Source organism: Myodes glareolus, chromosome 21 (assembly GCF_982192425.1).
Source record: "Myodes glareolus chromosome 21, mMyoGla1.1, whole genome shotgun sequence".
NCBI classification, from domain to species: Eukaryota; Metazoa; Chordata; class Mammalia; order Rodentia; family Cricetidae; genus Myodes; species Myodes glareolus.
In genome coordinates this window covers 155,627-227,540 of record NC_142046.1, presented here as the reverse complement: position 1 = coordinate 227,540, position 71,914 = coordinate 155,627, and positions in this window count along the sequence as shown.

The window sequence follows — 71,914 nt, the reverse complement described above, 5'->3', positions numbered from 1 at the left end:
GTTTCTCTGAAAGAGAACCAGTCTGTTCCAACACTTCAATTTACTGTACAAAGTGAATTTAGTGTTGCTTCACTTTCTAAATGCTGTCCTTTCAGAGAAAATCACTTTCCTTTGAAAGTGCCATAAGCTACTTGCAAGCATTAGGAAGAAACTCACATGCGTTTCTCTGAAATAGAAGCAGTCTGTTCCAACACTTCAATTCACTGTGCAAAGTGAATGGAGTGTTGCTTCACTTTCTAAATGCTGTCCTTTCAGAGAAAATCATGTTCCTTTGTTAATGCCTTAAGCTACTGGCAAGCATTAGGAAGAAACTCACATGCGTTTCTCTGAAAGAGAAACAGTCTGTTCCAACATTTCAATTCACTCTGTGAAGTGAATGGAGTATTGCCTCACTTTCTAAATGCTGTCCTTTCAGAGAAAATCACTTTCCTTTGAAAGTGCCTTAAGCTACTTACAAGCATTTAACATAAACTCACATGCGTTTCTCTGAAAGAGAAGCAGTCTGTTCCAACACTTCAATTCACTGTGCGAAGTGAATGGAGTGTTGCTTCACTTTCTAAATGCTGTCCGTTCAGGGAAAATGACTTTCCTTTGAAAGTGCCTTAAGCTACTTGCAAGCATTCACAAGAAATACTAATGCGTTTCTATGAAAGAGAAGCAGTCTGTTCCAACACTTCAATTCACTGCACGAAGGGAATGGAGTGTTGCTTCCCTTTCTAAATGCTGTCCTTTCAGAGAAAATCACTTTCCTTTGAAAGTGCCTTAAGCTACTTACTAGCATTCAACAGAAACTCACATGCATTTCTCTGAAAGAGAAGCAGTCTGTTCCAACACTTCAATTCACTGTGCAAAGTGAAGGAGTGTTCCTTCACATTCTAAATTCTGTCCTTTCAGAGAAAATCACTTTCTATTGAAATTGCCTTAAACTACTTTCAAACATTCTCAAAAAACTCACATGCGTTTCTCTGAAAGAGAAGCAGTCTGTTCCAACACTTCAATTCACTGTGCGAAGTGAATGGAGTGTTGCTTCACTTTCTAAATGCTGTCCTTTCAGAGAAAATCACTTTCCTTTGAAAGTGCCTTAAGCTACTTGAAAGCATTAGGAAGAAACTCACATGCGTTTCTTTGAAAGAGAAACAGTCTGTTCCAACACTTCAATTCACTGTGTGAAGTGAAGGGAGTGTTGCCTCACATTCTAAATGCTGTCCTTTCAGAGAAAATCACTTTCCTTTGAAAGTGCCTTAAGCTACTTACAAGCATTTAACAGAAACTCACATGTGTTTCTCTGAAAGAGAAGCAGTCTGTTCCAACACTTCAATTCACTGTGCGAAGTGAATGGAGTGTTGCTTCACTTTCTAAATGCTGTTCTTTCAGAGAAAATCACTTTCCTTTGAAAGTGCCTTAAGCTACTTGCAAGCATTAGGACGAAACTCACATGCGTTTCTCTGAAAGAGAAGCAGTCTGTTCCAACACTTCAATTCACTGTGCGAAGTGAATGGAGTGTTGCTTCACTTTCTAAATGCTGTCCTTTCAGAGAAAATCACTTTCCTTTGAAAGTGCCTTAAGCTACTTGCAAGCATTAGGAAGAAACTCACATGCGTTTCTTTGAAAGAGAAGAAGTCTGTTCCAACACTTCAATTCACTGTGCGAAGTGACTGGAGTGTTGCCTCAGTTTCGAAATGCTGTCCTTTCAGAGAAAATCACTTTCCTTTGAAAGTGCCATAAGCTAATTACAAGCATTCAACAGAAACTCACATGCATTTCTCTGAAAGAGAAGCAGTCTGTTCCAACACTTCAATTCACTGTGCGAAGTGAATGGAGTGTTGCTTCACTTTCTAAATGCTGTCCTTTCAGAGAAAATCACTTTCCTTTGAAAGTCCCTTAAGCTACTTACAAGCATTCAACAGAAACTCACATGCATTTCTCTGAAAGAGAAGCAGTCTGTTCCATCACTTCAGTTCACTGTGCGAAGTGAATGGAGTGTTGCTTCACTTTCTAAATGCTGTCCTTTCAGAGAAAATCACTTTCCTTTGAAAGTGCCTTAAGCTAATTACAAGCATTCACCAGAAAGTCACATGCGTTTCTCTGAAAGAGAAGCAGTCTGTTCCAACACTTCAATTCACTGTGCGAAGTGAATGGAGTGTTGCTTCACTTTCTAAATGCTGTCCTTTCAGAGAAAATCACTTTCCTTCGAAAGTGCCTTAAGCTACTTGCAAGCATTAGGAAGAAACTCACATGCGTTTCTCTGATAGAGAAGCAGTCTGTTCCAACACTTCAATTCACTGTGCGAAGTGAATGGAGTGTTGCTTCACTTTCTAAATGCTGTCCTTTCAGAGAAAATCCCTTTCCTTTGAATGTGCCTTAAGCTACTTACAAGCATTCAACAGAAACTCACGTGCATTTCTCTGAGAGAAGCAGTCTGTTCCAACACTTCAATTCACTGTGCGAAGTGAATGGAGTGTTGCTTCACTTTCTAAATTCTGTCCTTTCAGAGAAAATCACTTTCCATTGAAAGTGCCTTAAACTACTTTCAAGCATTCACCAGAAACTCACATGCGTTTCTTTGAAAGAGAAGTAGTCTGTTCCAATACTTCAATTCACTGTGCGAAGTGAATGGAGTGTTGCTTCACTTTCTACATTCTGTCCTTTCTGAGAAAATCACTTTCCTTTGAAAGTGCCTTAAACTACTTTCAAGCATTCACAAAAAACTCACATGTGTTTCTCTTAAAGAGAAGCAGTCTGTTCCAACAGTTCAATTCACTGTGTGAAGTGAATGGAGTGTTGCTTCAGTTTCTAAATGCTTTCCTTACAGAGAAAATCCCTTTCCTTTGAAAGTGCCTTAAGCAACTTGCAAGCATTCACAAGAAACTCACATGCGTTTCTCTGAAAGAGAAGCAGTCTTTTCCAACACTTCAATTCACTGTGTGAAGTGAATGGAGTGTTGCTTCACTTTCTAAATGCTGTCCTTTCAGAGAAAATCACTTTCCTTTGAAAGTGCCTTAAGCTACTTGCAAGCATTAGGAAGAAACTCACATGCGTTTCTCTGAAAGAGAAGCAGTCTGTTCCAACACTTCAATTCACTGTGCGAAGTGAATGGAGTATTGCCTCACTTTCTAAATGCTGTCCTTTCAGAGAAAATCACTTTCCTTTGAAAGTGCCTTAGCTACTTGCAAGCATTAGGAAGAAACTCACATGCGTTTCTCTGAAAGAGAAGCAGTCTGTTCCAACACTTCAATTCACTGTGTGAAGTGAATGGAGTGTTGCCTCACTTTCTAAATGCTGTCCTTTCAGAGAAAATCACTTTCCTTTGAAAGTGCCTTAAGCTACTTACAAGCATTCAACAGAAACTCACATGCGTTTCTCTGAAAGAGATGCAGTCTGTTCCAACACTTCAATTCAATGTGCGAAGTGAATGGAGTGTTGCTTCACTTTCTAAATGCTGTCCTTTCGGAAAAAATCACTTTCCTTTGAAAGTGCCTTAAGCTACTTACAAGCATTCAACAGAAACTCACATGCATTTCTCTGAAAGGGAAGCAGTCTGTTCCAACACTTCAATTCACTGTGCGAAGTGAATGGAGTGTTGCTTCACTTTCTAAATTATGTCCTTTCAGAGAAAATCACATTCCTTTGAAAGTGCTTTAAGCAACTTGCAAGCATTCACAAGAAACACTAATGCGTTTATATGAAAGAGATGCACTCTGTTCCAACACCTCAATTCACTGTGCGAAGTGAATGGAGTGTTGCTTCACTTTCTAAATTCTGTCCTTTCAGAGAAAATCACTTTCCTTTGAAAGTGCCTTAAACTACTTTCAAGCATTAATAAAAAACTCCCATGCGTTTCTCTGAAAGAGAAGCAGTCTGTTCCAACACTTCAATTCACTGTGCGAAGTGAATGGAGTGTTGCTTCACTTTCTAAATGCTGTCCTTTCAGAGAAAATCACTTTCCTTTGATAGTGCCTTAAGCTACTTGCAAGCATTAGGAAGAAACTCACATGCGTTTCTCTGAAAGAGAAGCAGTCTGTTCCAACACTTCAATTCACTGTGTGAAGTGAATAGAGTGTTGCCTCACTTTCTAAATGCTGTCCTTTCAGAGAAAATCACTTTCCTTCGAAAGTGCCTTAAGCTACTTGCAAGCATTCACAAGAAAAAATAATGCGTTTCTCTGAAAGAGAAGCAGTCTGTTCCAACACTTCAATTCATTGCGCAAAGGGAATGGAGTGTTGCTTTACTTTCTAAATGCTGTCCTTTCAGAGAAAATCACTTTCCTTTGAAAGAGCCTTAAGCTACTTACAAGCATTGAACAGAAACTCACATGCATTTCTCTGAAAGAGAAGCAGTCTGTTCCAACACTTCAATTCACTGTACAAAGTGAATGGAGTGTTGCTTCACTTTCTAAATTCTGTCCTTTCAGAGAAAATCACTTTCCTTTGAAAGTGCCTTAAGCTAATTTCTAGCATTCACAGGAAACACACATGCGTTTCTCTGAAAGAGAAGCAGTCTGTTCCAGCATTTCAATTCACTGTGCGAAGTGAATGGAATGTTACTTCACTTTCTAAATGCTGTCCTTTCAGAGAAAATCACGTTCCTTTGAAATTACCTTAAGCTACTTACAAGCACTCACCAGAAACTCACATGAGTTTCTCTGAAAGAGAAGCAATCTGTTCCAACACTTCAATTCACTGTGCAAAGTGAATGGAGTGTTGCCTCACTTTCGAAATGCTGTCCTTTCAGAGAAAATCACTTTCCTTTGAAAGTGCCTTAAGCTACTTACAAGCATTCAACAGAAACTCACATGCATTTCTCTGAAAGAGAAGCAGCCTGTTCCAACACTTCATTCACTGAGCGAAGTGAATGGAGTGTTGCTTCACTTTCTAAATTCTGTCCTTTCAGAGAAAATCACTTTCCATTGAAAGTGCCTTAAACTACTTTCAAGCATTCAAAAAAACTCACATGCGTTTCTCTGAAAGAGAAGCAGTCTGCTCCAACACTTCAATTCACTGTGCGAAGTGAATTTAGTGTTGCTTCACTTTCTAAAAACTGTCCTTTCTGAGAAAATCACTTTCCTTTGAAAATGCCATAAGCTACTTGCAAGCATTAGGAAGAAACTCACATGCGTTTCTCTGAAAGAGAAGCAGTCTGTTCCAACACTTCAATTCACTGTGTAAACTGAATGGAGTGTTGCTTCACTTTCTAAATGCTGTCCTTTCAGAGAAAATTACTTTCCTTTGAAAGTGCCTTAAGCTAATAACAAGCATTCAACAGAAACTCACATGCATTTCTCTGAAAGAGAAGCAGTCTGTTCCAATACTTCAATTCACTGTGCAAAGTGAATGGAGTGTTGCTTCACTTTCTAAATTCTGTCCTTTCAGAGAAAATCACTTTCCTTTGAAAGTGCCTTAAACTACTTTCAAGCATTCATAAAAAACTCACATGCGTTTCTCTGAAAGAGAAGCAGTCTGTTCCAACACTTCAATTCACTGTGCGAAGTGAATGGAGTGTTGCTTCACTTTCTAAAGGCTGTTCTTTCACAGAAAATCACTTTCCTTTGAAAATGCCTTAAGCTCCATGCAAGCATTAGGAAGAAACTCACATGCGTTTCTCTGAAAGAGAAGCAGTCTGTTCCAACACTTCAATTCACTGTGCGAAGTGAATGGAGTGTTGCTTCACTTTCTAAATGCTGTCCTTTCAGAGAAAATCACTTTCCTTTGAAAGTGCCTTAAGCTACTTGCAAGCATTAGGAAGAAACTCACATGCGTTTCTCTGAAAGAGAAGCAGTCTGATCCAACACTTCAATTCACTGTGCGAAGTGAATGGAGTGTTGCCTCACTTTCGAAATGCTGTCCTTTCAGAGAAAATCACTTTCCTTTGAAAGTGCCATAAGCTAATTACAAGCATTCAGCAGAAACTCACATGCATTTCTCTGAAAGAGAAGCAGTCTGTTCCAACACTTCAATTCACTGTGCGAAGTGAATGGAGTGTTGCTTCACTTTCTAAATGCTGTCCTTTCAGAGAAAATCACTTTCCTTTGAAAGTCCCTTAAGCTACTTACAAGCATTTAACAGAAACTCACATGCATTTCTCTGAAAGAGAAGCAGTCTGTTCCATCACTTCAGTTCACTGTGCGAAGTGAATGGAGTGTTGCTTCACTTTCTAAATGCTGTCCTTTCAGAGAAAATCACTTTCCTTTGATAGTGCCTTAAGCTAATTACAAGCATTCACCAGAAAGTCACATGCATTTCTCTGAAGGAGAAGCAGTCTGTTCCAACACTTCAATTCACTCTGCGAAGTGAATGGAGTGTTGCTTCACTTTCTAAATGCTGTCCTTTTAGAGAAAATCACTTTCCTTTGAAAGTGCCTTAGGCTACTTGCAAGCATTAGGAAGAAACTCACATGCGTTTCTCTGATAGAGAAGCAGTCTGTTCCAACACTTCAATTCACTGTGCGAAGTGAATGGAGTGTTGCTTCACTTTCTAAATGCTGTCCTTTCAGAGAAAATCACTTTCTTTTGATAGTGCCTTAAGCTACTTGCAAGCATTAGGAAGAAACTCACATGCATTTCTCTGAAAGAGAAGCAGTCTGTTCCAACACTTCAATTCACTGTGCAAAGTGAATGGAGTGTTGCTTCACTTTCTAAATGCTGTCCTTTCAGAGAAAATCACTTTCCTTTGAAAGTGCCTTAAGCTACTTGCAAGCATTCACAAGAAACAGTAATGCGATTCTATGAAAGAGAAGCAGTCTGTTCCAACACTTCAATTCATTGCGCGAAGGGAATGGAGTGTTGCTTTACTTTCTAAATGCTGTCCTTTCAGAGAAAATCACTTTACTTTGAAAGAGCCTTGAGCTACTTACAAGCATTCAACAGAAACTCACATGCATTTCTCTGAAAGAGAAGCAGTCTGTTCCAACACTTCAATTCACTTTGCGAAGTGAATGGAATGTTACTTCACCTTCTAAATGCTGTCCTTTCTGAGAAAATCATGTTCCTTTGAAATTGCCTTAAGCTACTTACAAGCATTCACCAGAAACTCACATTTGTTTCTCTGAAAGAGAAGCAATCTGTTCCAACACTTCAATTCACTGTGCAAAGTGAATGGAGTGTTGCCTCACTTTCGAAATGCTGTCCTTTCAGAGAAAATCACTTTCCTTTGAAAGTGCTTTAAGCTTCTTACAAGCATTCAATCGAAACTCACATGCATTTCTCTGAAAGAGAAGCAGTCTGTTCCAACACTTCAATTCACTGTGCGAAGTGAATGGAGTGTTGCTTCACTTTCTAAATTCTGTCCTTTCAGAGAAAATCACTTTCCATTGAAAGTGCCTTAAACTACTTTCAAGCATTCACCAGAAACTCACATGCGTTTCTGTGAAAGAGAAGCAGTCTGTTCCAACACTTCAATTCACTGTGCGAAGTGAATGGAGTGTTGCTTCACTTTCTAAATTCTGTCCTTTCAGAGAAAATCACTTTCCTTTGAAAGTGCCTTAAACTACTTTCAAGTATTCACAAAAAATTCACATGCGTTTCTCTTAAAGAGAAGCAGTCTGTTCCAACACTTCATTTCACTGTGTGAAGTGAATGGAGTGTTGCTTCAGTTTCTAAATGCTGTCCTTTCAGAGAAAATCCCTTTCCTTTGAAAGTGCCTTAAGCAACTTGCAAGCATTCACAAGAAACTCACATGCGTTTCTCTGAAAGAGAAGCAGTCTTTTCCAACACTTCAATTCACTGTGTGAAGTGAATGGAGTGTTGCTTCACTTTCTAAATGCTGTCCTTTCAGAGAAAATCACTTTCCTTTGAAAGTGCCTTAAGCTACTTGCAAGCATTAGGAAGAAACTCACATGCGTTTCTCTGAAAGAGAAGCAGTCTGTTACAACACTTCAATTCACTGTCCGTAGTGAAGGGAGTGTTGCTTCACTTTCTAAATTCTGTCCTTTCAGAGAATATCACTTTCCTTTGAGAGTGCCTTTAACTACTTTCAAGTATTCACAATAAACTCACATGCGTTTCTCTTAAAGAGAAGCAGTCTGTTCCAACTCTTCAATTCACTGGGCGAAGTGAATGGAGTGTTGCGTCAGTTTCTAAATGCTGTCCTTTCAGAGAAAATCACTTTCCTTTGAGAGTGCCTTAAGCAACTTGCAAGCATTAGGAAGAAACTCACATGCGTTTCTCTGAAAGAGAAGCAGTCTGTTCCAATAATTCAATTCACTGTGCGAAGTGAATGGAGTGTTGCTTCACTTTCTAAATGCTGCCCTTTCAGAGAAAATCACTTTCCTTTGAAAGTGCCTTAAACTACTTTCAAGCATTCACAAAAAACTCACATGCGTTTCTCTTAAAGAGAAGCAGTCTGTTCCAACACTTCAATTCACTGTGTGAAGTGAATGGAGTGTTGCTTCACTTTCTAAATGCTGTCCTTTCAGAGAAAATCACTTTCCTTTGAAAGTGCCTTAAGCTACTTGCAAGCATTAGGAAGGAACTCACATGCGTTTCTCTGAAAGAGAAGCAGTCTGTTCCAACACTTCAATTCACTGTGCGAAGTGAATGGAGTATTGCTTCACTTTCTAAATGCTTTCCTTTCAGAGAAAATCACTTTCCTTTGAAAGTGCCTTAAGCTACTTGCAAGCATTAGGAAGAAACACACATGCGTTTCTCTGAAAGAGAAGCAGTCTGTTCCAACACTTCAATTCACTGTGTGAAGTGAATGGAGTGTTGCCTCACTTTCTAAATGCTGTCCTTTCAGAGAAAATCACTTTCCTTTGAAAGTGCTTTAAGCTACTTACAAGCATTCAACAGAAACTCACATGCGTTTCTCTGAAAGAGATGCAGTCTGTTCCAACACTTCAATTCAATGTGCGAAGTGAATGGAGTGTTGCTTCACTTTCTAAATGCTGTCCATTCGGAAAAAATCACTTTCCTTTGAAAGTGCCTTAAGCTCCTTACAAGCATTCAACAGAAACTCACATGCATTTCTCTGAAAGGGAAGCAGTCTGTTCCAACACTTCAATTCACTGTGCGAAGTGAATGGAGTGTTGCTTCACTTTCTAAATTATGTCCTTTCAGAGAAAATCACATTCCTTTGAAAGTGCCTTAAGCAACTTGCAAGCATTCACAAGAAACACTAATGCGTTTATATGAAAGAGAAGCACTCTGTTCCAACACCTCAATTCACTGTGCGAAGTGAATGGAGTGTTGCTTCACTTTCTAAATTCTGTCCTTTCAGAGAAAATCACTTTCCTTTGAAAGTGCCTTAAATTACTTTCAAGCATTCATAAAAAACTCACATGCGTTTCTCTGAAAGAGAAGCAGTCTGTTCCAACACTTCAGTTCACTGTGCGAAGTGAATGGAGTGTTGCTTCACTTTCTAAATGCTGTCCTTTCAGAGAAAATCACTTTCCTTTGATAGTGCCTTAAGCTACTTGCAAGCATTAGGAAGAAACTCACATGCGTTTCTCTGAAAGAGAAGCAGTCTGTTCCAACACTTCAATTCACTGTGTGAAGTGAATAGAGTGTTGCCTAACTTTCTAAATGCTGTCCTTTCAGAGAAAATCACTTTCCTTCGAAAGTGCCTTAAGCTACTTGCAAGCATTCACAAGAAAAAATAATGCGTTTCTATGAAAGAGAAGCAGACTGTTCCAACACTTCAATTCATTGCGCAAAGGGAATGGAGTGTTGCTTTACTTTCTAAATGCTGTCCTTTCAGAGAAAATCACTTTCCTTTGAAAGAGCCTTAAGCTACTTACAAGTATTGAACAGAAACTCACATGCGTTTCTCTTAAAGAGAAGCAGTCTGTTCCAACTCTTCAATTCACTGTGTGAAGTGAATGGAGTGTTGCGTCAGTTTCTAAATGCTGTCCTTTCAGAGAAAATCACTTTCCTTTGAGAGTGCCTTAAGCAAATTGCAAGCATTCACAAGAAACTCACATGCGTTTCTCTGAAAGAGAAGCAGTCTGTTCCAACACTTCAATTCACTTGCGAAGTGAATGGAGTGTTGCTTCACTTTCTAAATGCTGTCCTTTCAGAGAAAATCACTTTCCTTTGAAAGTGCCTTAAGCTACTTGCAAGCATTCACAAGAAACACTAATGTGTTTCTATGAAAGAGAAGCAGTCTGTTCCAACACTTCAATTCACTGTGCGAAGTGAATGGAGTGTTGCTTCACTTTCTAAATGCAGTCCTTTCAGAGAAAATCACTTTCCTTTGAAAGTGCCTTAAGCTACTTGCAAGCATTAGGAAGAAACTCACATGCGTTTCTCTGAAAGAGAAGCAGTCTGTTCCAACACTTCAATTCACTGTGCGAAGTGAATGGAGTGTTGCTTCACTTTTTAAATGCTGTCCTTTCAGAGAAAATCCCTTTCCTTTGAATGTGCCTTAAGCTATTTACAAGCATTCAACAGAAACTCACATGCATTTCTCTGAAAGGGATGAAATCTGTTCCAACACTTCAATTCTCTGTGCGAAGTGAATGGAGTGTTGCTTCACTTTCTAAATGCTGTCCTTTCCGAGAAAATCACGTTCCTTTGAAATTGCCTTAAGCTACTTACAAGCATTCACCAGAAACTCACATGTGTTTCTCTGAAAGAGAAGCAATCTGTTCCAACACTTCAATTCACTGTGCGAAGTGAATGGAGTGTTGCCTCACTTTCGAAATGCTGTCCTTTCAGAGAAAATCACTTTCCTTTGAAAGTGCCTTAAGCTACTTACAAGCATTCAACAGTAACTCACATGCATTTCTCTGAAAGAGAAGCAGTCTGTTCCAACACTTGAATTCACTGTGCGAAGTGAATGGAGTGTTGCTTCACTTTCTAAATGCTGTCCTTTCAGAGAAAATCACTTTCCTTTGAAAGTGCCTTAAGCTACTTGCAAGCATTAGGAAGAAACTCACATGCGTTTCTCTGAAAGAGAAGCAGTCTGTTCCAACACTTCAATTCACTGTGCGAAGTGAATGGAGTGTTGCTTCACTTTCTAAATGATGTCCTTTCAGAGAAAATCCCTTTCCTTTGAATGTGCCTTAAGCTACTTACAAGCATTCAACAGAAACTCACATGCATTTCTCTGAAAGGGATGAAATCTGTTCCAACACTTCAATTCTCTGTGCGAAGTGAATGGAGTGTTGCTTCACTTTCTAAATGCTGTCCTTTCAGAGAAAATCACTTTCCTTTGAAAGTGCCTTAAGCTACTTGCAAGCATTCACAAGAAACACTAATGCGTTTCTATGAAAGAGAAGCAGTCTGTTCCAACACTTCAATTCATTGCGCGAAGGGAATGGAGTGTTGCTTTACTTTCTAAATGCTGTCCTTTCAGAGAAAATCACATTCCTTTGAAAGAGCCTTAAGCTATTTACAAGCATTCAACAGAAACTCACATGCATTTCTCTGAAAGAGAAGCAGTCTGTTCTAACACTTCAATTCACTGTACAAAGTGAATGGAGTGTTGCTTCACTTTCTAAATGCTGTCCTTTCAGAGAAAATCACTTTCCTTTGAAAGTGCCTTAAGCAACTTACAAGCATTCACAAGAAACACTAATGCGTTTATATGAAAGAGAAGCACTCTGTTCCAACACTTCAATTCACTGCACGAAGGGAATGGAGTGTTGCTTCACTTTCTAAATGCTGTCCTTTCAGAGAAAATCACTTTCCTTTGAAAGTGCCTTAAGCTACTTACAAGCATTCACCAGAAACTCACATGCGTTTCTCTGAAAGAGAAGCAGTCTGTTCCAACACTTCAATTCACTTGCGAAGTGAATGGAGTGTTGCTTCACTTTCTAAATGCTGTCCTTTCCGAGAAAATCACTTTCCATTGAAAGTGCCTTAAGCTACTTACAAGCATTAGGAAGAAACTCACATGCGTTTCTCTGAAAGAGAAGCAGTCGGTTCCAACACTTCAATTCACTCTGCGAAGTGAATGGACTGATGCTTCACTTTCTAAATGATGTCCTTTCAGAGAAAATCACTTTCCTTTGAAAGTGCCTTAAGCTACTTACAAGCATTCAACAGAAACTCACATGCATTTCTCTGAAAGAGAAGCAGTCTGTTCCAACACTTCAATTCTCTGTGCGAAGTGAATGGAGTGTTGCTTCACTTTCTAAATGCTGTCCTTTCAGAGAAAATCACTTACCTTTGAAAGTGCCTTAAGCTATTTGCAAGCATTAGGAAGAAACTCACATGCGTTTCTATGAAACAGAAGCTGTCTGTTCCAACACTTCAATTCATTGCACGAAGGGAATGGAGTGTTGCTTTACTTTCTAAATGCTGTCCTTTCAGAGAAAATCACTTTCCTTTGAAAGAGCCTTGAGCTACTTACAAGCATTGAACAGAAACTCACATGCATTTCTCTGAAAGAGAAGCAGTCTGTTCCAACACTTCAATTCACTGTGCGAAGTGAATGGAATGTTACTTCACTTTCCAAATGCTGTCCTTTCAGAGAAAATCACTTTCCTTTGAAAGTGCCTTAAGCTACTTTCAAGCATTCACAGGAAACACACATGCGTTTCTCTGAAATAGAAGCAGTCTGTTCCAACACTTCAATTTACTGTGTGAAGTGAATGGAGTGTTGCTTCACTTTCTAAATGCTGTTCTTTCAGAGAAAATCACTTTCCTTGAAAGTGCCTTAAGCTACTTGCAAGCATTAGGAAGAAACTCACATGCGTTTCTCTGAAAGAGAAGCAGTCTGTTCCAACACTTCAATTCACTGTGCGAAGTGAATGGAGTGTTGCCTCACTTTCTAAATGCTGTCCTTTCAGAGAAAATCACTTTCCATTGAACGTGCCTTAAACTAATTTCAAGCATTCACAAAAAACTCACATGCGTTTCTCTGAAAGAGAAGCAGTCTGTTCCAACACTTCAATTCACTGTGCGAAGTGAATGGAGTGTTGCTTCACTTTCTAAATGCTGTCCTTTCAGAGAAAATCCCTTTTCTTTGAATGTGCCTTAAGCTACTTACAAGCATTCAACAGAAACTCACATGCATTTCTCTGAAAGAGAAGCAATCTGTTCCAACATTCAATTCTCTGTGCGAAGTGAATGGAGTGTTGCTTCACTTTCTAAATGCTGTCCATTCAGAGAAAATCACTTTCCTTTGAAAGTGCCATAAGCTACTTGCAAGCATTCACAAGAAACACTAATGAGTTTCTATGAAAGAGAAGCAGTCTGTTCCAACACTTCAATTCTTTGCACGAAGGGAATGGAGTGTTGCTTTACTTTCTAAATGCTGTCCTTTCAGAGCAAATCACTTTCCTTTGAAAGAGCCTTGAGCTACTTACAAGCATTCAACAGAAACTCACATGCATTTCTCTGAAAAAGAAGCAGTCTGTTCCAACACATCAATTCACTGTGCGAAGTGAATGGAGTGTTGCTTCACTTTCTAAATGCTGTCCTTTCAGAGAAAATCACTTTCCTTTGAAAGTGCCTTAAGCTACTTGCTAGGAAGAAGCTCACATGCATTTCTCTGAAAGAGAAGCAGTCTGTTCCAACACTTCAATTCACTGTGTGAAGTGAATGGAGTGTTGCTTCACTTTCTAAATGCTGTCCTATCACAGAAAATCACATTCCTTTGAAAGTGCCTTAAGCTACTTACAAGCATTCAATAGAAACTCACATGCGTTTCTCTGAAACAGAAGCAGTCTGTTCAAACACTTCAATTCACTGTGCGAAGTGAATGGAGTGTTGCTTCACTTTCGAAATGCTGTCCTTTCAGAGAAAATCACTTTCCTTTGAAAGTGCCTTAAGCAAATTGCAAGCATTCACAAGAAACACTAATGCGTTTATATGAAAGAGAAGAACTCTGTTCCAACCCTTCAATTCACTGCACGAAGGGAATGGAGTGTTGCTTCACTTTCTAAATGCTGTCCTTTCAGAGAAAATCACTTTCTTTTGAAAGTACCTTAAGCTACTTTCAAGCATTAGGATGAAACTCACATGCGTTTCTCTGAAAGAGAAGCAGTCTGTTCCAACACTTCAATTCACTATATAAAGTGAATGGAGTGTTGCTTCACTTTCTAAATGCTGTCCTTTCAGAGAAAATCACTTTCCTTTGAAAGTGCCTTAAGCAACTTCGAAGCATTCACAAGAAACACTAATGCGTATCTATGAAAGAGAAGCACTCTGTTCCAACACTTCAATTTACTGCACGAAGGGAATGGAGTGTTGCTTCACTTTCTAAATGCTGTCCTTTCAGAGAAAATCACTTTCCTTTGAAAGTGCCTTAAGCTACTTACAAGCATTCAACAGAAACTCACATGCGTTTCTCTGAAAGAGAAGCAGTCTGTTCCAACACTTCAATTCACTGTGAGAAGTGAATGGAGTGTTGCTTCACTTTCTAAATGATGTCCTTTCAGAGAAAATCACTTTACTTTGAAAGTGCCATAAGCAACTTGCAAGCATTCACAAGAAACACTAATGCGTTTATATGAAAGAGAAGCACTCTGTTCCAACACTTCAATTCACTGCACGAAGGGAATGGAGTGTTGCTTCCCTTTCTAAATGCTGTCCTTTCAGAGAAAACCACTTTCCTTTGAAAGTGCCTTAAGCTATTTACAAGCATTCACCAGAAACTCACATGCGTTTCTCTGAAAGAGAAGCAGTCTGTTCCAACACTTCAATTCACTGTGCGAAGTGAATGGAGTGTTGCTTTACTTTCTAAATGCTGTCCTTTCAGAGAAAATCACTTTCCTTTGAAAGTGCCTTAAGCTACTTGCAAGCATTAGGAAGAAACTCACATGCGTTTCTCTGAAAGAGAAGCAGTCTGTTCCAACACTTCAATTCTCTGTGCGAAGTGAATGGAGTGTTGCTTCACTTTCTAAATGCTGTCCTTTCAGAGAAAATCACTTACCTTTGAAAGTGCCTTAAGCTATTTGCAAGCATTCACAAGAAATACTAATGCGTTTCTATGAAAGAGAAGCAGTCTGTTCCAACACTTCAATTCACTGTGCGAAGTGAATGGAGTGTTGCCTCACTTTCTAAATGCTGTCCTTTCAGAGAAAATCACTTTCCATTGAAAGTGCCTTAAACTACTTTCAAGCATTCACAAAAAACTCACATGCATTTCTCTGAAAGAGAAGCAGTCTGTTCCAACACTTCAATTCACTGTGCGAAGTGAATGGAGTGTTGCTTCACTTTCTAAATGCTGTCCTTTCAGAGAAAATCCCTTTCCTTTGAATGTGCCTTAAGCTACTTACAAGCATTCAACAGAAACTCACATGCATTTCTCTGAAAGAGAAGCAATCTGTTCCAACACTTCAATTCTCTGTGCGAAGTGAATGGAGTGTTGCTTCACTTTCTAAATGCTGTCCTTTCAGAGAAAATCACTTTGCTTTGAAAGTGCCTTAAGCTACTTGCAAGCATTAGGAAGAAACTCACATGCGTTTCTCTGAAAGAGAAGCAGTCTGTTCCAACACTTCAATTCACTGTGCGAAGTGAATGGAGTGTTGCTTCACTTTCTAAATGCTGTCCTTTCAGAGAAAATCACTTTCCTTTGAAAGTGCCTTAAGCTACTTGCAAACATTAGGAAGAAACTCACATGTGTTTTTCTGAAAGAGAAGCAGTCTGTTCCAACACTTCAATTCACTGTGCGAAGTGAATGGAGTGTTACCTCACTTTCTGAACGCTGTCCTTTCAGAGAAAAAAACTTTCCTTTGAAAGTGCCTTAAGCAACTTGTAAGCATTCACAAGAAACACTAATGCGTTTCTATGAAAGAGAAGCAGTCTGTTCCAACACTTCAATTCACTGCACGAAGGGAATGGAGTGTTTCTTCACTTTCTAAATACTGTCCTTTCAGAGAAAATCACTTTCCTTTGAAAGTGCCTCAAGCTACTTTCAAGCATTCACCAGAAACTCACATGCGTTTCTCTGAAAGAGAAGCAGTCTGTTCCAACACTTCAATTCACTGTGCGAAGTGAATGGAGTGTTGCTTCACTTTCTAAATTATGTCCTTTCAGAGAAAATCACTTTATTTGAAAGTGCCTTAAGCAACTTGCAAGCATTCACAAGAAACACTAATGCGTTTATATGAAAGAGAAGCACTCTGTTCCAACACTTCAATTCACTGCACGAAGGGAATGGAGTGTTGCTTCCCTTTCTAAATGCTGTTCATTCAGAGAAAACCACTTTCCTTTGAAAGTGCCTTAAGCTACTTACAAGCATTCACCAGAAACTCACATGCGTTTCTCTGAAAGAGAAGCAGTCTGTTCCAACACTTCAATTCACTGTGCGAAGTGATTGGAGTGTTGCTTTACTTTCTAAATGCTGTCCTTTCAGAGAAAATCACTTTCCTTTGAAAGTGCCTTAAGCTACTTGCAAGCATTAGGAAGAAACTCACATGCGTTTCTCTGAAAGAGAAGCAGTCTGTTCCAACACTTCAGTTCACTGTGCTAAGTGAATGGAGTGTTGCTTCACTTTCTAAATGCTGTCCTTTCAGAGAAAATCACTTTCCTTTGAAAGTGCCTTAAGCTACTTGCAAGCATTAGGAAGAAACTCACATGCGTTTCTCTGAAAGAGAAGCAGTCTGTTCCAACACTTCAATTCACTGTGCGAAGTGAATGGAGTGTTGCCTCACTTTCTAAATGCTGTCCTTTCAGAGAAAATCACTTTCCCTTGAAAGTGCCTTAAGCTACTTGAAAGCATTCACAAGAAACACTAATGCGTTTCTATGAAAGAGAAGCAGTCTGTTCCAACACTTCAATTCATTGCACGAAGGGAATGGAGTGTTGCTTCACTTTCTAAATGCTGTCCTTTCAGAGAAAATCACTTTCCTTTGAAAGAGCCTTGAGCTACTTACAAGCATTCAACAGAAGCTCACATGCATTTCTCTGAAAGAGAAGCAGTCTGTTCCAACACTTCAATTCACTGTGTGAAGTGAATGGAGTGTTGCTTCACTTTCTAAATGCTGTCCTTTCAGAGAAAATCCCTTTCCTTTGAATGTGCCTTAAGCTACTTACAAGCATTCAACAGAAACTCACATGCATTTCTCTGAAAGAGAAGCAATCTGCTCCAACACTTCAATTCTCTTGCGAAGTGAATGGAGTGTTGCTTCACTTTCTAAATGCTGTCCTTTCAGAGAAAATCACTTTCCTTTGAAAGTGCCTTAAGCTACTTGCAAGCATTCACAAGAAACACTAATGCGTTTCTATGAAAGAGAAGCAGTCTGTTCCAACACTTCAATTCATTGCACGAAGGGATTGGAGTGTTGCTTTACTTTCTAAATGCTGTCCTTTCAGAGAAAATCACTTTCCTTTGAAAGTGCCTTAAGCTACTTGCAAGCATAAGGAAGAAACTCACATGCGTTTCTCTGAAAGAGAAGCAGTCTGTTCCAACACTTCAATTCACTGTGCGAAGTGAATGGAGTGTTGCTTCACTTTCTAAATGCTGTCCTTTCAGAGAAAATCACTTTCCTTTGAAAGTGCCTTAAGCTACTTGCAAGCATTAGGAAGAAACTCACGTGCGTTTTTCTGAAAGAGAAGCAGTCTGTTCCAACACTTCAATTCACTGTGCGAAGTGAATGGAGTGTTACCTCACTTTCTAAATTCTGTCCTTTCATAGAAAAAAACTTTCCTTTGAAAGTGCCTTAAGCAACTTGTAAGCATTCACAAGAAACACTAATGCGTTTATATGAAAGAGAAGCACTCTGTTCCAACACTTCAATTCACTGCACGAAGGGAATGGAGTGTTGCTTCACTTTCTAAATGCTGTCCTTTCAGAGAAAATCACTTTCCTTTGAAAGTGCCTTAAGCTACTTACAAGCATTCACCAGAAACTCACATGCGTTTCTCTGAAAGAGAAGCAGTCTGTTCCAACACTTCAATTCACTGTGCGAAGTGAATGGAGTGTTGCTTCACTTTCTAAATGCTGTCCTTTCAGAGAAAATCACTTTCCTTTGAAAGTGCCTTAAGATACTTACAAGCATTCACCAGAAACTCACATGAGTTTCTCTGAAAGAGAAGCAGTCTGTTCCAATACTTCAATTCAATCTGCGAAGTGAATGGAGTGTTGCTTCACTTTCTAAATGCTGTCCTTTCAGAAAAAATCACTTTCCTTTGAAAGTGCCTTAAGCTACTTTCAAGCATTAGGATGAAACTCACATGCGTTTCTCTGAAAGAGAAGCAGTCTGTTCCAACACTTCAATTCATTGTGCGAAGTGAATGGAGTGTTGCTTCACTTTCTAAATGCTGTCCTTTCAGAGAAAATCACTTTCCTTTGAAAGAGCCTTAAGCTACTAACAAGCATTCAACAGAAACTCACATGCATTTCTCTGAAAGAGAAGCAGTCTGTTCCAACACTTCAATTCACTATATAAAGTGAATGGAGTGTTGCTTCACTTTCTAAATGCTGTCCTTTCAGAGAAAATCACTTTCCTTTGAAAGTGCCTTAAGCTACTTGCAAACATTAGGAAGAAACTCACATGTGTTTTTCTGAAAGAGAAGCAGTCTGTTCCAACACTTCAATTCACTGTGCGAAGTGAATGGAGTGTTACCTCACTTTCTGAACGCTGTCCTTTCAGAGAAAAAAACTTTCCTTTGAAAGTGCCTTAAGCAACTTGTAAGCATTCACAAGAAACACTAATGCGTTTATGTGAAAGAGAAGAACTCTGTTCCAACACTTCAATTCGCTGTGCGAAGTGAATGGAGTGTTGCTTCACTTTCTAAATGCTGTCCTTTCAGAGAAAATCACTTTACTTTGAAAGTGCCTTAAGCTACTTTCAAGCATTAGGATGAAACTCACATGCATTTCTCTGAAAGAGAAGCAGTCTGTTCCAACACTTCAATTCACTGTGCGAAGTGAATGGAGTGTTGCTTCACTTTCTAAATGCTGTCCTTTCAGAGAAAATCACTTTCCTTTGAAAGAGCCTTAAGGTACTTACAAGCATTCAACAGAAACTCACATGCATTTCTCTGAAAGAGAAGCAGTCTGTTCCAACACTTCAATTCACTGTATAAACTGAATGGAGTGTTGCTTCACTTTCTAAATGCTGTCCTTTCAGAGAAAATCACTTTCCTTTGAAAGTGCCTTAAGCAACTTGCAAGCATTCACAAGAAACACTAATGCGTTTCTATGAAAGAGAAGCACTCTGTTCCAACACTTCAATTTACTGCACGAAGGGAATGGAGTGTTGCTTCACTTTCTAAATGCTGTCCTTTCAGAGAAAATCCCTTTCCTTTGAATGTGCCTTAAGCTACTTACAAGCATTCAACAGAAACTCACATGCATTTCTCTGAAAGAGAAGCAATCTGTTCCAACACTTCAATTCTCTGTGCGAAGTGAATGGAGTGTTGCTTCACTTTCTAAATGCTGTCCTTTCAGAGAAAATCACTTTGCTTTGAAAGTGCCTTAAGCTACTTGCAAGCATTAGGAAGAAACTCACATGCGTTTCTCTGAAAGAGAAGCAGTCTGTTCCAACACTTCAATTCACTGTGCGAAGTGAATGGAGTGTTGCTTCACTTTCTAAATGCTGTCCTTTCAGAGAAAATCACTTTCCTTTGAAAGTGCCTTAAGCTACTTGCAAACATTAGGAAGAAACTCACATGTGTTTTTCTGAAAGAGAAGCAGTCTGTTCCAACACTTCAATTCACTGTGCGAAGTGAATGGAGTGTTACCTCACTTTCTGAACGCTGTCCTTTCAGAGAAAAAAACTTTCCTTTGAAAGTGCCTTAAGCAACTTGTAAGCATTCACAAGAAACACTAATGCGTTTCTATGAAAGAGAAGCAGTCTGTTCCAACACTTCAATTCACTGCACGAAGGGAATGGAGTGTTTCTTCACTTTCTAAATACTGTCCTTTCAGAGAAAATCACTTTCCTTTGAAAGTGCCTCAAGCTACTTTCAAGCATTCACCAGAAACTCACATGCGTTTCTCTGAAAGAGAAGCAGTCTGTTCCAACACTTCAATTCACTGTGCGAAGTGAATGGAGTGTTGCTTCACTTTCTAAATTATGTCCTTTCAGAGAAAATCACTTTATTTGAAAGTGCCTTAAGCAACTTGCAAGCATTCACAAGAAACACTAATGCGTTTATATGAAAGAGAAGCACTCTGTTCCAACACTTCAATTCACTGCACGAAGGGAATGGAGTGTTGCTTCCCTTTCTAAATGCTGTCCTTTCAGAGAAAATCACTTTCCTTTGAAAGTGCCTTAAGCTACTTACAAGCATTCACCAGAAACTCACATGCGTTTCTCTGAAAGAGAAGCAGTCTGTTCCAACACTTCAATTCACTGTGCGAAGTGAATGGAGTGTTGCTTTACTTTCTAAATGCTGTCCTTTCAGAGAAAATCACTTTCCTTTGAAAGTGCCTTAAGCTACTTGCAAGCATTAGGAAGAAACTCACATGCGTTTCTCTGAAAGAGAAGCAGTCTGTTCCAACACATCAGTTCACTGTGCTAAGTGAATGGAGTGTTGCTTCACTTTCTAAATGCTGTCCTTTCAGAGAAAATCACTTTCCTTTGAAAGTGCCTTAAGCTACTTTCAAGCATTCACAGGAAACACACATGCGTTTCTCTGAAATAGAAGCAGTCTGTTCCAACACTTCAATTCACTGTGCGAAGTGAATGGAGTGTTGCTTCACTTTCTAAATGCTGTCCTTTCAGAGAAAATCACTTTCCTTTGAAAGTGCCTTAAGCTACTTGCAAGCATTAGGAAGAAACTCACATGCGTTTCTCTGAAAGAGAAGCAGTCTGTTCCAACACTTCAATTCACTGTGCGAAGTGAATGGAGTGTTGCCTCACTTTCTAAATGCTGTCCTTTCAGAGAAAATCACTTTCCCTTGAAAGTGCCTTAAGCTACTTGAAAGCATTCACAAGAAACACTAATGCGTTTCTATGAAAGAGAAGCAGTCTGTTCCAACACTTCAATTCATTGCACGAAGGGAATGGAGTGTTGCTTCACTTTCTAAATGCTGTCCTTTCAGAGAAAATCACTTTCCTTTGAAAGAGCCTTGAGCTACTTACAAGCATTCAACAGAAGCTCACATGCATTTCTCTGAAAGAGAAGCAGTCTGTTCCAACACTTCAATTCACTGTGTGAAGTGAATGGAGTGTTGCTTCACTTTCTAAATGCTGTCCTTTCAGAGAAAATCCCTTTCCTTTGAATGTGCCTTAAGCTACTTACAAGCATTCAACAGAAACTCACATGCATTTCTCTGAAAGAGAAGCAATCTGTTCCAACACTTCAATTCTCTTGCGAAGTGAAAGGAGTGTTGCTTCACTTTCTAAATGCTGTCCTTTCAGAGAAAATCACTTTCCTTTGAAAGTGCCTTAAGCTACTTGCAAGCATTCACAAGAAACACTAATGCGTTTCTATGAAAGAGAAGCAGTCTGTTCCAACACTTCAATTCATTGCACGAAGGGATTGGAGTGTTGCTTTACTTTCTAAATGCTGTCCTTTCAGAGAAAATCACTTTCCTTTGAAAGTGCCTTAAGCTACTTGCAAGCATAAGGAAGAAACTCACATGCGTTTCTCTGAAAGAGAAGCAGTCTGTTCCAACACTTCAATTCACTGTGCGAAGTGAATGGAGTGTTGCTTCACTTTCTAAATGCTGTCCTTTCAGAGAAAATCACTTTCCTTTGAAAGTGCCTTAAGCTACTTGCAAGCATTAGGAAGAAACTCACGTGCGTTTTTCTGAAAGAGAAGCAGTCTGTTCCAACACTTCAATTCACTGTGCGAAGTGAATGGAGTGTTACCTCACTTTCTAAATTCTGTCCTTTCATAGAAAAAAACTTTCCTTTGAAAGTGCCTTAAGCAACTTGTAAGCATTCACAAGAAACACTAATGCGTTTATATGAAAGAGAAGCACTCTGTTCCAACACTTCAATTCACTGCACGAAGGGAATGGAGTGTTGCTTCACTTTCTAAATGCTGTCCTTTCAGAGAAAATCACTTTCCTTTGAAAGTGCCTTAAGCTACTTACAAGCATTCACCAGAAACTCACATGCGTTTCTCTGAAAGAGAAGCAGTCTGTTCCAACACTTCAATTCACTGTGCGAAGTGAATGGAGTGTTGCTTCACTTTCTAAATGCTGTCCTTTCAGAGAAAATCACTTTCCTTTGAAAGTGCCTTAAGCTACTTTCAAGCATTAGGATGAAACTCACATGCGTTTCTCTGAAAGAGAAGCAGTCTGTTCCAACACTTCAATTCATTGTGCGAAGTGAATGGAGTGTTGCTTCACTTTCTAAATGCTGTCCTTTCAGAGAAAATCACTTTCCTTTGAAAGAGCCTTAAGCTACTAACAAGCATTCAACAGAAACTCACATGCATTTCTCTGAAAGAGAAGCAGTCTGTTCCAACACTTCAATTCACTATATAAAGTGAATGGAGTGTTGCTTCACTTTCTAAATGCTGTCCTTTCAGAGAAAATCACTTTCCTTTGAAAGTGCCTTAAGCTACTTGCAAACATTAGGAAGAAACTCACATGTGTTTTTCTGAAAGAGAAGCAGTCTGTTCCAACACTTCAATTCACTGTGCGAAGTGAATGGAGTGTTACCTCACTTTCTGAACGCTGTCCTTTCAGAGAAAAAAACTTTCCTTTGAAAGTGCCTTAAGCAACTTGTAAGCATTCACAAGAAACACTAATGCGTTTATGTGAAAGAGAAGAACTCTGTTCCAACACTTCAATTCGCTGTGCGAAGTGAATGGAGTGTTGCTTCACTTTCTAAATGCTGTCCTTTCAGAGAAAATCACTTTACTTTGAAAGTGCCTTAAGCTACTTTCAAGCATTAGGATGAAACTCACATGCATTTCTCTGAAAGAGAAGCAGTCTGTTCCAACACTTCAATTCACTGTGCGAAGTGAATGGAGTGTTGCTTCACTTTCTAAATGCTGTCCTTTCAGAGAAAATCACTTTCCTTTGAAAGAGCCTTAAGGTACTTACAAGCATTCAACAGAAACTCACATGCATTTCTCTGAAAGAGAAGCAGTCTGTTCCAACACTTCAATTCACTGTATAAACTGAATGGAGTGTTGCTTCACTTTCTAAATGCTGTCCTTTCAGAGAAAATCACTTTCCTTTGAAAGTGCCTTAAGCAACTTGCAAGCATTCACAAGAAACACTAATGCGTTTCTATGAAAGAGAAGCACTCTGTTCCAACACTTCAATTTACTGCACGAAGGGAATGGAGTGTTGCTTCACTTTCTAAATGCTGTCCTTTCAGAGAAAATCACTTTCCTTTGAAAGTGCCTTAAGCTACTTACAAGCATTCACCAGAAACTCACATGCGTTTCTCTGAAAGAGAAGCAGTCTGTTCCAACACTTCAATTCACTGTGCTTAGTGAATGGAGTGTTGCTTCACTTTCTAAATGCTGTCCTTTCAGAGAAAATCACTTTCCTTTGAAAGTGCCTTAAGCAACTTGCAAGCATTCACAAGAAACACTAATGCGTTTATATGAAAGAGAAGCACTATGTTCCAACACTTCAATTCACTGCACGAAGGGAATGGAGTGTTGCTTCACTTTCTAAATGCTGTCCTTTCAGAGAAAACCACTTTCCTTTGAAAGTGCCTTAAGCTACTTACAAGCATTCACCAGAAACTCACATGCGTTTCTCTGAAAGAGAAGCAGTCTGTTCCAACACTTCAATTCACTGTGCTTAGTGAAAGGAGTGTTGCTTCACTTTCTAAATGCTATCCTTTCAGAGAAAATCACTTTCCTTTGAAAGTGCCTTAAGCTACTTTCAAGCATTCACAGGAAACACACATGCGTTTCTCTGAAATAGAAGCAGTCTGTTCCAACACTTCAATTCACTGTGCGAAGTGAATGGAGTGTTGCTTCACTTTCTAAATGCTGTCCTTTCAGAGAAAATCACTTTCCTTTGAAAGTGCCTTAAGCTACTTGCAAGCATTAGGATGAAACTCACATGCGTTTCTCTGAAAGAGAAGCAGTCTGTTCCAACACTTCAATTCACTGTGCGAAGTGAATGGAGTGTTGCCTCACTTTCTAAATGCTGTCCTTTCAGAGAAAATCACTTTCCATTGAAAGTGCCTTAAACTACTTTCAAGCATTCACAAAAAACTCACATGCGTTTCTCTGAAAGAGAAGCAGTCTGTTCCAACACTTCAATTCCCTGTGAGAAGTGAATGGAGTGTTGCTTCACTTTCTAAATGCTGTCCTTTCAAAGAAAATCCCTTTCCTTTGAATGTGCCTTAAGCTACTTACAAGCATTCAACAGAAACTCACATGCATTTCTCTGAAAGTGAAGAAATCTGTTCCAACACTTCAATTCTCTGTGCGAAGTGAATGGAGTGTTGCTTCACTTTCTAAATGCTGTCCTTTCAGAGAAAATCACTTTCCTTTGAAAGTGCCTTAAGCTACTTGCAAGCATTAGGAAGAAACTCACATGCGTTTCTCTGAAAGAGAAGCAGTCTGTTCCAACACTTCAATTAACTGTGCGAAGTGAATGGAGTGTTGCTTCACTTTCTAAATGCTGTCCTTTCAGAGAAAATCACTTTCCTTTGAAAGTGCCTTAAGCTACTTGCAAGCATTCACAAGAAACACTAATGCGTTTCTATGAAAGAGAAGCAGTCTGTTCCAACACTTCAATTCATTGCGCGAAGGGAATGGAGTGTTGCTTTACTTTCTAAATGCTGTCCTTTCAGAGAAAATCACTTTCCTTTGAAAGAGCCTTGAGCTACTTGCAAGCATTCAACAGAAACTCACATGCATTTCTCTGAAAGAGAAGCAGTCTGTTCCAACACTTCAATTCACTGTGTGAAGAGAATGGAGTGTTGCTTCACTTTCTAAATGCTGTCCTTTCAGAGAAAATCCCTTTCCTTTGAATGTGCCTTAAGCTACTTACAAGCATTCAACAGAAACTCACATGCATTTCTCTGAAAGAGAAGCAATCTGTTCCAACACTTCAATTCTCTTGAGAAGTGAATGGAGTGTTGCTTCACTTTCTAAATACTGTTCTTTCAGAGAAAATCACTTTCCTTTGAATGTGCCTTAAGCTACTTGCAAGCATTAGGAAGAAACTCACATGCGTTTCTCTGAAATAGAAGCAGTCTGTTCCAACACTTCAATTCACGGTGCGAAGTGAATGGAGTGTTGCTTCACTTTCTAAATGCTGTCCTGTCAGAGAAAATCACTTTCCTTTGAAAGTGCCTTAAGCTACTTGCAAGCATTAGGAAGAAACTCACATGCGTTTTTCTGAAAGAGATGCAGTCTGTTCCAACACTTCATTTTACTGTGCGAAGTGAATGGAATGCTACCTCACTTTCTAAATGATGTCCTTTCAGAGAAAAAAACTTTCCTTTGAAAGTGCCTTAAGCAACTTGTAAGCATTCACAAGAAACACTAATGCGTTTATATGAAAGAGAAGCACTCTGTTCCAACACTTCAATTCACTGCACGAAGGGAATGAGTGTTGCTTCACTTTCTAAATGCTGTCCTTTCAGAGAAAATCACTTTCCTTTGAATGTGCCTTAAGCTACTTACAAGCATTCACCAGAAACTCACATGCGTTTCTCTGAAGGAGAAGCAGTCTGTTCCAACACTTCAATTCACTGTGCGAAGTGAATGGAGTGTTGCTTCACTTTCTAAATGCTGTCCTTTCAGAGAAAATCACTTTCCTTTGAAAGTGCCTTAAGATACTTACAAGCATTCACCAGAAACTCACATGAGTTTCTCTGAAAGAGAAGCAGTCTGTTCCAATACTTCAATTCACTCTGCGAAGTGAATGGAGTGTTGCTTCACTTTCTAAATGCTGTCCTTTCAGAGAAAATCACTTTCCTTTGAAAGTGCCTTAAGCTACTTACAAGCATTCAACAGAAACTCACATGCATTTCTCTGAAAGAGAAGCAGTCTGTTCCAACACTTCAATTCACTGTGCGAAGTGAATGGAGTGTTGCGTCACTTTCTAAATGCTGTCCTTTCAGAGAAAATCACTTTCCTTTGAAAGTGCCTTAAGCTACTTACAAGCATTCACCAGAAACTCACATGCGTTTTTCTGAAAGAGAAGCAGTCTGTTCCAACACTTCAATTCACTGTGCGAAATGAATGGAGTGTTGCTTCACTTTCTAAATGCTGTCCTTTCAGAGAAAATCACTTTCCTTTGAAAGTGCCTTAAGCTACTTGCAAGCATTAGGAAGAAACTCACATACGTTTCTCTGAAAGAGAAGCAGTCTGTTCCAACACTTCAATTCACTGTGCGAAGTGAATGGAGTGTTGCTTCACTTTCTAAATGCTGTCCTTTCAGAGAAAATCACTTTCCTTTGAAAGTGCCTTAAACTACTTGCAAGCACTCAACAGAAACTCACATGCGTTTCTCTGAAAGAGAAGCAATCTGTTCGAACACTTCAATTCACTGTGAAAAGTGAATGGAGTGTTGCCTCACTTTCTAAATGCTGTCCTATCAGAGAAAATCACTTTCCTTTGAAAGTGCCTTAAGCAACTTACAAGCATTCAACAGAAACTCACATGCGTTTCTCTGAAAGAGAAGCAGTCTCTTCCAACACTTCAATTCATTGCACGAAGGGAATGGAGTGTTGCTTTACTTTCTAAATGCTGTCCTTTCAGAGAAAATCACTTTCCTTTGAAAGAGCCTTGAGCTACTTACAAGCATTCAACAGAAACTCACATGCATTTCTCTGAAAAAGAAGCAGTCTGTTCCAACACTTCAATTCACTGTGCGAAGTGAATGGAGTGTTGCTTCACTTTCTAAATGCTGTCCTTTCAGAGAAAATCACTTTTCTTTGATAGTGCCTTAAGCTACTTGCAAGCATTAGGAAGAAACTCACATGCGTTTCTCTGAAAGAGAAGCAGTCTGTTCCAACACTTCAATTCACTGTGCGAAGTGAATGGAGTGTTGCGTCACTTTCTAAATGCTGTCCTTTCAGAGAAAATCACTTTCCTTTGAAAGTGCCTTAAGCTACTTACAAGCATTCAATAGAAACTCACATGCGTTTCTCTGAAAGAGAAGCAGTCTGTTCCAACACTTCAATTCACTGTGCGAAGTGAATGGAGTGTTGCTTCACTTTCTAAATGCTGTCCTTTCAGAGAAAATCACTTTCCTTTGAAAGTGCCTTAAGCTACTTGCAAGCATTCACAAGAAACACTAATGCGTTTATATGAAAGAGAAGAACTCTGTTCCAACACTTCAATTCACTGCACGAAGGGAATGGAGTGTTGCTTCACTTTCTAAATGCTGTCCTTTCAGAGAAAATCACTTTCCTTTGAAAGTGCCTTAAGATACTTTCAAGCATTAGGATGAAACTCACATGCGTTTCTCTGAAAGAGAAGCAGTCTGTTCCAACACTTCAATTCACTGTGCGAAGTGAATGGAGTGTTGCTTCACTTTCTAAATGCTGTCCTTTCAGAGAAAATCACTTTCCTTTGAAAGTGCCTTAAGCTACTTACAAGCATTCAACAGAAACTCATATGCGTTTCTCTGAAAGAGAAGCAGTCTGTTCCAACACTTCAATTCAATGTGCGAAGTGAATGGAGTGTTGCTTCACTTTCTAAATGCTGTCCTTTCAGAGAAAAAAACTTTCCTTTGAAAGTGCCTTAAGCAACTTGTAAGCATTCACAAGAAACACTAATGGGTTTATATGAAAGAGAAGCACTCTGTTCCAACACTTCAATTCACTGCACGAAGGGAATGGAGTGTTGCTTCACTTTCTAAATGCTGTCCTTTCAGAGAAAATCACTTTCCTTTGAAAGTGCCTTAAGCTACTTACAAGCATTCACCAGAAACTCACATGAGTTTCTCTGAAAGAGAAGCAGTCTGTTCCAATACTTCAATTCACTCTGCGAAGTGAATGGAGTGTTGCTTCACTTTCTAAATGCTGTCCTTTCAGAGAAAATCACTTTCCTTTGAAAGTGCCTTAAGCTACTTACAAGCATTCAACAGAAACTCACATGCATTTCTCTGAAAGAGAAGCAGTCTGTTCCAACACTTCAATTCACTGTGCGAAGTGAATGGAGTGTTGCTTCACTTTCTAAATGCTGTCCTTTCAGAGAAAATCACTTTCCTTTGAAAGTGCCTTAAGCTACTTACAAGCATTCACCAGAAACTCACATGCGTTTCTCTGAAAGAGAAGCAGTCTGTTCCAACACTTCAATTCACTGTTCGAAATGAATGGAGTGTTGCTTCACTTTCTAAATGCTGTCCTTTCAGAGAAAATCACTTTCCTTTGAAAGTGCCTTAAGCTACTTGCAAGCTTTAGGAAGAAACTCACATGCGTTTCTCTGAAAGAGAAGCAGTCTTTTCCAACACTTCAATTCGCTGTGCGAAGTGAATGGAGTGTTGCTTCACTTTCTAAATGCTGTCCTTTCAGAGAAAATCACTTTCCTTTGAAAGTGCCTTAAGCTACTTGCAAGCATTCAACAGAAACTCACATGCGTTTCTCTGAAAGAGAAGCAATCTGTTTGAACACTTCATTTCACTGTGTGAAATGAATGGAGTGTTGCCTCACTTTATAATGCTGTCCTTTGAGAAAAAATCACTTTCCTTTGAAAGTGCCTTAAGCTACTTACAAGCATTCAACAGAAACTCACATGCGTTTCTCTGAAAGAGAAGCAGTCTGTTCCACCAATTCAATTCAATGTGCGAAGTGAATGGAGTGTTGCTTCACTTTCTAAATGCTGTCCTTTCAGAGAAAATCACTTTCCTTTGAAAGTGCCTTTAGCTACTTACAAGCATTCAACAGAAACTCATATGCATTTCTCTGAAAGAGAAGCAGTCTGTTCCAACACTTCAATTCACTGTGCGAAGTGAATGGAGTGTTGCTTCACTTTCTAAATTATGTCCTTTCAGAGAAAATCACTTTACTTTGAAAGTGCCTTAAGCAACTTGCAAGCATTCACAAGAAACACTAATGCGTTTATATGAAAGAGAAGCACTCTGTTCCAACACTTCAATTCACTGCACGAACTGAATGGAGTGTTGCTTCACTTTCTAAATGCTGTCCTTTCAGAGAAAATCACTTTCCTTTGAAAGTGCCTTAAGCTACTTACAAGCATTCACCAGAAATTCACATGCGTTTCTCTGAAAGAGAAGCAGTCTGTTCCAACACTTCAATTCACTATGCGAAGTGAATGGAGTGTTGCTTCACTTTCTAAATGCTGTCCTTTCAGAGAAAATCACTTTCCTTTGAAAGTGCCTTAAGCTACTTGCAAGCATTAGGAAGAAAGGCACATGCGTTTCTCTGAAAGAGAAGCAGTCTGTTCCAACACTTCAATTCACTGTGCAAAGTGAATTGAGTGTTGCTTCACTTTCTAAATGCTGTCCTTTCAGAGAAAATCACTTTCCTTTGAAAGTGCCTTAAGCTACTTACAAACATTCAACAGAAACTCACATGCATTTCTCTGAAAGAGAAGCAGTCTGTTACAACACTTCAATTCTCTGTGCGAAGTGAATGGAGTGTTTGTTTCACTTTCTAAATGCTGTCCTTTCAGAGAAAATCACTTTCCTTTGAAAGTGCCTTAAGCTACTTGCAAGCATTCACAAGAAACACTAATGCGTTTCTATGAAAGAGAAGCAGTCTGTTCCAACACTTCAATTCATTGCACGAAGAGAATGGAGTGTTGCTTTACTTTCTAAATGCTGTCCTTTCAGAGAAAATCACTTTCCTTTGAAAGAGCCTTGAGCTACTTACAAGCATTCACCAGAAACTCACATGCATTTCTCTGAAAGAGAAGCAGTCTGTTCCAACACTTCAATTCACTGTCCGAAGTGAATGGAATGTTACTTCACTTTCTAAATGCTGTCCTTTCAGAGAAAATCACTTTCCTTTGAAAGTGCCTTAAGCTACTTTCAAGCATTCACAGGAAAAATACATGCGTTTCTCTGAAATAGAAGCAGTCTGTTTCAACACTTCAATTCACTGTGCGAAGTGAATGGAGTGTTGTTTCACTTTCTAAATGCTGTCCTTTCAGAGAAAATCACTTTCCTTTGAAAGTGCCTTAAGCTACTTGCAAGCATTAGGAAGAAACTCACATGCGTTTCTTTGAAAGAGAAGCAATCTGTTCCAACACTTCAGTTCACTGTGTGAAGTGAATGGAGTGTTGCCTCACTTTCTAAATGCTGTCTTTTCAGAGAAAATCACTTTCCTTTGAAAGTGCCTTAAGCTACTTACAAGCATTCAACAGAAACTCACATGCGTTTCTCTGAAAGAGAAGCAGTCTGTTCCACCACTTCAATTCAATGTGCGAAGTGAATGGAGTGTTGCTTCACTTTCTAAATGCTGTCCTTTCAGAGAAAATCACTTTCCTTTGAAAGTGCCTTAAGCTACTTACAAGCATTCATCAGAAACTCACATGCGTTTCTCTGAAAGAGAAGCAGTCTGTTCCAACACTTCAATTCACCATGCGATGTGAATGGAGTGTTGCTTCACTTTCTAAATGCTGTCCTTTCAGAGAAAATCACTTTCCTTTGAAAGTGCCTTAAGCTACTTGCAAGCATTCACAAGAAACACTAATGCGTTTCTATGAAAGAGAAGCAGTCTGTTCCAACACTTCAATTCATTGCGCGAAGGGAATGGAGTGTTGCTTACTTTCTAAATGCTGTCCTTTCAGAGAAAATCACTTTCCTTTGAAAGAGCCTTGAGCTACTTACAAGCATTCAACAGAAACTCACATGCATTTCTCTGAAAGAGAAGCAGTCTGTTCCAACACTTCAATTCACTGTGTGAAGTGAATGGAGTGTTGCTTCACTTTCTAAATGCTGTCCTTTCAGAGAAAATCCCTTTCCTTTGAATGTGCCTTAAGCTACTTACAAGCATTCAACAGAAACTCACATGCATTTCTCTGAAAGAGAAGCAATCTGTTCCAACACTTCAATTCCATTGCGAAGTGAATGGAGCGTTGCTTCACTTTCTAAATGCTGTTCTTTCAGAGAAAATCACTTTCCTTTGAAAGTGCCTTAAGCTACTTGCAAGCATTAGGAAGAAACTCACATGCGTTTCTCTGAAAGAGAATCAGTCTGTTCCAACACTTCAATTCACTGTGCGAAGTGAATGGAGTGTTTCTTCACTTTCTAAATGCTGTCCTTTCAGAGAAAATCACTTTCCTTTGAAAGTGCCTTAAGCTACTTGCAAGCATTAGGAAGAAACTCACATGCGTTTCTCTGAAAGAGAAGCAGTCTGTTCCAACACTTCAATTCACTGTGCGAAGTGAATTGAGTGTTGCTTCACTTTCTAAATGCTGTCCTTTAGAGAAAATCACTTTCCTTTGAAAGTGCCTTAAGCTACTTACAAACATTCAACAGAAACTCACATGCATTTCTCTGAAAGAGAAGCAGTCTGTTCCAACACTTCAATTCTCTGTGCGAAGTGAATGGATTGTTGTTTCACTTTCTAAATGCTGTCCTTTCAGAGAAAATCACTTTCCTTTGAAAGTGCCTTAAGCTACTTGCAAGCATTCACAAGAAACACTAATGCGTTTCTATGAAAGAGAAGCAGTGTGTTCCAACACTTCAATTCATTGCACGAAGGGAATGGAGTGTTGCTTTACTTTCTAAATGCTGTCCTTTCAGAGAAAATCACTTTCCTTTGAAAGAGCCTTGAGCTACTTACAAGCATTCAACAGAAACTCACATGCATTTCTCTGAAAGAGAAGCAGTCTGTTCCAACACTTCAATACTCTTGCGAAGTGAATGGAGTGTTGCTTCACTTTCTAAATGCTGTTCTTTCAGAGAAAATCACTTTCCTTTGAAAGTGCCTTAAGCTACTTGCAAGCATTAGGAAGAAACTCACATGCGTTTTTCTGAACGAGAAGCAGTCTGTTCCAACACTTCAATTCACTGTGCGAAGTGAATGGAGTGTTGATTCACTTTCTAAATGCTGTCCTTTCAGAGAAAATCACTTTCCTTTGAAAGTGCCTTAAGCTACTTACAAGCATTAGGAAGAAACTCACATGCGTTTCTCTGAAAGAGAAGCAGTCTGTTCCAACACTTCAATTCACTGTGCGAAGTGAATGGAGTGTTACCTCACTTTCTAAATGCTGTCCTTTCAGAGAAAAAACTTTCCTTTGAAAGTGCCTTAAGCAACTTGTAAGCATTCACAAGAAACACTAATGCGTTTATATGAAAGAGACGCACTCTGTTCCAACACTTCAATTCACTGCACGAAGGGAATGGAGTGTTGCTTCACTTTCTAAATACTGTTCTTTCAGAGAAAATCACTTTCCTTTGAATGTGCCTTAAGCTACTTGCAAGCATTAGGAAGAAACTCACATGCGTTTCTCTGAAATAGAAGCAGTCTGTTCCAACACTTCAATTCACGGTGCGAAGTGAATGGAGTGTTGCTTCACTTTCTAAATGCTGTCCTGTCAGAGAAAATCACTTTCCTTTGAAAGTGCCTTAAGCTACTTGCAAGCATTAGGAAGAAACTCACATGCGTTTTTCTGAAAGAGATGCAGTCTGTTCCAACACTTCATTTTACTGTGCGAAGTGAATGGAGTGTTACCTCACTTTCTAAATGATGTCCTTTCAGAGAAAAAAACTTTCCTTTGAAAGTGCCTTAAGCAACTTGTAAGCATTCACAAGAAACACTAATGCGTTTATATGAAAGAGAAGCACTCTGTTCCAACACTTCAATTCACTGCACGAAGGGAATGAGTGTTGCTTCACTTTCTAAATGCTGTCCTTTCAGAGAAAATCACTTTCCTTTGAATGTGCCTTAAGCTACTTACAAGCATTCACCAGAAACTCACATGCGTTTCTCTGAAGGAGAAGCAGTCTGTTCCAACACTTCAATTCACTGTGCGAAGTGAATGGAGTGTTGCTTCACTTTCTAAATGCTGTCCTTTCAGAGAAAATCACTTTCCTTTGAAAGTGCCTTAAGATACTTACAAGCATTCACCAGAAACTCACATGAGTTTCTCTGAAAGAGAAGCAGTCTGTTCCAATACTTCAATTCACTCTGCGAAGTGAATGGAGTGTTGCTTCACTTTCTAAATGCTGTCCTTTCAGAGAAAATCACTTTCCTTTGAAAGTGCCTTAAGCTACTTACAAGCATTCAACAGAAACTCACTTGCATTTCTCTGAAAGAGAAGCAGTCTGTTCCAACACTTCAATTCACTGTGCGAAGTGAATGGAGTGTTGCGTCACTTTCTAAATGCTGTCCTTTCAGAGAAAATCACTTTCCTTTGAAAGTGCCTTAAGCTACTTACAAGCATTCACCAGAAACTCACATGCGTTTTTCTGAAAGAAAAGCAGTCTGTTCCAACACTTCAATTCACTGTGCGAAATGAATGGAGTGTTGCTTCACTTTCTAAATGCTGTCCTTTCAGAGAAAATCACTTTCCTTTGAAAGTGCCTTAAGCTACTTGCAAGCATTAGGAAGAAACTCACATACGTTTCTCTGAAAGAGAAGCAGTCTGTTCCAACACTTCAATTCACTGTGCGAAGTGAATGGAGTGTTGCTTCACTTTCTAAATGCTGTCCTTTCAGAGAAAATCACTTTCCTTTGAAAGTGCCTTAAACTACTTGCAAGCACTCAACAGAAACTCACATGCGTTTCTCTGAAAGAGAAGCAATCTGTTCGAACACTTCAATTCACTGTGAAAAGTGAATGGAGTGTTGCCTCACTTTCTAAATGCTGTCCTATCAGAGAAAATCACTTTCCTTTGAAAGTGCCTTAAGCAACTTACAAGCATTCAACAGAAACTCACATGCGTTTCTCTGAAAGAGAAGCAGTCTCTTCCAACACTTCAATTCATTGCACGAAGGGAATGGAGTGTTGCTTTACTTTCTAAATGCTGTCCTTTCAGAGAAAATCACTTTCCTTTGAAAGAGCCTTGAGCTACTTACAAGCATTCAACAGAAACTCACATGCATTTCTCTGAAAAAGAAGCAGTCTGTTCCAACACTTCAATTCACTGTGCGAAGTGAATGGAGTGTTGCTTCACTTTCTAAATGCTGTCCTTTCAGAGAAAATCACTTTTCTTTGATAGTGCCTTAAGCTACTTACAAGCATTCAATAGAAACTCACATGCGTTTCTCTGAAAGAGAAGCAGTCTGTTCCAACACTTCAATTCACTGTGCGAAGTGAATGGAGTGTTGCTTCACTTTCTAAATGCTGTCCTTTCAGAGAAAATCACTTTCCTTTGAAAGTGCCTTAAGCTACTTACAAGCATTCAATAGAAACTCACATGCGTTTCTCTGAAAGAGAAGCAGTCTGTTCCAACACTTCAATTCACTGTGCGAAGTGAATGGAGTGTTGCTTCACTTTCTAAATGCTGTCCTTTCAGAGAAAATCACTTTCCTTTGAAAGTGCCTTAAGCTACTTGCAAGCATTCACAAGAAACACTAATGCGTTTATATGAAAGAGAAGAACTCTGTTCCAACACTTCAATTCACTGCACGAAGGGAATGGAGTGTTGCTTCACTTTCTAAATGCTGTCCTTTCAGAGAAAATCACTTTCCTTTGAAAGTGCCTTAAGATACTTTCAAGCATTAGCATGAAACTCACATGCGTTTCTCTGAAAGAGAAGCAGTCTGTTCCAACACTTCAATTCACTGTGCGAAGTGAATGGAGTGTTGCTTCACTTTCTAAATGCTGTCCTTTCAGAGAAAATCACTTTCCTTTGAAAGTGCCTTAAGCTTCTTACAAGCATTCAACAGAAACTCATATGCGTTTCTCTGAAAGAGAAGCAGTCTGTTCCAACACTTCAATTCAATGTGCGAAGTGAATGGAGTGTTGCTTCACTTTCTAAATGCTGTCCTTTCAGAGAAAAAACTTTCCTTTGAAAGTGCCTTAATCAACTTGTAAGCATTCACAAGAAACACTAATGGGTTTATATGAAAGAGAAGCACTCTGTTCCAACACTTCAATTCACTGCACGAAGGGAATGGAGTGTTGCTTCACTTTCTAAATGCTGTCATTTCAGAGAAAATCACTTTCCTTTGAAAGTGCCTTAAGCTACTTACAAGCATTCACCAGAAACTCACATGAGTTTCTCTGAAAGAGAAGCAGTCTGTTCCAATACTTCAATTCACTCTGCGAAGTGAATGGAGTGTTGCTTCACTTTCTAAATGCTGTCCTTTCAGAGAAAATCACTTTCCTTTGAAAGTGCCTTAAGCTACTTACAAGCATTCAACAGAAACTCACATGCATTTCTCTGAAAGAGAAGCAGTCTGTTCCAACACTTCAATTCACTGTGCGAAGTGAATGGAGTGTTGCTTCACTTTCTAAATGCTGTCCTTTCAGAGAAAATCACTTTCCTTTGAAAGTGCCTTAAGCTACTTACAAGCATTCACCAGAAACTCACATGTGTTTCTCTGAAAGAGAAGCAGTCTGTTCCAACACTTCAATTCACTGTTCGAAATGAATGGAGTGTTGCTTCACTTTCTAAATGCTGTCCTTTCAGAGAAAATCACTTTCCTTTGAAAGTGCCTTAAGCTACTTGCAAGCGTTAGGAAGAAACTCACATGCGTTTCTCTGAAAGAGAAGCAGTCTGTTCCAACACTTCAATTCGCTGTGCGAAGTGAATGGAGTGTTGCTTCACTTTCTAAATGCTGTCCTTTCAGAGAAAATCACTTTCCTTTGAAAGTGCCTTAAGCTACTTGCAAGCATTCAACAGAAACTCACATGCGTTTCTCTGAAAGAGAAGCAATCTGTTTGAACACTTCATTTCACTGTGTGAAATGAATGGAGTGTTGCCTCACTTTATAATGCTGTCCTTTGAGAAAAAATCACTTTCCTTTGAAAGTGCCTTAAGCTACTTACAAGCATTCAACAGAAACTCACATGCGTTTCTCTGAAAGAGAAGCAGTCTGTTCCACCAATTCAATTCAATGTGCGAAGTGAATGGAGTGTTGCTTCACTTTCTAAATGCTGTCCTTTCAGAGAAAATCACTTTCCTTTGAAAGTGCCTTTAGCTACTTACAAGCATTCAACAGAAACTCATATGCATTTCTCTGAAAGAGAAGCAGTCTGTTCCAACACTTCAATTCACTGTGCGAAGTGAATGGAGTGTTGCTTCACTTTCTAAATTATGTCCTTTCAGAGAAAATCACTTTACTTTGAAAGTGCCTTAAGCAACTTGCAAGCATTCACAAGAAACACTAATGCGTTTATATGAAAGAGAAGCACTCTGTTCCAACACTTCAATTCACTGCACGAACTGAATGGAGTGTTGCTTCACTTTCTAAATGCTGTCCTTTCAGAGAAAATCACTTTCCTTTGAAAGTGCCTTAAGCTACTTACAAGCATTCACCAGAAATTCACATGCGTTTCTCTGAAAGAGAAGCAGTCTGTTCCAACACTTCAATTCACTATGCGAAGTGAATGGAGTGTTGCTTCACTTTCTAAATGCTGTCCTTTCAGAGAAAATCACTTTCCTTTGAAAGTGCCTTAAGCTACTTGCAAGCATTAGGAAGAAAGGCACATGCGTTTCTCTGAAAGAGAAGCAGTCTGTTCCAACACTTCAATTCACTGTGCGAAGTGAATTGAGTGTTGCTTCACTTTCTAAATGCTGTCCTTTCAGAGAAAATCACTTTCCTTTGAAAGTGCCTTAAGCTACTTACAAACATTCAACAGAAACTCACATGCATTTCTCTGAAAGAGAAGCAGTCTGTTACAACACTTCAATTCTCTGTGCGAAGTGAATGGAGTGTTTGTTTCACTTTCTAAATGCTGTCCTTTCAGAGAAAATCACTTTCCTTTGAAAGTGCCTTAAGCTACTTGCAAGCATTCACAAGAAACACTAATGCGTTTCTATGAAAGAGAAGCAGTCTGTTCCAACACTTCAATTCATTGCACGAAGAGAATGGAGTGTTGCTTTACTTTCTAAATGCTGTCCTTTCAGAGAAAATCACTTTCCTTTGAAAGAACCTTGAGCTACTTACAAGCATTCACCAGAAACTCACATGCATTTCTCTGAAAGAGAAGCAGTCTGTTCCAACACTTCAATTCACTGTCCGAAGTGAATGGAATGTTACTTCACTTTCTAAATGCTGTCCTTTCAGAGAAAATCACTTTCCTTTGAAAGTGCCTTAAGCTACTTTCAAGCATTCACAGGAAAAATACATGCGTTTCTCTGAAATAGAAGCAGTCTGTTTCAACACTTCAATTCACTGTGCGAAGTGAATGGAGTGTTGTTTCACTTTCTAAATGCTGTCCTTTCAGAGAAAATCACTTTCCTTTGAAAGTGCCTTAAGCTACTTGCAAGCATTAGGAAGAAACTCACATGCGATTCTTTGAAAGAGAAGCAATCTGTTCCAACACTTCAGTTCACTGTGTGAAGTGAATGGAGTGTTGCCTCACTTTCTAAATGCTGTCTTTTCAGAGAAAATCACTTTCCTTTGAAAGTGCCTTAAGCTACTTACAAGCATTCAACAGAAACTCACATGCGTTTCTCTGAAAGAGAAGCAGTCTGTTCCACCACTTCAATTCAATGTGCGAAGTGAATGGAGTGTTGCTTCACTTTCTAAATGCTGTCCTTTCAGAGAAAATCACTTTCCTTTGAAAGTGCCTTAAGCTACTTACAAGCATTCATCAGAAACTCACATGCGTTTCTCTGAAAGAGAAGCAGTCTGTTCCAACACTTCAATTCACCATGCGATGTGAATGGAGTGTTGCTTCACTTTCTAAATGCTGTCCTTTCAGAGAAAATTACTTTCCTTTGAAAGTGCCTTAAGCTACTTGCAAGCATTCACAAGAAACACTAATGCGTTTCTATGAAAGAGAAGCAGTCTGTTCCAACACTTCAATTCATTGCGCGAAGGGAATGGAGTGTTGCTTACTTTCTAAATGCTGTCCTTTCAGAGAAAATCACTTTCCTTTGAAAGAGCCTTGAGCTACTTACAAGCATTCAACAGAAACTCACATGCATTTCTCTGAAAGAGAAGCAGTCTGTTCCAACACTTCAATTCACTGTGTGAAGTGAATGGAGTGTTGCTTCACTTTCTAAATGCTGTCCTTTCAGAGAAAATCCCTTTCCTTTGAATGTGCCTTAAGCTACTTACAAGCATTCAACAGAAACTCACATGCATTTCTCTGAAAGAGAAGCAATCTGTTCCAACACTTCAATTCCATTGCGAAGTGAATGGAGCGTTGCTTCACTTTCTAAATGCTGTTCTTTCAGAGAAAATCACTTTCCTTTGAAAGTGCCTTAAGCTACTTGCAAGCATTAGGAAGAAACTCACATGCGTTTCTCTGAAAGAGAATCAGTCTGTTCCAACACTTCAATTCACTGTGCGAAGTGAATGGAGTGTTTCTTCACTTTCTAAATGCTGTCCTTTCAGAGAAAATCACTTTCCTTTGAAAGTGCCTTAAGCTACTTACAAACATTCAACAGAAACTCACATGCATTTCTCTGAAAGAGAAGCAGTCTGTTCCAACACTTCAATTCTCAGTGCGAAGTGAATGGATTGTTGTTTCACTTTCTAAATGCTGTCCTTTCAGAGAAAATCACTTTCCTTTGAAAGTGCCTTAAGCTACTTGCAAGCATTCACAAGAAACACTAATGCGTTTCTATGAAAGAGAAGCAGTCTGTTCCAACACTTCAATTCATTGCACGAAGGGAATGGAGTGTTGCTTTACTTTCTAAATGCTGTCCTTTCAGAGAAAATCACTTTCCTTTGAAAGAGCCTTGAGCTACTTACAAGCATTCAACAGAAACTCACATGCATTTCTCTGAAAGAGAAGCAGTCTGTTCCAACACTTCAATTCTCTTGCGAAGTGAATGGAGTGTTGCTTCACTTTCTAAATGCTGTTCTTTCAGAGAAAATCACTTTCCTTTGAAAGTGCCTTAAGCTACTTGCAAGCATTAGGAAGAAACTCACATGCGTTTTTCTGAACGAGAAGCAGTCTGTTCCAACACTTCAATTCACTGTGCGAAGTGAATGGAGTGTTGCTTCACTTTCTAAATGCTGTCCTTTCAGAGAAAATCACTTTCCTTTGAAAGTGCCTTAAGCTACTTACAAGCATTAGGAAGAAACTCACATGCGTTTCTCTGAAAGAGAAGCAGTCTGTTCCAACACTTCAATTCACTGTGCGAAGTGAATGGAGTGTTACCTCACTTTCTAAATGCTGTCCTTTCAGAGAAAAAACTTTCCTTTGAAAGTGCCTTAAGCAACTTGTAAGCATTCACAAGAAACACTAATGCGTTTATATGAAAGAGACGCACTCTGTTCCAACACTTCAATTCACTGCACGAAGGGAATGGAGTGTTGCTTCACTTTCTAAATGCTGTCCTTTCAGAGAAAATCACTTTCCTTTGAAAGTGCCTTAAGCTACTTACAAGCATTCACCAGAAACTCACATGCGTTTCTCTGAAAGAAAAGCAGTCTGTTCCAACACTTCAATTCACTCTGCGAAGTGAATGGAGTGTTGCTTCACTTTCTAAATGCTGTCCTTTCAGAGAAAATCACTTTCCTTTGAAAGTGCCTTAAGATACTTACAAGCATTCACCAGAAACTCACATGAGTTTCTCTGAAAGAGAAGCAGTCTGTTCCAATACTTCAATTCACTGTGCGAAGTGAATGGAGTGTTGCTTCACTTTCTAAATGCTGTCCTTTCAGAGAAAATCACTTTCCTTTGAAAGTGCCTTAAGCTACTTGCAAGCATTAGGAAGAAACTCACATGCGTTTCTCTGAAAGAGAAGCAGTCTGTTCCAACACTTCAATTCGCTGTGCGAAGTGAATGGAGTGTTGCTTCACTTTCTAAATGCTGTCCTTTCAGAGAAAATCACTTTCCTTTGAAAGTGCCTTAAGCTACTTGCAAGCATTCAACAGAAACTCACATGCGTTTCTCTGAAAGAGAAGCAATCTGTTCGAACACTTCAATTCACTGTGTGAAATGAATGGAGTGTTGCCTTACTTTCTAAATGCTGTCCTTTCAGAGAAAATCACTTTCCTTTGAAAGTGCCTTAAGCTACTTACAAGCATTCAACAGAAACTCACATGCGTTTCTCTGAAAGAGAAGCAGTCTGTTCCAACACTTCAATTCAATGTGCGAAGTGAATGGAGTGTTGCTTCACTTTCTAAATGCTGTCCTTTCAGAGAAAATCACTTTACTTTGAAAGTGCCTTAAGCTACTTACAAGCATTCAACAGAAACTCATATGCATTTCTCTGAAAGAGAAGCAGTCTGTTCCAACACTTCAATTCACTGTGCGAAGTGAATGGAGTGTTGCTTCACTTTCTAAATGCTGTCCTTTCAGAGAAAATCACTTTACTTTGAAAGTGCCTTAAGCAACTTGCAAGCATTCACAAGAAACACTAATGCGTTTATATGAAAGAGAAGCACTCTATTCCAACACTTCAATTCACTGCACGAACTGAATGGAGTGTTGCTTCACTTTCTAAATGCTGTCCTTTCAGAGAAAATCACTTTCCTTTGAAAGTGCCTTAAGCTACTTACAAGCATTCACCAGAAATTCACATGCGTTTCTCTGAAAGAGAAGCAGTCTGTTCCAACACTTCAATTCACTATGCGAAGTGAATGGAGTGTTGCTTCACTTTCTAAATGCTGTCCTTTCAGAGAAAATCACTTTCCTTTGAAAGTGCCTTAAGCTACTTGCAAGCATTAGGAAGAAACGCACATGCGTTTCTCTGAAAGAGAAGCAGTCTGATCCAACACTTCAATTCACTGTGCGAAGTGAATGGAGTGTTGCTTCACTTTCTAAATGCTGTCCTTTCAGAGAAAATCACTTTCCTTTGAAAGTGCCTTAAGCTACTTACAAGCATTCAACAGAAACTCACATGCATTTTTCTGAAAGAGAAGCAGTCTGTTACAACACTTCAATTCTCTGTGCGAAGTGAATGGAGTGTTTGTTTCACTTTCTAAATGCTGTCCTTTCAGAGAAAATCACTTTCCTTTGAAAGTGCCTTAAGCTACTTGCAAGCATTCACAAGAAACACTAATGCGTTTCTATGAAAGAGAAGCAGTCTGTTCCAACACTTCAATTCATTGCACGAAGGGAATGGAGTGTTGCTTTACTTTCTAAATGCTGTCCTTTCAGAGAAAATCACTTTCCTTTGAAAGAGCCTTGAGCTACTTACAAGCATTCAACAGAAACTCACATGCATTTCTCTGAAAGAGAAGCAGTCTGTTCGAACACTTAAATTCACTGTCCGAAGTGAATGGAATGTTACTTCACTTTCTAAATGCTGTCCTTTCAGAGAAAATCACTTTCCTTTGAAAGTGCCTTAAGCTACTTTCAAGCATTCACAGGAAACATACATGCGTTTCTCTGAAATAGAAGCAGTCTGTTCCAACACTTCAATTCACTGTGCGAAGTGAATGGAGTGTTGTTTCACTTTCTAAATGCTGTCCTTTCAGAGAAAATCACTTTCCTTTGAAAGTGCCTTAAGCTACTTACAAGCATTCAACAGAAACTCACATGCGTTTCTCTGAAAGAGAAAAAGTCTGTTCCACCACTTCAATTCAATGTGCGAAGTGAATGGAGTGTTGCTTCACTTTCTAAATGCTGTCCTTTCAGAGAAAATCACTTTCCTTTGAAAGTGCCTTAAGCTACTTACAAGCATTCATCAGAAACTCACATGCGTTTCTCTGAAAGAGAAGCAGTCTGTTCCAACACTTCAATTCACCATGCGATGTGAATGGAGTGTTGCTTCACTTTCTAAATGCTGTCCTTTCAGAGAAAATCACTTTCCTTTGAAAGTGCCTTAAGCTACTTGCAAGCATTCACAAGAAACACTAATGCGTTTCTATGAAAGAGAAGCAGTCTGTTCCAACACTTCAATTCACTGTGCGAAGTGAATGGAGTGATGCTTCACTTTCTAAATGCTGTCCTTTCAGAGAAAATCACTTTCCTTTGAAAGTGCCTTAAGATACTTACAAGCATTCACCAGAAACTCACATGAGTTTCTCTGAAAGAGAAGCAGTCTGTTCCAACACTTCAATTCTCTTGCTAAGTGAATGGAGTGTTGCTCCACTTTCTAAATGCTGTTCTTTCAGAGAAAATCACTTTCCTTTGAAAGTGCCTTAAGCTACTTGCAAGCATTAGGAAGAAACTCACATGCGTTTCTCTGAAAGAGAAGCAGTCTGTTCCAACACTTCAATTCACTGTGCGAAGTGAATGGAGTGTTTCTTCACTTTCTAAATGCTGTCCTTTCAGAGAAAATCACTTTCCTTTGAAAGTGCCTTAAGCTACTTGCAAGCATTAGGAAGAAACTCACATGCGTTTCTCTGAAAGAGAAGCAGTCTGTTCCAACACTTCAATTCACTGTGCGAAGTGAATGGAGTGTTGCTTCACTTTCTAAATGCTGTCCTTTCAGAGAAAATCACTTTCCTTTGAAAGTGCCTTAAGCTACTTACAAGCATTCAACAGAAACTCACATGCATTTCTCTGAAAGAGAAGCACTCTGTTCCAACACTTCAATTCTCTGTGCGAAGTGAATGGATTGTTGTTTCACTTTCTAAATGCTGTCCTTTCAGAGAAAATCACTTTCCTTTGAAAGTGCCTTAAGCTACTTGCAAGCATTCACAAGAAACACTAACGCGTTTCTATGAAAGAGAAGCAGTCTGTTCCAACACTTCAATTCATTGCACGAAGGGAATGGAGTGTTGCTTTACTTTCTAAATGCTGTCCTTTCAGAGAAAATCACTTTCCTTTGAAAGAGCCTTGAGCTACTTACAAGCATTCAACAGAAACTCACATGCATTTCTCTGAAAGAGAAGCAGTCTGTTCCAACACTTCAATTCTCTTGCGAAGTGAATGGAGTGTTGCTTCACTTTCTAAATGCTGTTCTTTCAGAGAAAATCACTTTCCTTTGAAAGTGCCTTAAGCTACTTGCAAGCATTAGGAAGAAACTCACATGCGTTTTTCTGAACGAGAAGCAGTCTGTTCCAACACTTCAATTCACTGTGCGAAGTGAATGGAGTGTTGCTTCACTTTCTAAATGCTGTCCTTTCAGAGAAAATCACTTTCCTTTGAAAGTGCCTTAAGCTACTTACAAGCATTAGGAATTAACTCACATGCGTTTCTCTGAAAGAGAAGCAGTCTGTTCCAACACTTCAATTCACTGTGCGAAGTGAATGGAGTGTTACCTCACTTTCTAAATGCTGTCCTTTCAGAGAAAAAACTTTCCTTTGAAAGTGCCTTAAGCAACTTGTAAGCATTCACAAGAAACACTAATGCGTTTATATGAAAGAGAAGCACTCTGTTCCAACACTTCAATTCACTGCACGAAGGGAATGGAGTGTTGCTTCACTTTCTAAATGCTGTCCTTTCAGAGAAAATCACTTTCCTTTGAAAGTGCCTTAAGCTACTTACAAGCATTCACCAGAAACTCACATGCGTTTCTCTGAAAGAAAAGCAGTCTGTTCCAACACTTCAATTCACTCTGCGAAGTGAAGGAAGTGTTGCTTCACTTTCTAAATGCTGTCCTTTCAGAGAAAATCACTTTCCTTTGAAAGTGCCTTAAGATACTTACAAGCATTCACCAGAAACTCACATGAGTTTCTCTGAAAGAGAAGCAGTCTGTTCCAATACTTCAATTCACTGTGCGAAGTGAATGGAGTGTTGCTTCACTTTCTAACAGCTGTCCTTTCAGAGAAAATCTCTTTCCTTTGAAAGTGCCTTAAGCTACTTACAAGCATTCAACAGAAACTCACATGCATTTCTCTGAAAGAGAAGCAATCTGTTCCAACACATCAATTCTCTTGCTAAGTGAATGGAGTGTTGCTTCACTTTCTAAATGCTGTTCTTTCAGAGAAAATCACTTTCCTTTGAAAGTGCCTTAAGCTACTTGCAAGCATAAGGAAGAAACTCACATGCGTTTCTCTGAAAGAGAAGCAGTCTGTTCCAACACTTCAATTCACTGTGCGAAGTGAATGGAGTGTTGCTTCACTTTCTAAATGCTGTCCTTTCAGAGAAAATCACTTTCCTTTGAAAGTGCCTTAAGCTACTTGCAAGCATTAGGAAGAAACTCACATGCGTTTCTCTGAAAGAGAAGCAGTCTGTTCCAACACTTCAATTCGCTGTGCGAAGTGAATGGAGTGTTGCTTCACTTTCTAAATGCTGTCCTTTCAGAGAAAATCACTTTACTTTGAAAGTGCCTTAAGCTACTTGCAAGCATTCAACAGAAACTCACATGCGTTTCTCTGAAAGAGAAGCAATCTGTTCGAACACTTCAATTCACTGTGTGAAATGAATGGAGTGTTGCCTTACTTTCTAAATGCTGTCCTTTCAGAGAAAATCACTTTCCTTTGAAAGTGCCTTAAGCTACTTACAAGCATTCAACAGAAACTCACATGCGTTTCTCTGAAAGAGAAGCAGTCTGTTCCACCACTTCAATTCAATGTGCGAAGTGAATGGAGTGTTGCTTCACTTTCTAAATGCTGTCCTTTCAGAGAAAATCACTTTACTTTGAAAGTGCCTTAAGCAACTTGCAAGCATTCACAAGAAACACTAATGCGTTTATATGAAAGAGAAGCACTCTGTTCCAACACTTCAATTCACTGCACGAACTGAATGGAGTGTTGCTTCACTTTCTAAATGCTGTCCTTTCAGAGAAAATCACTTTCCTTTGAAAGTGCCTTAAGCTACTTACAAGCATTCACCAGAAATTCACATGCGTTTCTCTGAAAGAGAAGCAGTCTGTTCCAACACTTCAATTCACTATGCGAAGTGAATGGAGTGTTGCTTCACTTTCTAAATGCTGTCCTTTCAGAGAAAATCACTTTCCTTTGAAAGTGCCTTAAGCTACTTGCAAGCATTAGGAAGAAACGCACATGCGTTTCTCTGAAAGAGAAGCAGTCTGTTCCAACACTTCAATTCACTGTGCGAAGTGAATGGAGTGTTGCTTCACTTTCTAAATGCTGTCCTTTCAGAGAAAATCACTTTCCTTTGAAAGTGCCTTAAGCTACTTGCAAGCATTAGGAAGAAACTCACATGCGTTTCTCTGAAAGAGAAGCAGTCTGTTCCAACACTTCAATTCACTGTGCGAAGTGAATGGAGTGTTGCTTCACTTTCTAAATGCTGTCCTTTCAGAGAAAATCACTTTCCTTTGAAAGTGCCTTAAGCTACTTACAAGCATTCAACAGAAACTCACATGCATTTCTCTGAAAGAGAAGCACTCTGTTCCAACACTTCAATTCTCTGTGCGAAGTGAATGGATTGTTGTTTCACTTTCTAAATGCTGTCCTTTCAGAGAAAATCACTTTCCTTTGAAAGTGCCTTAAGCTACTTGCAAGCATTCACAAGAAACACTAACGCGTTTCTATGAAAGAGAAGCAGTCTGTTCCAACACTTCAATTCATTGCACGAAGGGAATGGAGTGTTGCTTTACTTTCTAAATGCTGTCCTTTCAGAGAAAATCACTTTCCTTTGAAAGAGCCTTGAGCTACTTACAAGCATTCAACAGAAACTCACATGCATTTCTCTGAAAGAGAAGCAGTCTGTTCCAACACTTCAATTCTCTTGCGAAGTGAATGGAGTGTTGCTTCACTTTCTAAATGCTGTTCTTTCAGAGAAAATCACTTTCCTTTGAAAGTGCCTTAAGCTACTTGCAAGCATTAGGAAGAAACTCACATGCGTTTTTCTGAACGAGAAGCAGTCTGTTCCAACACTTCAATTCACTGTGCGAAGTGAATGGAGTGTTGCTTCACTTTCTAAATGCTGTCCTTTCAGAGAAAATCACTTTCCTTTGAAAGTGCCTTAAGCTACTTACAAGCATTAGGAATTAACTCACATGCGTTTCTCTGAAAGAGAAGCAGTCTGTTCCAACACTTCAATTCACTGTGCGAAGTGAATGGAGTGTTACCTCACTTTCTAAATGCTGTCCTTTCAGAGAAAAAACTTTCCTTTGAAAGTGCCTTAAGCAACTTGTAAGCATTCACAAGAAACACTAATGCGTTTATATGAAAGAGAAGCACTCTGTTCCAACACTTCAATTCACTGCACGAAGGGAATGGAGTGTTGCTTCACTTTCTAAATGCTGTCCTTTCAGAGAAAATCACTTTCCTTTGAAAGTGCCTTAAGCTACTTACAAGCATTCACCAGAAACTCACATGCGTTTCTCTGAAAGAAAAGCAGTCTGTTCCAACACTTCAATTCACTCTGCGAAGTGAAGGAAGTGTTGCTTCACTTTCTAAATGCTGTCCTTTCAGAGAAAATCACTTTCCTTTGAAAGTGCCTTAAGATACTTACAAGCATTCACCAGAAACTCACATGAGTTTCTCTGAAAGAGAAGCAGTCTGTTCCAATACTTCAATTCACTGTGCGAAGTGAATGGAGTGTTGCTTCACTTTCTAACAGCTGTCCTTTCAGAGAAAATCTCTTTCCTTTGAAAGTGCCTTAAGCTACTTACAAGCATTCAACAGAAACTCACATGCATTTCTCTGAAAGAGAAGCAATCTGTTCCAACACATCAATTCTCTTGCTAAGTGAATGGAGTGTTGCTTCACTTTCTAAATGCTGTTCTTTCAGAGAAAATCACTTTCCTTTGAAAGTGCCTTAAGCTACTTGCAAGCATAAGGAAGAAACTCACATGCGTTTCTCTGAAAGAGAAGCAGTCTGTTCCAACACTTCAATTCACTGTGCGAAGTGAATGGAGTGTTGCTTCACTTTCTAAATGCTGTCCTTTCAGAGAAAATCACTTTCCTTTGAAAGTGCCTTAAGCTACTTCAAGCATTAGGAAGAAACTCACATGCGTTTCTCTGAAAGAGAAGCAGTCTGTTCCAACACTTCAATTCGCTGTGCGAAGTGAATGGAGTGTTGCTTCACTTTCTAAATGCTGTCCTTTCAGAGAAAATCACTTTACTTTGAAAGTGCCTTAAGCTACTTGCAAGCATTCAACAGAAACTCACATGCGTTTCTCTGAAAGAGAAGCAATCTGTTCGAACACTTCAATTCACTGTGTGAAATGAATGGAGTGTTGCCTTACTTTCTAAATGCTGTCCTTTCAGAGAAAATCACTTTCCTTTGAAAGTGCCTTAAGCTACTTACAAGCATTCAACAGAAACTCACATGCGTTTCTCTGAAAGAGAAGCAGTCTGTTCCACCACTTCAATTCAATGTGCGAAGTGAATGGAGTGTTGCTTCACTTTCTAAATGCTGTCCTTTCAGAGAAAATCACTTTACTTTGAAAGTGCCTTAAGCAACTTGCAAGCATTCACAAGAAACACTAATGCGTTTATATGAAAGAGAAGCACTCTGTTCCAACACTTCAATTCACTGCACGAACTGAATGGAGTGTTGCTTCACTTTCTAAATGCTGTCCTTTCAGAGAAAATCACTTTCCTTTGAAAGTGCCTTAAGCTACTTACAAGCATTCACCAGAAATTCACATGCGTTTCTCTGAAAGAGAAGCAATCTGTTCCAACACATCAATTCTCTTGCTAAGTGAATGGAGTGTTGCTTCACTTTCTAAATGCTGTTCTTTCAGAGAAAATCACTTTCCTTTGAAAGTGCCTTAAGCTACTTGCAAGCATAAGGAAGAAACTCACATGCGTTTCTCTGAAAGAGAAGCAGTCTGTTCCAACACTTCAATTCACTGTGCGAAGTGAATGGAGTGTTGCTTCACTTTCTAAATGCTGTCCTTTCAGAGAAAATCACTTTCCTTTGAAAGTGCCTTAAGCTACTTGCAAGCATTAGGAAGAAACTCACATGCGTTTCTCTGAAAGAGAAGCAGTCTGTTCCAACACTTCAATTCGCTGTGCGAAGTGAATGGAGTGTTGCTTCACTTTCTAAATGCTGTCCTTTCAGAGAAAATCACTTTACTTTGAAAGTGCCTTAAGCTACTTGCAAGCATTCAACAGAAACTCACATGCGTTTCTCTGAAAGAGAAGCAATCTGTTCGAACACTTCAATTCACTGTGTGAAATGAATGGAGTGTTGCCTTACTTTCTAAATGCTGTCCTTTCAGAGAAAATCACTTTCCTTTGAAAGTGCCTTAAGCTACTTACAAGCATTCAACAGAAACTCACATGCGTTTCTCTGAAAGAGAAGCAGTCTGTTCCACCACTTCAATTCAATGTGCGAAGTGAATGGAGTGTTGCTTCACTTTCTAAATGCTGTCCTTTCAGAGAAAATCACTTTACTTTGAAAGTGCCTTAAGCAACTTGCAAGCATTCACAAGAAACACTAATGCGTTTATATGAAAGAGAAGCACTCTGTTCCAACACTTCAATTCACTGCACGAACTGAATGGAGTGTTGCTTCACTTTCTAAATGCTGTCCTTTCAGAGAAAATCACTTTCCTTTGAAAGTGCCTTAAGCTACTTACAAGCATTCACCAGAAATTCACATGCGTTTCTCTGAAAGAGAAGCAGTCTGTTCCAACACTTCAATTCACTATGCGAAGTGAATGGAGTGTTGCTTCACTTTCTAAATGCTGTCCTTTCAGAGAAAATCACTTTCCTTTGAAAGTGCCTTAAGCTACTTGCAAGCATTAGGAAGAAACGCACATGCGTTTCTCTGAAAGAGAAGCAGTCTGTTCCAACACTTCAATTCACTGTGCGAAGTGAATGGAGTGTTGCTTCACTTTCTAAATGCTGTCCTTTCAGAGAAAATCACTTTCCTTTGAAAGTGCCTTAAGCTACTTGCAAGCATTAGGAAGAAACTCACATGCGTTTCTCTGAAAGAGAAGCAGTCTGTTCCAACACTTCAATTCACTGTGCGAAGTGAATGGAGTGTTGCTTCACTTTCTAAATGCTGTCCTTTCAGAGAAAATCACTTTCCTTTGAAAGTGCCTTAAGCTACTTACAAGCATTCAACAGAAACTCACATGCATTTCTCTGAAAGAGAAGCACTCTGTTCCAACACTTCAATTCTCTGTGCGAAGTGAATGGATTGTTGTTTCACTTTCTAAATGCTGTCCTTTCAGAGAAAATCACTTTCCTTTGAAAGTGCCTTAAGCTACTTGCAAGCATTCACAAGAAACACTAACGCGTTTCTATGAAAGAGAAGCAGTCTGTTCCAACACTTCAATTCATTGCACGAAGGGAATGGAGTGTTGCTTTACTTTCTAAATGCTGTCCTTTCAGAGAAAATCACTTTCCTTTGAAAGAGCCTTGAGCTACTTACAAGCATTCAACAGAAACTCACATGCATTTCTCTGAAAGAGAAGCAGTCTGTTCCAACACTTCAATTCTCTTGCGAAGTGAATGGAGTGTTGCTTCACTTTCTAAATGCTGTTCTTTCAGAGAAAATCACTTTCCTTTGAAAGTGCCTTAAGCTACTTGCAAGCATTAGGAAGAAACTCACATGCGTTTTTCTGAACGAGAAGCAGTCTGTTCCAACACTTCAATTCACTGTGCGAAGTGAATGGAGTGTTGCTTCACTTTCTAAATGCTGTCCTTTCAGAGAAAATCACTTTCCTTTGAAAGTGCCTTAAGCTACTTACAAGCATTAGGAATTAACTCACATGCGTTTCTCTGAAAGAGAAGCAGTCTGTTCCAACACTTCAATTCACTGTGCGAAGTGAATGGAGTGTTACCTCACTTTCTAAATGCTGTCCTTTCAGAGAAAAAACTTTCCTTTGAAAGTGCCTTAAGCAACTTGTAAGCATTCACAAGAAACACTAATGCGTTTATATGAAAGAGAAGCACTCTGTTCCAACACTTCAATTCACTGCACGAAGGGAATGGAGTGTTGCTTCACTTTCTAAATGCTGTCCTTTCAGAGAAAATCACTTTCCTTTGAAAGTGCCTTAAGCTACTTACAAGCATTCACCAGAAACTCACATGCGTTTCTCTGAAAGAAAAGCAGTCTGTTCCAACACTTCAATTCACTCTGCGAAGTGAAGGAAGTGTTGCTTCACTTTCTAAATGCTGTCCTTTCAGAGAAAATCACTTTCCTTTGAAAGTGCCTTAAGATACTTACAAGCATTCACCAGAAACTCACATGAGTTTCTCTGAAAGAGAAGCAGTCTGTTCCAATACTTCAATTCACTGTGCGAAGTGAATGGAGTGTTGCTTCACTTTCTAACAGCTGTCCTTTCAGAGAAAATCTCTTTCCTTTGAAAGTGCCTTAAGCTACTTACAAGCATTCAACAGAAACTCACATGCATTTCTCTGAAAGAGAAGCAATCTGTTCCAACACATCAATTCTCTTGCTAAGTGAATGGAGTGTTGCTTCACTTTCTAAATGCTGTTCTTTCAGAGAAAATCACTTTCCTTTGAAAGTGCCTTAAGCTACTTGCAAGCATAAGGAAGAAACTCACATGCGTTTCTCTGAAAGAGAAGCAGTCTGTTCCAACACTTCAATTCACTGTGCGAAGTGAATGGAGTGTTGCTTCACTTTCTAAATGCTGTCCTTTCAGAGAAAATCACTTTCCTTTGAAAGTGCCTTAAGCTACTTCAAGCATTAGGAAGAAACTCACATGCGTTTCTCTGAAAGAGAAGCAGTCTGTTCCAACACTTCAATTCGCTGTGCGAAGTGAATGGAGTGTTGCTTCACTTTCTAAATGCTGTCCTTTCAGAGAAAATCACTTTACTTTGAAAGTGCCTTAAGCTACTTGCAAGCATTCAACAGAAACTCACATGCGTTTCTCTGAAAGAGAAGCAATCTGTTCGAACACTTCAATTCACTGTGTGAAATGAATGGAGTGTTGCCTTACTTTCTAAATGCTGTCCTTTCAGAGAAAATCACTTTCCTTTGAAAGTGCCTTAAGCTACTTACAAGCATTCAACAGAAACTCACATGCGTTTCTCTGAAAGAGAAGCAGTCTGTTCCACCACTTCAATTCAATGTGCGAAGTGAATGGAGTGTTGCTTCACTTTCTAAATGCTGTCCTTTCAGAGAAAATCACTTTACTTTGAAAGTGCCTTAAGCAACTTGCAAGCATTCACAAGAAACACTAATGCGTTTATATGAAAGAGAAGCACTCTGTTCCAACACTTCAATTCACTGCACGAACTGAATGGAGTGTTGCTTCACTTTCTAAATGCTGTCCTTTCAGAGAAAATCACTTTCCTTTGAAAGTGCCTTAAGCTACTTACAAGCATTCACCAGAAATTCACATGCGTTTCTCTGAAAGAGAAGCAGTCTGTTCCAACACTTCAATTCACTATGCGAAGTGAATGGAGTGTTGCTTCACTTTCTAAATGCTGTCCTTTCAGAGAAAATCACTTTCCTTTGAAAGTGCCTTAAGCTACTTGCAAGCATTAGGAAGAAACGCACATGCGTTTCTCTGAAAGAGAAGCAGTCTGTTCCAACACTTCAATTCACTGTGCGAAGTGAATGGAGTGTTGCTTCACTTTCTAAATGCTGTCCTTTCAGAGAAAATCACTTTCCTTTGAAAGTGCCTTAAGATACTTACAAGCATTCAACAGAAACTCACATGCATTTCTCTGAAAGAGAAGCAGTCTGTTACAACACTTCAATTCTCTGTGCGAAGAGAATGGAGTGTTTGTTTCACTTTCTTAATGCTGTCCTTTCAGAGAAAATCACTTTCCTTTGAAAGTGCCTTAAGCTACTTGCAAGCATTCACAAGAAACACTAATGCATTTCTATGAAAGAGAAGCAGTCTGTTCCAACACTTCAATTCATTGCACGAAGGGAATGGAGTGTTGCTTTACTTTCTAAATGCTGTCCTTTCAGAGAAAATCACTTTCCTTTGAAAGAGCCTTGAGCTACTTACAAGCATTCAACAGAAACTCACATGCATTTCTCTGAAAGAGAAGCAGTCTGTTCCAACACTTCAATTCACTGTCCGAAGTGAATGGAATGTTACTTCACTTTCTAAATGCTGTCCTTTCAGAGAAAATCACTTTCCTTTGAAAGTGCCTTAAGCTACTTTCAAGCATTCACAGGAAACATACATGTGTTTCTCTGAAATAGAAGCAGTCTGTTCCAACACTTCAATTCACTGTGCGAAGTGAATGGAGTGTTGTTTCACTTTCTAAATGCTGTCCTTTCAGAGAAAATCACTTTCTTTTGAAAGTGCCTTAAGCTACTTACAAGCATTCAACAGAAACTCACATGCGTTTCTCTGAAAGAGAAGAAGTCTGTTCCACCACTTCAATTCAATGTGCGAAGTGAATGGAGTGTTGCTTCACTTTCTAAATGCTGTCCTTTCAGAGAAAATCACTTTCCTTTGAAAGTGCCTTAAGCTACTTACAAGCATTCATCAGAAACTCACATGCGTTTCTCTGAAAGAGAAGCAGTCTGTTCCAACACTTCAATTCACCATGCGATGTGAATGGAGTGTTGCTTCACTTTCTAAATGCTGTCCTTTCAGAGAAAATCACTTTCCTTTGAAAGTGCCTTAAGCTACTTGCAAGCATTCACAAGAAACACTAATGCGTTTCTATGAAAGAGAAGCAGTCTGTTCCAACACTTCAATTCACTGTGCGAAGTGAATGGAGTGATGCTTCACTTTCTAAATGCTGTCCTTTCAGAGAAAATCACTTTCCTTTGAAAGTGCCTTAAGATACTTACAAGCATTCACCAGAAACTCACCTGAGTTTCTCTGAAAGAGAAGCAGTCTGTTCCAACACTTCAATTCTCTTGCTAAGTGAATGGAGTGTTGCTCCACTTTCTAAATGCTGTTCTTTCAGAGAAAATCACTTTCCTTTGAAAGTGCCTTAAGCTACTTGCAAGCATTAGGAAGAAACTCACATGCGTTTCTCTGAAAGAGAAGCAGTCTGTTCCAACACTTCAATTCACTGTGCGAAGTGAATGGAGTGTTTCTTCACTTTCTAAATGCTGTCCTTTCAGAGAAAATCACTTTCCTTTGAAAGTGCCTTAAGCTACTTGCAAGCATTAGGAAGAAACTCACATGCGTTTCTCTGAAAGAGAAGCAGTCTGTTCCAACACTTCAATTCACTGTGCGAAGTGAATGGAGTGTTGCTTCACTTTCTAAATGCTGTCCTTTCAGAGAAAATCACTTTCCTTTGAAAGTGCCTTAAGCTACTTACAAGCATTCAACAGAAACTCACATGCATTTCTCTGAAAGAGAAGCAGTCTGTTCCAACACTTCAATTCTCTGTGCGAAGTGAATGGATTGTTGTTTCACTTTCTAAATGCTGTCCTTTCAGAGAAAATCACTTTCCTTTGAAAGTGCCTTAAGCTACTTGCAAGCATTCACAAGAAACACTAATGCGTTTATATGAAAGAGAAGCACTCTGTTCCAACACTTCAATTCACTGCACGAACGGAATGGAGTGTTGCTTCACTTTCTAAATGCTGTCCTTTCAGAGAAAATCACTTTCCTTTGAAAGTGCCTTAAGCTACTTACAAGCATTCACCAGAAACTCACATGCGTTTCTCTGAAAGAAAAGCAGTCTGTTCCAACACTTCAATTCACTCTGCGAAGTGAAGGGAGTGTTGCTTCACTTTCTAAATGCTGTCCTTTCAGAGAAAATCACTTTCCTTTGAAAGTGCCTTAAGATACTTACAAGCATTCACCAGAAACTCACATGAGTTTCTCTGAAAGAGAAGCAGTCTGTTCCAATACTTCAATTCACTGTGCGAAGTGAATGGAGTGTTGCTTCACTTTCTAAATGCTGTCCTTTCAGAGAAAATCTCTTTCCTTTGAAAGTGCCTTAAGCTACTTACAAGCATTCAACAGAAACTCACATGCATTTCTCTGAAAGAGAAGCAATCTGTTCCAACACATCAATTCTCTTGCTAAGTGAATGGAGTGTTGCTTCACTTTCTAAATGCTGTTCTTTCAGAGAAAATCACTTTCCTTTGAAAGTGCCTTAAGCTACTTGCAAGCATTAGGAAGAAACTCACATGCGTTTCTCTGAAAGAGAAGCAGTCTGTTCCAACACTTCAATTCACTGTGCGAAGTGAATGGAGTGTTGCTTCACTTTCTAAATGCTGTCCTTTCAGAGAAAATCACTTTCCTTTGAAAGTGCCTTAAGCTACTTGCAAGCATTAGGAAGAAACTCACATGCGTTTCTCTGAAAGAGAAGCAGTCTGTTCCAACACCTCAATTCGCTGTGCGAAGTGAATGGAGTGTTGCTTCACTTTCTAAATGCTGTCCTTTCAGAGAAAATCACTTTACTTTGAAAGTGCCTTAAGCTACTTGCAAGCATTCAACAGAAACTCACATGCGTTTCTCTGAAAGAGAAGCAATCTGTTCGAACACTTCAATTCACTGTGTGAAATGAATGGAGTGTTGCCTTACTTTCTAAATGCTGTCCTTTCAGTGAAAATCACTTTCCTTTGAAAGTGCCTTAAGCTACTTACAAGCATTCAACAGAAACTCACATGCGTTTCTCTGAAAGAGAAGCAGTCTGTTCCACCACTTCAATTCAATGTGCGAAGTGAATGGAGTGTTGCTTCACTTTCTAAATGCTGTCCTTTCAGAGAAAATCACTTTCCTTTGAAAGTGCCTTAAGCTACTTACAAGCATTCAACAGAAACTCATATGCATTTCTCTGAAAGAGAAGCAGTCTGTTCCAACACTTCAATTCACTATGCGAAGTGAATGGAGTGTTGCTTCACTTTCTAAATGCTGTCCTTTCAGAGAAAATCACTTTCCTTTGAAAGTGCCTTAAGCTACTTGCAAGCATTAGGAAGAAACGCACATGCGTTTCTCTGAAAGAGAAGCAGTCTGTTCCAACACTTCAATTCACTGTGCGAAGTGAATGGAGTGTTGCTTCACTTTCTAAATGCTGTCCTTTCAGAGAAAATCACTTTCCTTTGAAAGTGTCTTAAGCTACTTACAAGCATTCAACAGAAACTCACATGCATTTCTCTGAAAGAGAAGCAGTCTGTTACAACACTCCAATTCTCTGTGCGAAGTGAATGGAGTGTTTGTTTCACTTTCTAAATGCTGTCCTTTCAGAGAAAATCACTTTCCTTTGAAAGTGCCTTAAGCTACTTGCAAGCATTCACAAGAAACACTAATGCGTTTCTATGAAAGAGAAGCAGTCTGTTCCAACACTTCAATTCATTGCACGAAGGGAATGGAGTGTTGCTTTACTTTGTAAATGCTGTCCTTTCAGAGAAAATCACTTTCCTTTGAAAGAGCCTTGAGCTACTTACAAGCATTCAACAGAAACTCACATGCATTTCTCTGAAAGAGAAGCAGTCTGTTCCAACACTTCAATTCACTGTCCGAAGTGAATGGAATGTTACTTCACTTTCTAAATGCTGTCCTTTCAGAGAAAATCACTTTCCTTTGAAAGTGCCTTAAGCTACTTTCAAGCATTCACAGGAAACATACATGCGTTTCTCTGAAATAGAAGCAGTGTGTTCCAACACTTCAATTCACTGTGCGAAGTGAATGGAGTGTTGTTTCACTTTCTAAATGCTGTCCTTTCAGAGAAAATCACTTTCTTTTGAAAGTGCCTTAAGCTACTTACAAGCATTCAACAGAAACTCACATGCGTTTCTCTGAAAGAGAAGAAGTCTGTTCCACCACTTCAATTCAATGTGCGAAGTGAATGGAGTGTTGCTTCACTTTCTAAATGCTGTCCTTTCAGAGAAAATCACTTTCCTTTGAAAGTGCCTTAAGCTACTTACAAGCATTCATCAGAAACTCACATGCGTTTCTCTGAAAGAGAAGCAGTCTGTTCCAACACTTCAATTCACCATGCGATGTGAATGGAGTGTTGCTTCACTTTCTAAATGCTGTCCTTTCAGAGAAAATCACTTTCCTTTGAAAGTGCCTTAAGCTACTTGCAAGCATTCACAAGAAACACTAATGCGTTTCTATGAAAGAGAAGCAGTCTGTTCCAACACTTCAATTCACTGTGCGAAGTGAATGGAGTGATGCTTCACTTTCTAAATGCTGTCCTTTCAGAGAAAATCACTTTCCTTTGAAAGTGCCTTAAGATACTTACAAGCATTCACCAGAAACTCACATGAGTTTCTCTGAAAGAGAAGCAGTCTGTTCCAATACTTCAATTCACTGTGCGAAGTGAATGGAGTGTTGCTTCACTTTCTAAATGCTGTCCTTTCAGAGAAAATCACTTTCCTTTGAAAGTGCCTTAAGCTACTTACAAGCATTCAACAGAAACTCACATGCATTTCTCTGAAAGAGAAGCAGTCTGTTCCAACACTTCAATTCACTGTGCGAAGTGAATGGAGTGTTGCTTCACTTTCTAAATGCTGTCCTTTCAGAGAAAATCACTTTCCTTTGAAAGTGCCTTAAGCTACTTACAAGCATTCACCAGAAACTCACATGCGTTTCTCTGAAAGAGAAGCAGTCTGTTCCAACACTTCAATTCACTGCTCGAAATGAATGGAGTGTTGCTTCACTTTCTAAATGCTGTCCTTTCAGAGAAAATCACTTTCCTTTGAAAGTTCCTTGAGCTACTTGCAAGCATTAGGAAGAAACTCACATGCGTTTCTCTGAAAGAGAAGCAGTCTGTTCCAACACTTCAATTCACTGTGCGAAGTGAATGGAGTGTTGCTTCACTTTCTAAATGCTGTCCTTTCAGAGAAAATCACTTTCCTTTGAAAGTGCCTTAAGCTACTTGCAAGCATTAGGAAGAAACTCACATGAGTTTCTCTGAAAGAGAATCAGTCTGTTCCAACACTTCAATTCAATGTGCGAAGTGAATGGAGTGTTGCTTCACTTTCTAAATGCTGTCCTTTCAGAGAAAATCACTTTTCTTTGAAAGTGCCTTAAGCTACTTAAAAGCATTCAACAGAAACTCACATGCGTTTCTCTGAAAGAGAAGCAGTCTGTTCCAACACTTCAATTCACTGTGCGAAGTGAATGGAGTGTTGCTTCACTTTCTAAATGCTGTCCTTTCAGAGAAAATCACTTTCCTTTGAAAGTGCCTTAAGCTACTTACAAGCATTCAACAGAAACTCACATGCATTTCTCTGAAAGAGAAGCAGTCTGTTACAACACTTCAATTCTCTGTGCGAAGTGAATGGAGTGTTGCTTCACTTTCTAAATGCTGTCCTTTCAGAGAAAATCACTTTCCTTTGAAAGTGCCTTAAGCTACTTTCAAGCATTCACAGGAAACATACATGCGTTTCTCTGAAATAGAAGCAGTCTGTTCCAACACTTCAATTCACTGTGCGAAGTGAATGGAGTGTTGTTTCACTTTCTAAATGCTGTCCTTTCAGAGAAAATCACTTTCCTTTGAAAGTGCCTTAAGCTACTTACAAGCATTCAACAGAAACTCACATGCGTTTCTCTGAAAGAGAAGAAGTCTGTTCCACCACTTCAATTCAATGTGCGAAGTGAATGGAGTGTTGCTTCACTTTCTAAATGCTGTCCTTTCAGAGAAAATCACTTTCCTTTGAAAGTGCCTTAAGCTACTTACAAGCATTCATCAGAAACTCACATGCGTTTCTCTGAAAGAGAAGCAGTCTGTTCCAACACTTCAATTCACCATGCGATGTGAATGGAGTGTTGCTTCACTTTCTAAATGCTGTCATTTCAGAGAAAATCACTTTCCTTTGAAAGTGCCTTAAGCTACTTGCAAGCATTCACAAGAAACACTAATGCGTTTCTATGAAAGAGAAGCAGTCTGTTCCAACACTTCAATTCACTGTGCGAAGTGAATGGAGTGATGCTTCACTTTCTAAATGCTGTCCTTTCAGAGAAAATCACTTTCCTTTGAAAGTGCCTTAAGATACTTACAAGCATTCACCAGAAACTCACATGAGTTTCTCTGAAAGAGAAGCAGTCTGTTCCAATACTTCAATTCACTGTGCGAAGTGAATGGAGTGTTGCTTCACTTTCTAACAGCTGTCCTTTCAGAGAAAATCTCTTTCCTTTGAAAGTGCCTTAAGCTACTTACAAGCATTCAACAGAAACTCACATGCATTTCTCTGAAAGAGAAGCAATCTGTTCCAACACTTCAATTCTCTTGCTAAGTGAATGGAGTGTTGCTTCACTTTCTAAATGCTGTTCTTTCAGAGAAAATCACTTTCCTTTGAAAGTGCCTTAAGCTACTTGCAAGCATTAGGAAGAAACTCACATGCGTTTATCTGAAAGAGAAGCAGTCTGTTCCAACACTTCAATTCACTGTGCGAAGTGAATGGAGTGATGCTTCACTTTCTAAATGCTGTCCTTTCAGAGAAAATCACTTTCCTTTGAAAGTGCCTTAAGCTACTTACAAGCATTCAACAGAAACTCACATGCATTTCTCTGAAAGAGAAGCAGTCTGTTCCAACACTTCAATTCACTGTGCGAAGTGAATGGAGTGTTGCTTCACTTTCTAAATGCTGTCCTTTCAGAGAAAATCACTTTCCTTTGAAAGTGCCTTAAGCTATTTACAAGCATTCACCAGAAACTCACATGCGTTTCTCTGAAAGAGAAGCAGTCTGTTCCAACACTTCAATTCACTGCTCGAAATGAATGGAGTGTTGCTTCACTTTCTAAATGCTGTCCTTTCAGAGAAAATCACTTTCCTTTGAAAGTTCCTTGAGCTACTTGCAAGCATTAGGAAGAAACTCACATGCGTTTCTCTGAAAGAGAAGCAGTCTGTTCCAACACTTCAATTCACTGTGCGAAGTGAATGGAGTGTTGCTTCACTTTCTAAATGCTGTCCTTTCAGAGAAAATCACTTTCCTTTGAAAGTGCCTTAAGCTACTTGCAAGCATTAGGAAGAAACTCACATGCGTTTCTCTGAAAGAGAAGCAATCTGTTCCAACACTTCAATTCACTGTGTGAAGTGAATGGAGTGTTGCCTCACTTTCTAAATGCTGTCCTTTCAGAGAAAATCACGTTCCTTTGAAAGTGCCTTAAGCTATTTTCAAGCATTCACAGGAAACACACATGCGTTTCTCTGAAATAGAAGCAGTCTGTTCCAACACTTCAATTCACTGTGCGAAGTGAATGGAGTGTTGCTTCACTTTCTAAATGCTGTCCTTTCAGAGAAAATCACTTTCCTTTGAAAGTGCCTTAAGCTACTTGCAAGCATTAGGAAGAAACTCACATGCGTTTCTCTGAAAGAGAAGCAATCTGTTCCAACACTTCAGTTCACTGTGTGAAGTGAATGGAGTGTTGCCTCACTTTCTAAATGCTGTCCTTTCAGAGAAAATCACTTTCCTTTGAAAGTGCCTTAAGCTACTTACAAGCATTCAACTGAAACTCACATGCGTTTCTCTGAAAGAGAAGCAGTCTGTTCCAACACTTCAATTCAATGTGCGAAGTGAATGGAGTGTTGCTTCACTTTCTAAATGCTGTCCTTTCAGAGAAAATCACTTTCCTTTGAAAGTGCCTTAAGCTACTTACAAGCATTCAACAGAAACTCACATGCGTTTCTCTGAAAGAGAAGCAGTCTGTTCCAACACTTCAATTCAATGTGCGAAGTGAATGGAGTGTTGCTTCACTTTCTAAATGCTGTCCTTTAAGAGAAAATCACTTTCCTTTGAAAGTGCCTTAAGCTACTTGCAAGCATTCACAAGAAACACTAATGCGTTTCTATGAAAGAGAAGCACTCTGTTAAAACACTTCAATTCATTGCGCGAAGGGAATGGAGTGTTGCTTTACTTTCTAAATGCTGTCCTTTCAGAGAAAATCACTTTCCTTTGAAAGAGCCTTGAGCTACTTACAAGCATTCAACAGAAACTCACATGCATTTCTCTGAAAGAGAAGCAGTCTGTTCCAACACTTCAATTCACTGTGTGAAGTGAATGGAGTGTTGCTTCACTTTCTAAATGCTGTCCTTTCAGAGAAAATCCCTTTCCTTTGAATGTGCCTTAAGCTACTTACAAGCATTCAACAGAAACTCACATGCATTTCTCTGAAAGAGAAGCAATCTGTTCCAACACTTCAATTCTCTTGCGAAGTGAATGGAGTGTTGCTTCACTTTCTAAATGCTGTTCTTTCAGAGAAAATCACTTTCCTTTGAAAGTGCCTTAAGCTACTTGCAAGCATTAGGAAGAAACTCACATGCGTTTCTCTGAAAGAGAAGCAGTCTGTTCCAACACTTCAATTCGCTGTGCGAAGTGAATGGAGTGTTGCTTCACTTTCTAAATGCTGTCCTTTCAGAGAAAATCACTTACCTTTGAAAGTGCCTTAAGCTACTTGAAAGCATTAGGAAGAAACTCACATGCGTTTTTCTGAAAGAGAAGCAGTCTGTTCCAACACTTCAGTTCACTGTGCGAAGTGAATGGAGTGTTGCCTCACATTCTAAATGCTGTCCTTTCAGAGAAAATCACTTTCCTTTGAAAGTGCCTTAAGCAAATTGCAAGCATTCACAAGAAACACTAATGCGTTTATATGAAAGAGAAGCACTCTGTTCCAACACTCCAATTCACTGCACGAAGGGAATGGAGTGTTGCTTCACTTTCTAAATGCTGTCCTTTCAGAGAAAATCACTTTCCTTTGAAAGTGCCTTAAGCTACTTATAAGCATTCACCAGAAACTCACATGCGTTTCTCTGAAAGAGAAGCAGTCTTTTCCAACACTTCAATTCACTGTGCGAAGTGAATGGAGTGTTGCTTCACTTTCTAAATGCTGTCCTTACAGAGAAAATCACTTTCCTTTGAAAGTGCCTTAAGCTACTTACAAGCATTCACCAGAAACTCACATGCGTTTATCTGAAAGAGAAGCAGTCTGTTCCAATACTTCAATTCACTCTGCGAAGTGAATGGAGTGTTGCTTCACTTTCTAAATGCTGTCCTTTCAGAGAAAATCACTTTCCTTTGAAAGTGCCTTAAGCTACTTACAAGCATTCAACAGAAACTCACATTCATTTCTCTGAAAGAGAAGCAGTCTGTTCCAACACTTCAATTCACTGTGCGAAGTGAATGGAGTGTTGCTTCACTTTCTAAATGCTGTCCTTTCAGAGAAAATCACTTTCCTTTGAAAGTGCCTTAAGCTACTTACAAGCATTCACCAGAAACTCACATGCGTTTCTCTGAAAGAGAAGCAGTCTGTTCCAACACTTCAATTCTCTTGCGAAGTGAATGGAGTGTTGCTTCACTTTCTAAATGCTGTTCTTTCAGAGAAAATCACTTTCCTTTGAAAGTGCCTTAAGCTACTTGCAAGCATCAGGAAGAAACTCACATGCGTTTCTCTGAAAGAGAAGCAGTCTGTTCCAACACTTCAATTCACTGTGCGAAGTGAATGGAGTGTTGCTTCACTTTCTAAATGCTGTCCTGTCAGAGAAAATCACTTTCCTTTGAAAGTGCCTTAAGCTACTTGCAAGCATTAGGAAGAAACTCACATGCGTTTTTCTGAAAGAGAAGCAGTCTGTTCCAACACTTCAATTCACTGTGCGAAGTGAATGGAGTGTTACCTCACTTTCTAAATGCTGTCCTTTCAGAGAAAAAAACTTTCCTTTGAAAGTGCCTTAAGCAACTTGTAAGCATTCACAAGAAACACTAATGCGTTTATATGAAAGAGAAGCAGTCTGTTCCAACACTTCAATTCACTGCACGAAGGGAATGGAGTGTTGCTTCACTTTCTAAATGCTGTCCTTTCAGAGAAAATCACTTTCCTTTGAAAGTGCCTTAAGCTACTCACAAGCATTCAACAGAAACTCACAAGCATTTCTCTGAAAGAGAAGCAGTCTGTTCCAACACTTCAATTCACTGTGCGACGTGAATGGAGTGTTGCTTCACTTTCTAAATTATGTCCTTTCAGAGAAAATCACTTTCCTTTGAAAGTGCCTTAAGCAACTTGCAAGCATTCACAAGAAACACTAATGCGTTTATATGAAAGAGAAGCACTCTGTTCCAACACTTCAATTCACTGCACGAAGGGAATGGAGTGCTGCTTCACTTTCTAAATGCTGTCCTTTCAGAGAAAATCACTTTCCTTTTAAAGTCCCTTAAGCTACTTACAAGCATTCAACAGAAACTCACATGCATTTCTCTGAAAGAGAAGCAGTCTGTTCCAACACTTCAATTCAATGTGCGAAGTGAATGGAGTGTTGCTTCACTTTCTAAATGCTGTCCTTTCAGAGAAAATCACTTTTCTTTGAAAGTGCCTTAAGCTACTTAAAAGCATTCAACAGAAACTCACATGCGTTTCTCTGAAAGAGAAGCAGTCTGTTCCAACACTTCAATTCAATGTGCGAAGTGTATGGAGTGTTGCTTCATTTTATGAATGCTGTCCTTTCAGAGAAAATCACTTTCCTTTGAAAGAGCCTTGAGCTACTTACAAACATTCAACAGAAACTCACATGCATTTCTCTGAAAGAGAAGCAGTCTGTTCCAACACTTCAATTCACTGTGCGAAGTGAATGGAATGTTACTTCACTTTCTAAATGCTGTCCTTTCAGAGAAAATCACTTTCCTTTGAAAGTGCCTTAAGCTATTTTCAAGCATTCACAGGAAACACACATGCGTTTCTCTGAAATAGAAGCAGTCTGTTCCAACACTTCAATTCACTGTGCGAAGTGAATGGAGTGTTGCTTCACATTCTAAATGCTGTCCTTTCAGAGAAAATCACTTTCCTTTGAAAGTGCCTTAAGCTACTTGCAAGCATTAGGAAGAAACTCACATGCGTTTCTCTGAAAGAGAAGCAATCTGTTCCAACACTTCAGTTCACTGTGTGAAGTGAATGGAGTGTTGCCTCACTTTCTAAATGCTGTCCTTTCAGAGAAAATCACTTTCCTTTGAAAGTGCCTTAAGCTACTTACAAGCATTCAACTGAAACTCACATGCGTTTCTCTGAAAGAGAAGCAGTCTGTTCCAACACTTCAATTCAATGTGCGAAATGAATGGAGTGTTGCTTCACTTTCTAAATGCTGTCCTTTCAGAGAAAATCACTTTCCTTTGAAAGTGCCTTAAGCTACTTACAAGCATTCAACAGAAACTCACATGCGTTTCTCTGAAAGAGAAGCAGTCTGTTCCAACACTTCAATTCAATGTGCGAAGTGAATGGAGTGTTGCTTCACTTTCTAAATGCTGTCCTTTCAGAGAAAATCACTTTCCTTTGAAAGTGCCTTAAGCTACTTGCAAGCATTCACAAGAAACACTAATGCGTTTCTATGAAAGAGAAGCACTCTGTTAAAACACTTCAATTCATTGCGCGAAGGGAATGGAGTGTTGCTTTACTTTCTAAATGCTGTCCTTTCAGAGAAAATCACTTTCCTTTGAAAGAGCCTTGAGCTACTTACAAGCATTCAACAGAAACTCACATGCATTTCTCTGAAAGAGAAGCAGTCTGTTCCAACACTTCAATTCACTGTGTGAAGTGAATGGAGTGTTGCTTCACTTTCTAAATGCTGTCCTTTCAGAGAAAATCCCTTTCCTTTGAATGTGCCTTAAGCTACTTACAAGCATTCAACAGAAACTCACATGCATTTCTCTGAAAGAGAAGCAATCTGTTCCAACACTTCAATTCTCTTGCGAAGTGAATGGAGTGTTGCTTCACTTTCTAAATGCTGTTCTTTCAGAGAAAATCACTTTCCTTTGAAAGTGCCTTAAGCTACTTGCAAGCATTAGGAAGAAACTCACATGCGTTTCTCTGAAAGAGAAGCAGTCTGTTCCAACACTTCAATTCGCTGTGCGAAGTGAATGGAGTGTTGCTTCACTTTCTAAATGCTGTCCTTTCAGAGAAAATCACTTTCCTTTGAAAGTGCCTTAAGCTACTTGAAAGCATTAGGAAGAAACTCACATGCGTTTTTCTGAAAGAGAAGCAGTCTGTTCCAACACTTCAATTCACTGTGCGAAGTGAATGGAGTGTTGCCTCACATTCTAAATGCTGTCCTTTCAGAGAAAATCACTTTCCTTTGAAAGTGCCTTAAGCAAATTGCAAGCATTCACAAGAAACACTAATGCGTTTATATGAAAGAGAAGCACTCTGTTCCAACACTCCAATTCACTGCACGAAGGGAATGGAGTGTTGCTTCACTTTCTAAATGCTGTCCTTTCAGAGAAAATCACTTTCCTTTGAAAGTGCCTTAAGCTACTTATAAGCATTCACCAGAAACTCACATGCGTTTCTCTGAAAGAGAAGCAGTCTTTTCCAACACTTCAATTCACTGTGCGAAGTGAATGGAGTGTTGCTTCACTTTCTAAATGCTGTCCTTACAGAGAAAATCACTTTCCTTTGAAAGTGCCTTAAGCTACTTACAAGCATTCACCAGAAACTCACATGCGTTTATCTGAAAGAGAAGCAGTCTGTTCCAATACTTCAATTCACTCTGCGAAGTGAATGGAGTGTTGCTTCACTTTCTAAATGCTGTCCTTTCAGAGAAAATCACTTTCCTTTGAAAGTGCCTTAAGCTACTTATAAGCATTCAACAGAAACTCACATTCATTTCTCTGAAAGAGAAGCAGTCTGTTCCAACACTTCAATTCACTGTGCGAAGTGAATGGAGTGTTGCTTCACTTTCTAAATGCTGTCCTTTCAGAGAAAATCACTTTCCTTTGAAAGTTCCTTAAGCTACTTACAAGCATTCACCAGAAACTCACATGCGTTTCTCTGAAAGAGAAGCAGTCTGTTCCAACACTTCAATTCTCTTGCGAAGTTAATGGAGTGTTGCTTCACTTTCTAAATGCTGTTCTTTCAGAGAAAATCACTTTCCTTTGAAAGTGCCTTAAGCTACTTGCAAGCATTAGGAAGAAACTCACATGCGTTTCTCTGAAAGAGAAGCAGTCTGTTCCAACACTTCAATTCACTGTGCGAAGTGAATGGAGTGTTGCTTCACTTTCTAAATGCTGTCCTGTCAGAGAAAATCACTTTCCTTTGAAAGTGCCTTAAGCTACTTGCAAGCATTAGGAAGAAACTCACATGCGTTTTTCTGAAAGAGAAGCAGTCTGTTCCAACACTTCAATTCACTGTGCGAAGTGAATGGAGTGTTACCTCACTTTCTAAATGCTGTCCTTTCAGAGAAAAAAACTTTCCTTTGAAAGTGCCTTAAGCAACTTGTAAGCATTCACAAGAAACACTAATGCGTTTATATGAAAGAGAAGCAGTCTGTTCCAACACTTCAATTCACTGCACGAAGGGAATGGAGTGTTGCTTCACTTTCTAAATGCTGTCCTTTCAGAGAAAATCACTTTCCTTTGAAAGTGCCTTAAGCTACTTACAAGCATTCACCAGAAACTCACATGCGTTTCTCTGAAAGAGAAGCAGTCTGTTCCAACACTTCAATTCACTGTGCGAAGTGAATGGAGTGTTGCTTCACTTTCTAAATGCTGTCCTTTCAGAGAAAATCACTTTCCTTTGAAAGTGCCTTAAGATACTTACAAGCATTCACCAGAAACTCACATGAGTTTCTCTGAAAGAGAAGCAGTCTGTTCCAATACTTCAATTCACTCTGCGAAGTGAATGGAGTGTTGCTTCACTTTCTAAATGCTGTCCTTTCAGAGAAAATCACTTTCCTTTGAAAGTGCCTTAAGCTACTTACAAGCATTCAACAGAAACTCACATGCATTTCTCTGAAAGAGAAGCAGTCTGTTCCAACACTTCAATTCACTGTGCGAAGTGAATGGAGTGTTGCTTCACTTTCTAAATGCTGTCCTTTCAGAGAAAATCCCTTTCCTTTGAAAGTGCCTTAAGCTACTTACAAGCATTCACCAGAAACTCACATGCGTTTCTCTGAAAGAGAAGCAGTCTGTTCCAACATTTCAATTGACTGTTCGAAATGAATGGAGTGTTGCTTCACTTTCTAAATGCTGTCCTTTCAGAGAAAATCACTTTCCTTTGAAAGTGCCTTAAGCTACTTGCAAGCATTAGGAAGAAACTCACATGAGTTTCTCTGAAAGAGAAGCAGTCTGTTCCAACACTTCAATTCGCCCTGCGAAGTGAATGGAGTGTTGCTTCACTTTCTAAATGCTGTCCTTTCAGAGAAAATCACTTTCCTTTGAAAGTGCCTTAAGCTACTTGCAAGCATTAGGAAGAAACTCACATGCGTTTCTCTGAAAGAGAAGCAATCTGTTCCAACACTTCAGTTCACTGTGTGAAGTGAATGGAGTGTTGCCTCACTTTCTAAATGCTGTCCTTTCAGAGAAAATCACTTTCCTTTGAATGTGCCTTAAGCTACTTACAAGCATTCAACAGAAACTCACATGCATTTCTCTGAAAGAGAAGCAATCTGTTCCAACACTTCAATTCTCTGAGGAAGTGAATGGAGTGTTGCTTCACTTTGTAAATTCTGTTCTTTCAGAGAAAATCACTTTCCTTTGAAAGTGCCTTAAGCTACTTGCAAGCATTAGGAAGAAACTCACATGCGTTTCTCTGAAAGAGAAGCAGTCTGTTCCAACACTTCAATTCACTGTGCGAAGTGAATGGAGTGTTGCTTCACTTTCTAAATGCTGTCCTTTCAGAGAAAATCACTTTCCTTTGAAAGTGCCTTAAGCTACTTGCAAGCATTAGGAAGAAACTCACATGCGTTTTTCTGAAAGAGAAGCAGTCTGTTCCAACACTTCAATTCACTGTGCGAAGTGAATGGAGTGTTACCTCACTTTCTAAATGCTGTCCTTTCAGAGAAAATCACTTTCCTTTGAAAGTGCCTTAAGCAACTTGTAAGCATTCACAAGAAACACTAATGCGTTTATATGAAAGAGAAGCACTCTGTTCCAACACTTCTATTCACTGCACGAAGGGAATGGAGTGTTGCTTCACTTTCTAAATGCTGTCCTTTCAGAGAAAATCACTTTCCTTTGAAAGTGCCTTAAGCTACTTACAAGCATTCACCAGAAACTCACATGCGTTTCTCTGAAAGAGAAGCAGTCTGTTCCAACACTTCAATTCTCTTGCGAAGTGAATGGAGTGTTGCTTCACTTTCTAAATGCTGTTCTTTCAGAGAAAATCACTTTCCTTTGAAAGTGCCTTAAGCTACTTGCAAGCATTAGGAAGAAACTCACATGCGTTTCTCTGAAAGAGAAGCAGTCTGTTCCAACACTTCAATTCACTGTGCGAAGTGAATGGAGTGTTGCTTCACTTTCTAAATGCTGTCCTGTCAGAGAATATCACTTTCCTTTGAAAGTGCCTTAAGCTACTTGCAAGCATTAGGAAGAAACTCACATGCGTTTTTCTGAAAGAGAAGCAGTCTGTTCCAACACTTCAATTCACTGTGCGAAGTGAATGGAGTGTTACCTCACTTTCTAAATGCTGTCCTTTCAGAGAAAAAAACTTTCCTTTGAAAGTGCCTTAAGCAACTTGTAAGCATTCACAAGAAACACTAATGCGTTTATATGAAAGAGAAGCAGTCTGTTCCAACACTTCAATTCACTGCACGAAGGGAATGGAGTGTTGCTTCACTTTCTAAATGCTGTCCTTTCAGAGAAAATCACTTTCCTTTGAAAGTGCCTTAAGCTACTTACAAGCATTCACCAGAAACTCACATGCGTTTCTCTGAAAGAGAAGCAGTCTGTTCCAACACTTCAATTCACTGTGCGAAGTGAATGGAGTGTTGCTTCACTTTCTAAATGCTGTCCTTTCAGAGAAAATCACTTTCCTTTGAAAGTGCCTTAAGATACTTACAAGCATTCACCAGAAACTCACATGAGTTTCTCTGAAAGAGAAGCAGTCTGTTCCAATACTTCAATTCACTCTGCGAAGTGAATGGAGTGTTACTTCACTTTCTAAATGCTGTCCTTTCAGAGAAAATCACTTTCCTTTGAAAGTGCCTTAAGCTACTTACAAGCATTCAACAGAAACTCACATGCATTTCTCTGAAAGAGAAGCAGTCTGTTCCAACACTTCAATTCACTGTGCGAAGTGAATGGAGTGTTGCTTCACTTTCTAAATGCTGTCCTTTCAGAGAAAATCCCTTTCCTTTAAAGTGCCTTAAGCTACTTACAAGCATTCACCAGAAACTCACATGCGTTTCTCTGAAAGAGAAGCAGTCTGTTCCAACATTTCAATTGACTGTTCGAAATGAATGGAGTGTTGCTTCACTTTCTAAATGCTGTCCTTTCAGAGAAAATCACTTTCCTTTGAAAGTGCCTTAAGCTACTTGCAAGCATTAGGAAGAAACTCACATGAGTTTCTCTGAAAGAGAAGCAGTCTGTTCCAACACTTCAATTCGCCCTGCGAAGTGAATGGAGTGTTGCTTCACTTTCTAAATGCTGTCCTTTCAGAGAAAATCACTTTCCTTTGAAAGTGCCTTAAGCTACTTGCAAGCATTAGGAAGAAACTCACATGCGTTTCTCTGAAAGAGAAGCAATCTGTTCCAACACTTCAGTTCACTGTGTGAAGTGAATGGAGTGTTGCCTCACTTTCTAAATGCTGTCCTTTCAGAGAAAATCACTTTCCTTTGAATGTGCCTTAAGCTACTTACAAGCATTCAACAGAAACTCACATGCATTTCTCTGAAAGAGAAGCAATCTGTTCCAACACTTCAATTCTCTGAGGAAGTGAATGGAGTGTTGCTTCACTTTGTAAATTCTGTTCTTTCAGAGAAAATCACTTTCCTTTGAAAGTGCCTTAAGCTACTTGCAAGCATTAGGAAGAAACTCACATGCGTTTCTCTGAAAGAGAAGCAGTCTGTTCCAACACTTCAATTCACTGTGCGAAGTGAATGGAGTGTTGCTTCACTTTCTAAATGCTGTCCTTTCAGAGAAAATCACTTTCCTTTGAAAGTGCCTTAAGCTACTTGCAAGCATTAGGAAGAAACTCACATGCGTTTTTCTGAAAGAGAAGCAGTCTGTTCCAACACTTCAATTCACTGTGCGAAGTGAATGGAGTGTTACCTCACTTTCTAAATGCTGTCCTTTCAGAGAAAATCACTTTCCTTTGAAAGTGCCTTAAGCAACTTGTAAGCATTCACAAGAAACACTAATGCGTTTATATGAAAGAGAAGCACTCTGTTCCAACACTTCTATTCACTGCACGAAGGGAATGGAGTGTTGCTTCACTTTCTAAATGCTGTCCTTTCAGAGAAAATCACTTTCCTTTGAAAGTGCCTTAAGCTACTTACAAGCATTCACCAGAAACTCACATGCGTTTCTCTGAAAGAGAAGCAGTCTGTTCCAAAACTTCAATTCACTGTGCGAAGTGAATGGAGTGTTGCTTCACTTTCTAAATGCTGTCCTTTCAGAGAAAATCACTTTCCTTTGAAAGTGCCTTAAGATACTTACAAGCATTCAACAGAAACTCACATGCATTTCTCTGAAAGAGAAGCAGTCTGTTCCAACACTTCAATTCACTGTGCGAAGTGAATGGAGTGTTGCTTCACTTTCTAAATGCTGTCCTTTCAGAGAAAATCACTTTCCTTTGAAAGAGCCTTGAGCTACTTACAAGAATTCAACAGAAACTCACATGTATTTCTCTGAAAAAGAAGCAGTCGGTTCCAACACTTCAATTCACTGTGCGAAGTGAATGGAGTGTTGCTTCACTTTCTAAATGCTGTCCTTTAAGAGAAAATCACTTTTCTTTGATAGTGCCTTAAGCTACTTACAAGCATTCAATAGAAACTCACATGCGTTTCTCTGAAAGAGAAGCAGTCTGTTCCAACACTTCAATTCACTGTGCGAAGTGAATGGAGTGTTGTTTCACTTTCTAAATGCTGTCCTTTCAGAGAAAATCACTTTCTTTTGAAAGTGCCTTAAGCTACTTACAAGCATTCAATAGAAATTCACATGCGTTTCTCTGAAAGAGAAGCAGTCTGTTCCAACACTTCAATTCGCCCTGCGAAGTGAATGGAGTGTTGCTTCACTTTCTAAATGCTGTCCTTTCAGAGAAAATCACTTTCCTTTGAAAGTGCCTTAAGCTACTTGCAAGCATTAGGAAGAAACTCACATGCGTTTCTCTGAAAGAGAAGCAATCTGTTCCAACACTTCAGTTCACTGTGTGAAGTGAATGGAGTGTTGCCTCACTTTCTAAATGCTGTCCTTTCAGAGAAAATCACTTTCCTTTGAATGTGCCTTAAGCTACTTACAAGCATTCAACAGAAACTCACATGCATTTCTCTGAAAGAGAAGCAATCTGTTCCAACACTTCAATTCTCTGAGGAAGTGAATGGAGTGTTGCTTCACTTTGTAAATTCTGTTCTTTCAGAGAAAATCACTTTCCTTTGAAAGTGCCTTAAGCTACTTGCAAGCATTAGGAAGAAACTCACATGCGTTTCTCTGAAAGAGAAGCAGTCTGTTCCAACACTTCAATTCACTGTGCGAAGTGAATGGAGTGTTGCTTCACTTTCTAAATGCTGTCCTTTCAGAGAAAATCACTTTCCTTTGAAAGTGCCTTAAGCTACTTGCAAGCATTAGGAAGAAACTCACATGCGTTTTTCTGAAAGAGAAGCAGTCTGTTCCAACACTTCAATTCACTGTGCGAAGTGAATGGAGTGTTACCTCACTTTCTAAATGCTGTCCTTTCAGAGAAAATCACTTTCCTTTGAAAGTGCCTTAAGCAACTTGTAAGCATTCACAAGAAACACTAATGCGTTTATATGAAAGAGAAGCACTCTGTTCCAACACTTCTATTCACTGCACGAAGGGAATGGAGTGTTGCTTCACTTTCTAAATGCTGTCCTTTCAGAGAAAATCACTTTCCTTTGAAAGTGCCTTAAGCTACTTACAAGCATTCACCAGAAACTCACATGCGTTTCTCTGAAAGAGAAGCAGTCTGTTCCAAAACTTCAATTCACTGTGCGAAGTGAATGGAGTGTTGCTTCACTTTCTAAATGCTGTCCTTTCAGAGAAAATCACTTTCCTTTGAAAGTGCCTTAAGATACTTACAAGCATTCAACAGAAACTCACATGCATTTCTCTGAAAGAGAAGCAGTCTGTTCCAACACTTCAATTCACTGTGCGAAGTGAATGGAGTGTTGCTTCACTTTCTAAATGCTGTCCTTTCAGAGAAAATCACTTTCCTTTGAAAGAGCCTTGAGCTACTTACAAGAATTCAACAGAAACTCACATGTATTTCTCTGAAAAAGAAGCAGTCGGTTCCAACACTTCAATTCACTGTGCGAAGTGAATGGAGTGTTGCTTCACTTTCTAAATGCTGTCCTTTAAGAGAAAATCACTTTTCTTTGATAGTGCCTTAAGCTACTTACAAGCATTCAATAGAAACTCACATGCGTTTCTCTGAAAGAGAAGCAGTCTGTTCCAACACTTCAATTCACTGTGCGAAGTGAATGGAGTGTTGTTTCACTTTCTAAATGCTGTCCTTTCAGAGAAAATCACTTTCTTTTGAAAGTGCCTTAAGCTACTTACAAGCATTCAATAGAAATTCACATGCGTTTCTCTGAAAGAGAAGCAGTCTGTTCCAACACTTCAATTCACTGTGCGAAGTGAATGGAGTGTTGCTTCACTTTCTAAATGCTGTCCTTTCAGAGAAAATCACTTTCCTTTGAAAGTGCCTTAAGCTACTTGCAAGCATTCAACAGAAACTCACATGCGTTTCTCTGAAAGAGAAGCAATCTGTTCGAACACTTCAATTCACTGTGAAAAGTGAATGGAGTGTTGCCTCACTTTCTAAATGCTGTCCTATCAGAGAAAATCACTTTCCTTTGAACGTGCCTTAAGCAACTTACAAGCATTCAACAGAAACTCACATGCGTTTCTCTGAAAGAGAAGCAGTCTGTTCCAACACTTCAATTCATTGCACGAAGGGAATGGAGTGTTGCTTTACTTTCTAAATGCTGTCCTTTCAGAGAAAATCACTTTCCTTTGAAAGAGCCTTGAGCTACTTACAAGCATTCAGCAGAAACTCACATGTATTTCTCTGAAAAAGAAGCAGTCTGTTCCAACACTTCAATTCACTGTGCGAAGTGAATGGAGTGTTGCTTCACTTTCTAAATGCTGTCCTTTCAGAGAAAACCACTTTTCTTTGATAGTGCCTTAAGCTACTTACAAGCATTCAATAGAAACTCACATGCGTTTCTCTGAAAGAGAAGCAGTCTGTTCCAACACTTCAATTCACTGTGCAAAGTGAATGGAGTGTTGCTTCACTTTCTAAATGCTGTCCTTTCAGAGAAAATCACTTTCCTTTGAAAGTGCCTTAAGCTACTTACAAGCATTCAATAGAAACTCACATGCGTTTCTCTGAAAGAGAAGCAGTCTGTTCCAACACTTCAATTCACTGTGCGAAGTGAATGGAGTGTTGCTTCACTTTCTAAATGCTGTCCTTTCAGAGAAAATCACTTTCCTTTGAAAGTGCCTTAAGCTACTTGCAAGCATTCACAAGAAACACTAATGCGTTTATATGAAAGAGAAGAACTCTGTTCCAACACTTCAATTCACTGCACGAAGGGAATGGAGTGTTGCTTCACTTTCTAAATGCTGTCCTTTCAGAGAAAATCACTTTCCTTTGAAAGTGCCTTAAGCT